Source organism: Panicum virgatum, chromosome 8N (assembly GCF_016808335.1).
Source record: "Panicum virgatum strain AP13 chromosome 8N, P.virgatum_v5, whole genome shotgun sequence".
NCBI classification, from domain to species: Eukaryota; Viridiplantae; Streptophyta; class Magnoliopsida; order Poales; family Poaceae; genus Panicum; species Panicum virgatum.
The window spans coordinates 16,465,388-16,536,734 of NC_053152.1; the positions used below are offsets into that span (position 1 = coordinate 16,465,388).

General features: G+C 45.6%; 2 protein-coding genes, 1 long non-coding RNA gene and 1 pseudogene across 14 annotated transcripts; 2 read left to right on the forward strand and 2 right to left on the reverse strand.

The window, feature by feature from the left end:
* The first annotated feature begins 5,386 nt into the window (after positions 1-5,386).
* On the forward strand, positions 5,387-9,762 carry LOC120686733. Of its 5 annotated transcripts, none has more exons than XR_005680348.1 (5): positions 5,387-5,680; positions 6,211-6,284; positions 6,546-6,643; positions 7,525-8,905; positions 9,418-9,762. It is a non-coding gene; the product is annotated as an uncharacterized LOC120686733 (long non-coding RNA). The 5 variants fall into 5 exon arrangements; XR_005680349.1 differs by lacking the exon at positions 5,387-5,680 and adding an exon at positions 5,705-5,860; XR_005680350.1 differs by lacking the exon at positions 5,387-5,680 and adding an exon at positions 5,706-5,898.
* Positions 9,763-12,166: 2,404 nt separating this feature from the next.
* LOC120685281 (U-box domain-containing protein 45-like) lies at positions 12,167-14,653 on the reverse strand. Its single transcript, XM_039967108.1, has 3 exons — positions 14,420-14,653; positions 14,210-14,317; positions 12,167-13,913 (listed from the first exon to the last, which is right to left on the reverse strand). Exons 1-3 carry the CDS (start codon positions 14,591-14,593, stop codon positions 12,828-12,830), a joined length of 1,368 nt encoding a protein of 455 aa, XP_039823042.1. The 5' UTR covers positions 14,594-14,653; the 3' UTR covers positions 12,167-12,827.
* A 1,623-nt stretch (positions 14,654-16,276) lies between these two features.
* Positions 16,277-18,174, forward strand: LOC120685282 (annotated as a pseudogene).
* An 888-nt stretch (positions 18,175-19,062) lies between these two features.
* On the reverse strand, positions 19,063-53,065 carry LOC120685283 (disease resistance protein RGA5-like). Of its 8 annotated transcripts, XR_005679435.1 has the most exons (23): positions 52,946-53,065; positions 51,941-52,823; positions 47,676-49,757; positions 45,302-45,787; positions 45,112-45,199; positions 44,956-45,018; positions 44,649-44,809; positions 44,459-44,534; positions 44,302-44,361; positions 44,101-44,208; positions 43,763-43,999; positions 30,346-30,459; positions 30,145-30,261; positions 29,862-30,005; positions 29,293-29,454; positions 25,198-25,311; positions 24,997-25,113; positions 24,714-24,857; positions 24,111-24,306; positions 21,062-23,102; positions 20,864-20,982; positions 19,952-20,772; positions 19,065-19,459 (listed from the first exon to the last, which is right to left on the reverse strand). XR_005679435.1 is itself a non-coding variant. In XM_039967109.1 (18 exons), exons 1-18 carry the CDS (start codon positions 52,762-52,764, stop codon positions 24,175-24,177), a joined length of 5,229 nt encoding a protein of 1,742 aa, XP_039823043.1. In that variant the 5' UTR covers positions 52,765-52,956; the 3' UTR covers positions 23,970-24,174. The 8 variants fall into 8 exon arrangements, 2 of the variants coding, with proteins under 2 accessions (XP_039823043.1, XP_039823045.1); XR_005679433.1 differs by having other exon boundaries at positions 21,062-21,450; positions 51,941-52,956; XR_005679437.1 differs by lacking the exon at positions 29,293-29,454 and having other exon boundaries at positions 51,941-52,956.
* Between the last annotated feature and the right edge of the window lie 18,282 nt (positions 53,066-71,347).

The following is a 71,347-nucleotide window of genomic DNA, read 5'->3' on the forward strand; positions in this document are numbered from 1 at the left end:
GATGATCTCAGACATAGATATCAACATAATAAACTCAGATGATGTCTGTGAAACCTTGGAGGTAGTTTTCAACAGAACTAGCTTACAGTGATGTAGCAAAATTTTCAGGTGCAGTTCGTCTGTCCTCACTCAAGAGTCTGGCATATGCATAATCCGCTATTTTTGGCACCATATTAGCATCAAGTAGTATATTCTCTGGTTTGAGGTCCAAATGGATAATAGAATTTTCATGAAGATAGCCCAATCCCTGACATATTCCTTTTATTATTTGATAACGTGTGTGCCATTCAAGCCCACAAGATCCTTCTGCATAAGTAAAGATAATTCTTAGAACTTGTGAAGACTTCTTGGTATTTAAAACATAATGTACTAAAAATTCATGATCATTAGCTAACAATAGTTAATTTATAGGAGGTTCAGTTTTTGGTCGCATTATACTGATTTTACATGAATATATTAGAAGTGAGATCTTTATACTAGAACTAATAATTCTAGATAGACCTCTAGTTTAACAGATAAATGCTGAAATTAACTACACCTATCCAAAAATATTATATAGCCCTGTCCCGAAATATCAGCAGTGCTTGTTTTGTCCTAGGACAAACTATCTTAAGTTTGACAAAATTTATATGGAAGAAAAACATATATCATACCACATCAAAGAAGTACACTATGAAAATGGATCCAATAATATAAATATGATATTGTAAATGCTGTTAGAGAAATTTTACAATGATTGAGAAAATAGGAGCCGTTCATCTGATAAAATCTTACGGTGATGAAGGTAGGAAGTACCTAAGATAAAGTACCTGGTGCTTTCAAAATGTGGGACCAATTACCAAAAAGTGGGACCGAATACTAATTTAATTTAATTTTTATAAATACTTTCCCTAGATCAACGGCTAGAAAAAAGTTCAAGGTAAAAGTACTTGAAAGTACCCATCGGTACTTTACAATCATTGTAAAAGAGCTCATGTTGTTATTATATTCTATATATTAGCTTACAGTCAAACTTAAGATGGTTTGACTTAGGACAAAACTAGAAATATAGTGCTTATATTTAGGATGGTAGGAATACCAATAATAACCCAAGTCGAGCCGGCCCACGTCTCCTGCTAGTTCTAGTCTCTTCCTTTTCTCCTCCTTGCTACAGTTGAGAGCGGCGAAAAGGAGGAGCCCGGTGCTCCCGCCGGCGAGGGCGCGGTTCCTCTTCGCCTCCGGCGGGCCTCGTGGCCTCGGATGTGGAGGGGACCTGTGCTTCCTCGACCGGCGATGTAGTGTAGGTCCTAGGCTAGCTAGGTTAGGGTTTCCGGGCAGCGACGGCGAGGCGGCGGCGGCGGCGCAGCCATGGAATAAGTCCCTTCGGCCTCATCCCCGCTTCGTTGGTGCATACTCCGGCGCCGGCGAGAGGTCTGTGGGGGAGGAGCTCGCGAGGTCCGGAGTTTCCGCCCGCGTGGTGTCTACTCTGGATCTGTGTTGCTCCTGTGTAGGAGTCCTACCGGCGGTGCTTCAACTAGGTACAGATTGGAGCTCGCCGGGTTCTTGCAGTGGGATAGCTAAGGGGTTCGTGGTGGTTGGGTGGATGGAATCTCTCCTGCTTCTTGCTGTTCGTCGGCAAAATGAGTGGTTCCATGGCCTCAGGCGCTCGGGGTGCATCCCCAGCCGACATGCTTTCTTCGTTGCTTCATTCTGCGGCTCATCTCAACGCCTTCGTGCTATGGAGCTCCTGCTGGCTTTGGGTGTCCTGTTGTTCTTCTTCGGCCTCGGCGTTCGTCGTGGCCGAGGAGAGTGGCGGCGATGGAGACGAACGGCGGTTTCCACAAGCACAAGAGATCTGAGGGACTCGGTTGTAATTTTCTTTTCTTTCAGGGTCTTTTGTGTAAGCTTGTGGGTACAGCTGTCCCTTCTGTACACGTCTAGTAGGTTCCTGTATGGGCTTCGTTTCATATTTGTACGTCTTTTGGTATAATACAGGTACCGTTTAATCAAAAAAAAGGAATACCAATAATAACACTAAACTAATACGCATACCAGTAATATATCTCTGGAGGCTTCCATTATGTAGGTACTCGAAGCACAGTAACATTTCCTTTTGTTCTACACAGAAGGTTTTCATCCCATCTTAGAAAACCTTAGGTTGCGTGTGCACACAATAGCCCAAAAACCTTACTATATTGCTGTGCTTAACTGTCATTAGACAATCGATTACACGAGCAAATTTTCCATCTACATTGCCATGCGGTCCATATAGCCTTTTCACGGAAACAATCACATCTCCAAGGATTCCCTGTTTAACTGCCCTTGTTAGCATAACACTATTTACATAAATCATGGACACATAATAATCTATGGGCGTGTTTGGATCCAAGGGATAGAGCTATTTTTAGCCTAAAATAACTCAAAATAGCCCAAAATCCCCAAACATGAGGGCTAGTTTTTGGCTATTTGCAAATAATCCACCTCAAAAAACTATCTCACCCAAAGGGTGATTATTTGGGCTATTTCAGGTGGAGCCCACCATAGCAAGAGAGGTAATAGAACTTCAATGATTAGGAAAAGATGCTTTAAAGGCTAAATAGCTCTTCGATCCAAACATGTCAAGGCTATTTTATTGAAGAGCTATTTGGTTGAGCTAATTAGCTCTAGCCCAAATAGCTTTAGCCCTCGGATCCAAACACGGCCTATATCTATTTATATCTATACTATAAAGAATCAAAACAATTGAAATTAGCATGGACAAAAAAAATACCCTGTACCTCTCACAGACGACCCCATATGTCAGGCCCTGGTGCAGCGGCAGACCGAAAAAAACCTCTGATTCCGCCAAATCCATCGATCTTTTTTCACCGAGCCTCTCCGCTTCCCCGCCCGCGGTACCCACCCCGTCGATCACGCCTCCCACTTCTCCTTCCCCGCCGCATGCCTGCTCCTGCCTCCCAATCCCCTCCCCTCTGCAGTCCCCATCCATCCTCTCCATCGCGCCCCCTGGTGAGTCCCCATTGCGTGGCCTCTCGGCGGCGGCGCAATGCGGTCCCTCGCGGGGCACCACGAGCGTGCGGCCGAGCGCCGCTCCCTCGCGCAACCTCTCGGCGGCGGCGGCGGCCCTTGGCATGGCCCTTTCGTCTGCCTATCGTCTGCCATGGAGGGCCATGCCACGGCCAGTGTCCTCGTGGACGGCGCGCTGGCGGAGGCGACGCTCTGCAGCGGGGAGCTGCAGTGGCGCCGCTCGGGCGGAGGCGGCGCGGCGCGGCGGGGGAGCGGGGGCTGTCGATGGAGCGCGAGGTGCTCGGGGTCGACGCGAGGGGGAACGAGGTCGTCCTGAGGGCCTTCGTGGTGGCGGGCACGGCCAAGGCGAGGTCGTGCGCGTCCGGCGCGTGCACGGGAGGGAAGGGGGCCGAGAGGCGGTGCAGGCGGGACTTCGTGCTTGATATGCCTACCATCTCCTCCGCCGACCTCCACCCCAGGCGCGGCCTCCGCCGACCCAGCCCGTAGCCCCGCCTCCTCCCTCCCGTTCTCCCCCGTCGGCATCGGCGTCGCCGTTCCCCAGCCGCCCCCTGGCGTGGAGTGCGGATCCGCCGGGACCCGGATCGATTTCTTCATTCCTTGCATGTAAGCAACCCTAGCACTTGGGCGGGCGGGCCGTTCTCTCTGTTCCCCAGAATCTCGAATCCGAGTCGCGCGTGCTCGCCAACCCAGCCGTTTGTTGCGGATTCTTTTCCGTTCGTGGTTTAGAGTACGGCGGCGGCAACCCGAGTCGCGGCGAGGATGTCGGCGTGTCGCTCCGGGCACAGCGCGGATGGTGGCGCCCGGTGCAGCGGCCTTCTCGGATTAGCGGGACGGCGCTGGCGTGGATTGCGGCGGCCTTCTCGGCTCTAGGAGACCGGCAGCATCGATCCGAGACGGCGGCAACGGACACGGCGAGAATGTCGAGTGCAGGTACGGCCAATCGTTGCAGATACTTTCTATTTTTTTTTTACACATGAACCATGACGCTAAAAAGAATTTTCTACACTTCCCGCAAGATATTTCTAACTCCACCATGATCTGAATGCTTATTTGGATGTCTTCCATAATGCAAATAAATGTCACGCTTCTTTGTTCTCACATTGTAGCTCATGATTCATAACACATAATTGGTAGCTCATGATTCATCAAAATGGTCACATAGCCATTATGATATGAAAAGACATACAGAAATAGACATGCAGATGCAAATGTTCACTGTAATGGAAATGATATTAACGGTAGCGTGATTTCATGAAGTGCACATTTTCAGTAGAAGTGCACGAAGTTGAACTCTCTTCAGTAAATATTGATTCGGTTCTTGTTTTCTGGTTTTTTTAAAATATGTGCGTGCCGCACATGGGCATCTGCTAGTGCTTATGAACATTCGAGAACTAAAGTCACCTTGTAAACCATTCCAAATCCACCTTGATCAATCTCTTTCTCACTAGAGAAATTATTTGGAATGTTTTCCAAAAGTTATAAATCAAGAGTTGATGGCTTGCGCTTTCATCTAGTAAAATGCTCACCAGCACATTTTTTCAGCACGTTTTTCATTAAGAAGTATGCTCATCAGCACATGATGTTTACTATTTTTATCTGTCAATTATAGAAAACAGTATTATGTAAAAATAAGACCAGCTATGCTTGCTTATATTTGAAATATCATCAAAGCAAACTATATATATAGTAGCTCTATTTGATCCCTAGGTATGGAATATTCTATACCCGAACCTGCCTGTGCGCCCGATCGGTTCCGCCGCTCCCGTTTTTCCTTGCCCCGGTCCGCCCCAGTCTGACTCGCCCCCACCACCTTCTCCTCCGGAACCCACGAAACCCAGCGCCCCCCACCCCGCAGACGCGCGCCATCGCCTCCTCCCCCGGAGGCGCCCCCAATCCCATCGCCGTAACACTCTCATCCCGGCGCGTCTCGGCATCCTCGACCCTCATGTCGTCCCGGCGAGGCACTGCGCCGCCGGCTCCCGTACCGCCCCGACGAGGATGACCGCCTCCACGAGCTGCGGCACGGCGGCGCGGCGAGGGCCAGGCGCGTGCTGCGCGATGCGGGTCCTGGCGGCTTAGCGCGCGGGGCAGCGAGCGGCACGCGGGCGCAAGGAGCAGGGCGGCACGCAGATGGTCTAGGCGCGGCGCCGTCCGGCTGCTCGCCCTGGCTGCTCCCGCGCCGTGACGGCGAGCTGTCCTGGTTTCCCCCTCTGCGGTAACACCTCCCACCACTCCACCCCCCTTCCCACCCCGGTGGCGCACAAGCGGTTTTCTTTCCCCCAGCTCGCAATCCGTTTCCCGACGCCGTCGGCAGGTCAGTGCTGCCGCCGCTGTTGCCATCGACCGCTGGCCCGAGTTGCGACCCGATCCACATAATGAGCGGGAAGTCATCCATTGGCTCACCGTTGTCCGTTTAGAGCTCCGCGAGGTCGCTCCGCTGTCGTCGTCGTCGCCCCAGGTCAGTACCTGCCGCAGTGCCGCCGCTGCCGTTGCCGTTGACTGCCGGCTGGAGTCCTGCGACCCGATCCACCTAACGCGTGGGACCTCACCCATCGGCCCCTGCCTTCCGCTCCGCTGAAGCTTCATAAGCACGGCGCCGACTGGCTCAAAAGGCAAGATTCACTGCGGCAGCTCGGCTCGTCATCGTCACCAGAAGCTGTTGATTTCTTCCGAGGTTTCCTCGCCAACCACTCCCCTCCTCCATCCGATTCCCTGTGGTTCTCCCTGATTTTCCATAGAGGCTTGTGTAGGTAATAGCTCTTTTTAATTCCCGTGTGTACAAGAAGGAACATCAATATCAAGCAGGTCGAACAGCATAGATGGGTGAGGACAGATCCCTCAGCTCCATGCTAAGGTCTCTTCCTCATCGTGTGTTTTTCATTGGAGGCAATAGTGAGATCGATGAACTGCTCATTCCCCTTCCCATGTTCTTTCCTGTAATACATCGGTCTCACATTGACCAAGATTGAACAACTATCCGTATCCTCTACAAATCAAAGATCTCGTGCACTAAATTGCTCAATTCCTCCGATTCACCCTCTGTCCTCAAATCCCCACAGCCACAGATCCATTCCTCTCCATATCAATCTTTTCTGAATCGAATTAGTTTGCTTCTTTTTTCTAGGCACGGCAGCTAGTTATTTAAGTATTCGTGGATTAATTGAGTTGTTCATAACTTAATTTCGGGTTTGCAATTTTGTTCAGGCTGTAAAATTTGGCGAAATCTTTTGTGACCACATGGGTTACGTTGGAAAGGAAATTCAGATCCCATGTATATGGTAAGATTTAACACCATATCAGTTTTGTTTCCTCAATTGTTTCCATTGTCAGTGAGATTCATTTCTTCATGGAGATGATTATGCAGTGGCTTTGTTGCTGCTGGCTGCTTATAATTAAATCGGCTGCCACTCGGTGCTTTGTCTTCCACTATGATTTTTTACTTGATACATGATGGCAAACAATCAGCCATGAATCCCCCAACCTCTGCTTACTCTGAATCAAGCATAGCCTCTGAAGCGCCCTCTGAACATGTGTGTCAGGATTAGCGATGATGGCCACACGACTGTTGGACGGCCACACGGCAGCTTGCTGTTCCCTCACTGGAGCTGCACATTTCTACAGATGAGTCTTCACTGATGTCAGTGCCCCTCTTTTCTCAAGTTCATTTGTTTTCCCCTGCTGTTGCTAGATTGCCCTTGTTTTTTTTTTTGATAGGTAGATTGCCCTTGTTGGTGGCGATGATTTGTGATAATGGTTTAGAGGTTGGACAAAGAAGTCAAGTAGGGGCATGCCTGTTGGTGCTTTCAGTCAATTAGCCTTGATTACCCATGTGCATCTGCTGTACACCATCCTAAGTGCTGGCTGCTGTTGTCTTCTCTAGTTCTCTGTCCATTGGGAAGATCAGCTACAAGAGCAAGAATGAGATGCGTATGTGCTCATATGAGAGCTTACGTTCCTGAACTTCTCTTTGAGATGCTCCATTGAACACGCTTGAGTCCTTGACATTGCACTGTGAAGCACTCAACCTCAGACCTGAATAAGCCTGTAGTCTGTAGAGCACCTTTTGTCAAGGTGCTGATCCCTAGGACCATCTTTCCTGCAAAACGTTTCAGACGGTTTTGCAAATTCTTGTCTGCTAATTCATTTTGGCATCCCATTGTGTCTGTTCTTCGGTTCCCATTCATTTTATTTTGGCTCTTATGTGAGATGTGTTCTGCAAACTGATGTCTACCTAGGATTATTTTTTGTATAGAGTAATTTTTAGTTTACTTTTTTCAATAAAAGGTTGCAATGATCAGATTGTCAATTACATTATTCGCTAAATGAACTAGCCTTTTGTTATTTTCCTGAAATCCTATCATTATCTCTTTTAAATTATATTAAACTTTAGGTTTAGGTCCTATTTTGTGTTGGACCTGTTGGACTAATAATTCATGACTAGCTATATTATCTGATGGCTTAATGTTTCAAAAAAATGCTGGCTTAATGTGGTTTTAATTGATCTCATGTGGTAATCAGGCTCATTGCTGGTGCTGGTACCATGGTGTGGATATCTATCATCTGGGAGTAGGTAGGTCGCTGGGAGTGTCTTTGGATATATATGCTTCCTTCTATCCAGGTGCCATGTGTTCCTCGGTGAGATTGGCTAGGTACCAGAGGTGAACTCTATTCTTTTTTTGAAATGAACTGTATCTTGTTTGTTGAAAAAAACTGTACCTTGTTTTCGGTAAATCTCATGTCCTGGATACTTCTGACAATAGCAACTGAGCATTGAGTTGTGATCTTGACGTAACCAAGCCTTCTGCATGCTCTGCCTCATGTTGTAGTTTGTACCGATTATACTGTGCTGATTTTTTTCCTTCTTAACAATCATTTTTTGCAAATTCCAAATTTGATGTGCTAATCTATAAGTAGGCTGATGGAGGCACAGAAAAGCTTGATTCCTAATTGAAGGCGCTAATCCTTTTTTCTCAATAGCTATTGTATTAGAATCCTCTCATATTAATCCAGCCCAACCACCCTCCATTTGTTAGCTTGAATCAGCGTTATAAGTATAGATTGATGACAATTCCACCATGATTTTGTATTCTTTACTCATTTGACGGTAGCGATGTTTTTGCATCTGTGCATCATCCCAAGATGGTGTATTTAGTTCTCTACTCCCTCCATCGTGAAGGTCAGCCATGAGAGCAAAAACGCGATGTATGTGTACTCAAATGGGACTTCATTTCCTGAATTTCATTCTCTGAAAGGCTCCATTGAATCCGTAGTGTCCCTCTCTTGTGGATTCAAATGAGACGTGCACCATGCTCCTCTCATCTGTATTCAGGATTGTTAGATCTTTATATGATTCTGAATTATAGAACTATAAACAAAAAAAAATACATCGACTGAGGCACAGAAAAGCATGAGTTAGATGTGGGTTAATTTGCATTTCAGAATTAATTCGTAACCCCAAAAGAAATCGTTCCTTTTAGACAAGGGTATGCAGTATGCAATTAACTGATAGAGTGTACTCACAAAAGATAGGGTGAACTTCAATCTGGTTCTGTCAGATTTCAGAGCATATTGACAGTGTGTAATACTATCTAGAGTCCAGGTTTCTGCCTTGTTTGGCCCATGAAATTTGGAATAACTTTTTGCATGTTGCCTTGTTTTTGACTGTCAATTACGTTAGATAATATGTATATGTAATCCAAAAGAAAGGTGTACAATTATCAGCCTATTAGTAGTCCCAAATTTTTGTGATGTATCTGTGCAGGAGCAACTAGTTCAGCTTTGTTCTAGTTTGGTGACGCGAGCAGTCCCAAATTTCCCTTTGTGTGCAGACCAAAGACCCTTTCCACGAGAGCATCTTCAGCATGATGCTCCTTGGGAAGCTCAGCTGTTGGCATAAGAGGTAAGCAACCTTCTCTTGTTGGTTGGTTACTTTAAGATATGTTGATTGTTTATTGGAAAAAGACACGCTAACCTGTTTAATCGATTTACACTTTTAGTCGCTTTATATTAAACATGTCTTTAGTCTGTAGATAAAATGTGTAGTAATTGGATTTATTGTTTTTATGTGGCTAGTGAAGGAGGAGTTCTTCAGCTAGGACAGTTGTTATATTGTTGGAAATCTCATTCAGAATTGATTTTTTGTATGTGCCATATGGAGAAAGAATGTGCTTTCCTTTGTGTTGATCGTAGCTGTTTACTTGGGTATGTTCAGGACTTTGCTGCTGTATAGTAAATTTCAATATATTACCAAGCTGTAAATGACTAGTATATTTGGTGGCTACTGCCCAAGATATTATTAATCTACATGGATTGAACATGCTGTTGTATGCTCATATTGGACGAGTGACCGTTCAGCCGAACCATTATCTATCTATTATACATGCATTCTGAACTATTTCCATCTTCCTGCAGCTCCAAGGTAACATTTGAGCAGATTGGTCAAAACAAGTTTGAGTTTTGTTTGCATTGTGGAAGACATCGAAACAAGCTGTTAGATGACGATGAAGGCTGAAATACCTCAAGGGACTAGAAAATTCATGTTAGCATAATTGTCCATGTCTTTTGGAGACATCCATTTGTATGACTGTAATATGAACCTGCTTCCTAAGTCCTAACCCTTCAGATGGCGCAAGTAGCTTATTTGCTTCAATTGTGTGCCAATCATTCACAATTTAGATAGTTGGCCCGAGATATGTAAATTATACACTAATTATAAGATAAGGTTTCCCATGGGCCAGCCTTTTTTTTCATTGTTTACATGTTCATCCGTGTACGGTGTACGAGCTGCCATATGAATTAGGAAATAGTTAAAGAGGTAGCCACACTTAAACATTAGTACTAAAAAAAAGCATCAACTGAATCGCTGAGCCCTGAGCTATATAATCGTCAGTTCGTCACACGTGCCCGTGAAAGCATCTGCTTAGCTAAATCACATCCTGAACGCTGGGAAAAAAACGGGAACCGCACAGAGAAGTCTCATCCTGCACGCTGGAAATAAAAAAGAAACAGAACCGCACATAGTAGCGGTCTAGCGCAGCGCAGGAAACAATAAAAAAGCCGGAACCGCACGGAGAAGCGGTCGACGTGGGGTGCTGGCGCTGGGAGTCCGGGACTCGGACGTGGGCCGTAGGTTGGCTGTGATTGGTACTGAATAATATTGAGTACCCAGGATATGAAATATAATAAAGTGTATTTATTATAGTAAATACATAGAGGCAACCAATCACAGCTCATTCCTCCGCCGCCCACCAAGACACATGCATGCAGGGAATGTTTTTCTGATTCGGAACGAAAAATGCAATATCTCCTAAACTGTAGCTTCGATTCCAAATCCGTTTGCATCAGGTTGCTGGAAAAAAATGCTTAACAAACCGAGATCTATGAAGGCTATATTTGATGAACTTTTTTTTCAAGTATGTAATTACAACTTTATTGTACTATGAGTTGCCATCACAGGTACAACACAATTGCAACTTGGCTGCAGCGTAATTAGTGCTTGTTAGACAGATTGCTACTGGATGGAATTCATTGCAACTGGCAGCGAACCAGTTGTAACTGGACGCGAACCAGTTGCAACTATATGCACTCTGAATTGCAATCACAACAATAATAGAATTGCAACTGGGCGCAAACCAGTTTTGACTGTACACAAAACCAGTTGCAAATCAGACTGACCCGGTTGCAACTGGGCACGAACCAGTTGCAACTCAAACCAACCTAGTTGCAACTGAACGCGAACCAGCTGCAACTGGGTGCGAATCGGTTGTAATCAGACCGATCCGGTTGCAACTGGACGCGAACCAATTACAACTCAGACCGACCTGGTTGTAACTAGACACGAACCAATTGCAACTATATGCACTCTGAATTGCAATCACAACAATAATAGAATTGCAACTGGGCGCAAACCAGTTTCGACTGAACACAAAACCAGTTGCAAATCAAACCGACCCGGTTGCAACTGGGCACGAACTAGTTGCAACTCAAACCAACCCCAACTGGACGCGAACCAGCTACAACTGGACGCGAATCGGTTGTAATCAAACCGACCCGGTTGTATGAAACCTCATTTTCATTTTTTTTTCACCGTGGGCAAGCCCGAATTTCATTACTTGGAGCATCGAAATTACAGCAAAAGCGTTAACAGCCAGCTAGGGTCCGAAATTTAAAGGCTTCAAACGAAAAGAAAAAAGCTACCACAGGTACCACGAGGTCACTCCCCTAGAAGGACAACTAAGCCAAGCTCCTGAGCAACAAAACAACTGACAGAGAATGCGCTGCCAAAGCAGAACGCAGCCCTTACACCAGCAGGACACCTAAGACAGTAGCAAGAAAGGAACTGCTAGTAACCAAAGAAACACACGGACAAACGCAGAGCGAGCGCCCCCTCTTTTTCTTCCAAGCTTCTTCCACTGAATCAACACTGCAACAGCACTTGACCCTTGCCCTCGCTCCGTGGATGGAAGTGTGGGGCTGCTTGTTTGAGGATGTTCGCGCCATCCTCCAGCATCTTTTCCTCACCCCCATTCTGCAGACCTGCCCAGTAAGAAATGAAAGAACTAGCTGAGCAGATGATCTCCGTAGGAGACCTGGTTAACTTCCCCTCAAAGGAGTATTTGTTCCTGGCCAGCCAAAGCGCCCAGCAAATGGCCGAGAGCCCAACCATGTGAAAATTCTTTTTTTCTTTTAAGATACTCTTAATCCAAAACCAAAATTGTCATGTGGGGCGTCCAGTACAGCCGCCGCAAGGGCCGCGCCGCAGCAGCCGCAGAGGGCCACGCGCCTGATTAGTAGGGATTTGTTTCCTAGTTTGTTTTGGAAAGACTCTATATTATCTAGATGTAATCGTGTGGAAGAGGCAAGCAATAACAAAACTCCTTCCAAACCTATCTCTTCTCTCTAGTCTCCCTCCTGCTCACCATAGATCAACCGGAGCAAAGGCCGGACGGTCATACCGGCCATAGCTACGAGCTTCGTAGTCGAGGGCCTGCTACCCTAGGCACCAATGGCCGAGAGCCCAACCATGTGAAAATTCTTTTTTTCTTTTAAGATACTCTTAATCCAAAACCAAAATTGCTCCATAGAAGCAGGTTTGCACCTGGCTCCTAGGACATAGGCCACCATGCTCCAGACATATTTTGCCATGGAACAATCAAAGAAGAGAAGCGGAATGGTTTCATTTTCATTACAGAAAGCACATTTATGGTCACCCGACCAGTTTCTTTTCAGCAAGTTGTCCTTTGTTTGGATGGCATTGTGGTAGATTAGCCACATCCATATTTTAATTTTCAAAGGGATCTTGGCATTCCAGATATCGTTATGGTGTGTCCCAACTTCGTTAGAGCAAAGATGGGAGTAAATGGTTTTAACAGAAAAAAGTCCAGTTTTTTCCCACCTCCAAATTGGTGAATCCTCATCATCATTGAGAGCACAGGAGTGGAACAAAATCACTCAGCATCCTCCATTGTTCTTGCAGCCTGGCATCCAACCAGCGTCTGAAGGAAAGTCTCCAGTTTTTTCATGCAACTCTCTCCACAATAATTTTCTGATCATTACAGATCTCATATAATTCAGGAAATTTTCCATTAAGGGAATATCACCACACCAGGCGTCCAGCCAGAAATCAGTATTTGACCCCTTACCAATCCTCATTTTATGCCCTTTAAAATAACTGTCCCTGAACCCTGATTGAGAGTAGATCATTCCAGGCTGGGGAATTAGCTTGTTTCCTTTTCAGCTGGGCAACACAGGAGTTTTTCACATATTTTTTCCTCACTATTTCCTGCCATAGACCTTCTCTCGTTTCTAATTTCCACCATCATTTACACAACAGACCAATATTCAATTTCCTCATTTTCATAATCAAGAACATTCTTCAAATCTTTAATTGGCTTGTCTTGGAGTTCTAATGGGAGCATGGAAAGCTCATGAAAGAACCTCAGGAACATCTCCTGGTTGAAGTTGTGGAATGACAGATACTTTTGATAGTCAGCGTTCCAAGAGAACTGAGAAATATCTTTTGAATCCTCCATGTCCCTAGCGTGGGATGCATTAGAGACATAACTGGCATCAGACAATGCAAAAGATGTATTGCTGTGGTCAATCACAAAACTGTTCTCCTTTCCAGCAATGAGAGGTACAGAAACATTGTGCAAACTTGACATAGAGTAACCATGCAATTGCTCTGGTAAGTAACTATAAGCACTTTCACTTGGAGGTATAAAATCTGAAAGCGTAAAACCATGCTCTTTGCACCAATTGCAAATGAGATCTCTCATGCAGGTATTTGGGATCATGGAGAAGTTCTCTAGCTTTATCTGTGTCCTAGGACAAGTATCATATCCTTCATTGAACCATCTCTCAATATTTTCTCTTTCATAAGTCTGTCCAGATGTTATTACAACAGGATCATGCATTAGCTTCGTTGATATTGGGCAGCAGAACTCCGCAGGCGGAGTAGCGGCTCCAGACATACTATTGTGATCATCATAAATCCGAAAGTCTGTTGTTGTGTAGCATTTTTCAGGAGGGCTGGCATCACTGGAAGTTGTGCTTGGAGTTAAAGACTGACTTTCAGATTGTATATTCTCAATCCGTTCACCAGTCTCTGATCTTATGATCTTTCCATACTTCTTAATGAGGTACAGAAAGCACTTAAGGACCCCCTCCTTTTTTGGATCATTACCCTTAACCTTGTCAAGCAGTCTCTTGATTGCTCGTCTTTCAATTAAGAGAGCTTTAGGAGATGTCAGGTCCAACTTTGAAGCAGCCTGCAGGAATGTCCCACGTTCTAATTCTTCACTTGCGTCGGACTGCCGGAGCATATGTAAAATGGCTTTGCCAGCCTCTTCTTCTATTGGATCAAGAACAAATTTGACATCCCGGAGATCATCGTGAACTTCGGCAATCTGTATGCAGTAATGTAATAACAATGAAACAAATTGCAATACATGAACTTAAATGGTGAAGCAATATATTCTTATGCATAGGCCCACATAATGCCTACAAGTGAATATAAGCACATTCTGGATGAGTTGTAGTTCACAGCAGGTAAAATGCAGGCATGGTACATTGTTCTATAAGCTATTGGAACATAATGCGGCAAGTGGACAAGTCGATCATTTTCCTTGAAACTGGTACTAGCAAAAATTGAACTAACTGGCACAGATAAAATAGACTAAAACAGCAAACCACGTCAGCTAACCTGATTAGCAAGTGCTGGTGGAAACATATTCCGAATAAGAAACAAACTCCGCCTAAGTGAGTCCCTGATCCTTTCACATCTTGCTACAATCGCCTCTCCAGTAATAGCCTGAATCATGAATATCCAAAATCATCAAACATTTTTCTTAAAAAACATTAAAACAATATAGATAGGATAGCAGAATATTTAGTTTCCATCAAGACAACGTACCAAGTAGAGCTTACTACAATCAATGCAGTGTAGAGTTATGAGTTTCCCTTTCTCAACAACATTATATAAGTTGCTTAATTCCTGTATGCCTGCTTTACAACCTGGTCGAGCTGCCTCTATTGATGGAAGAATAGAAGAAACCTTATCCAATATCATTGTCATCTCATTACACATTGAGCTGTGAACCTAAAAGAGCAAAATAGTGAAACATGAACCACATCAACAATAATGGAAAGAACAGACTTGAAATTTACACATCCAGCGAAAAAGATCTATAAGAATAATCTAAAAGATGAATCAAGCTTCCAGCAATGAAATGAAATCATAGGCAAAAAAAAAGCTTGGTAAAAATGAGCTCCTCTTTAATATCAGGTCACTAGACATTCAAACGCAAGGATTTGTGTTGTTTAACGGCTGTTCTCATGTCTTTGACCGAGAACTGGCAGGGGATCATAGTTCTTAAAGGCGTCGCCTAGGCGACGCCAAGGTGTCAAGGCGCTCAGGGAGGCCAAGGCGTCGCCGACGCCCAGCAAGAAGAGCGGAAGAGCAAGGGGAAGGAGCGACCGGGAGATGAAAGGAGCAAGAAGGTTACCAGAACTAGCAGGCGACGATCTCTGCCTTCCTCATCCTCGACGGCACCGGCGCCGGCGGGATCTGGCCCCCAAGAGAGAGAATGCAGGCCGCCAGCACCTGGAATCCTCGGCGGCGGTGCTCTGCTCCGTCTCTGCCTACCTGCCGGCGCCCCTTCCTGGAGCGGCGGCGCTGGTGCTCCATCTGGGGGTGGCTGCGGCAAGGAGGACTGGCGGCGCTGGTGAGGAGGACTGGCGGCGCTGGTGCTCTGTCTGGGAGGAGCGGGCAAGCGGCGGCGCACGACGATAGGGTGGAGAGGGTGGGCTCACGGGAGGACTGATGAGTAGTTTATGGGCTGGTAGTGACTTGGTGGGCTGGGCCTTACATTCTTCTCGGGCCTTTTCTCTTTTATTTCTTCTTTTCTCATTTCTTTTCCCCTTTATACTGCTAATATGCTGCTTTTACGTTGGTGTATGGCGTCGCCTCGCCTCGCCTAGGCGTCCAGAGGAGGTAGGGCGCCACACCTCGCCTCAACGCCTTAAGAACAATGGGTAATATATGTATATAGTTCTCAGTTGGCCCTATTGTAGTAATGCTTGATCTGATAAACCATGACGCATAGCGCAAAGCAATGATGGATTGCGTATATTTTTTGACTCATGTTTAGTTTTTATTTTATGATTTTTGTAATCAAGTATTATGTGTCTTGCGCTATAAATCTTTTCGCTTCCCGTAGCAACGCACGGGCATGTAGCTAGTAAATCATATTTTTAAAGAATATTTCTATAGATTATATGCGTAAAAGTTATGTTACAATTACGCTTGATAATACTCTCATAAAATATTATGCTGAAAATAATAAATATCTATGTGTGTATAAGCTATCTTGAAAAGTTTTCAAACATGGAAACATCTCTCAAAATTCTACAATTTCTTGTAGGAGTTGTACTTAAAAGTTATCCCAAGAAAAAGTTGTGCATTACGTTCTTGCACAAATTACTCTGAAAAGTTATTATATGAGGATACATAGAGATTTGTATGAATTAGTTATAAACTACAAAAATAAAAAATTAGGAAAAAAGTTTTTCTAAAATAAAAAAGGAAAAACTCGGAGACTTTTGGCGCGGGAACCAGAAAGCCCTTAAATTTTATCGGGTGTTTCAAAGGCGAGGAGACCAGAATGTACGTATCCAGAAAGGCCCAATAAGCAAAGCAAGGAAAATTCGGCCCAGGCGCGAGTTTCCATTTCGTGGGGATCGAGCGCACGACGGCAGCAAGCACCTCTCTCCTTCCCCGTTTGGGCGCCGTCGCACCACCCCCGCCATTGGCATCTCCATCGGCCATCGCCACACTTCGAATAAAAAGCTCGGCACTATCTTCCTGCGGAGCCGCTCACTCGCCATGCGCTCCGGCGCGCTGTCCCTATGATCCCGGGCGCTCACCTACCTCCGCTCCGAGCAGCCCGGGCGCTGTGCGCCCGGTTCTGCCCGTCGCGGCATCTCTGCAGTGACAGTTCCAGAAACGGCGGCGAGAGTCCCTCGGACAATGTACAGATCAATAGTGACGGCGTCCGTGAGGGAGGAGAGGAGGTGATAGGTCTTGATGCGGGCCGCTTACCGCGGGAAATGCTCCTCCGGCTGCCGCCACCAGGAGGCCCGCCGGAGAGTGACGACGATGATGGCGAAAAATTTTCCCCTGGGCACAGTCCGAGGAGACGGTTGTTCGAGGATGTGAGGCTGGTAGCTGACAGGATCCTGCTGCAGGACGGCCCAGGGTTCAGCGCCCGCCAGGCGCTCGATGAAATGCGCCCGAAGGTGTCCAACGTGCTGATAAGGGAGGTGCTGTTCAGGTTTGTTGTGTCCGTGGACAGTGTGAACCGTGAAAGGTACCCGAAGCTTGCGTACAAGTTCTTCGTGTGGGCAGGGCAGCAGGACGGGTATCAACACGACACAAGCATGTACAACCTGGTCATGAAGGTTTTTGCTGAGTGTGGGGAGGTGAAGGCGATGTGGCGGCTGTTGGAGGAGATGGCGGAAAAAGGGACTGCCTGTCTCTGCCCGGACGTTCCACCTCCTGATATGCGCATCTGGGAAATGTTGGGCTGAGGCGGAGGCTGGTGGAGAGGTTCATCAAGTTGAGTACTTTCAGGTACCGCCCATTCAGGAATGCATTCAATGCGATACTGCACATGCTTCTGACGATAGAGCAGTACTCTCTGATTGAGTGGGTTCATGAGAAAATGATCCTTGAGGGGCACTCCCTGACATCTTGACATACAACATAGTGATGCGTGCAAAGTATATGCTTGGTAAGTTGGATCAATTCCATCGTTTACTTGATGAGATGGGGAGAAATGGGTTTACGCCAGACCTCCATACATACAATCTGTTGCTCCATGTGCTTGGTAAGGGAGACAAACCCCCCGCAGCTCTCAATTTGCTGAACTACTTGAGTGATGTTGGGTGTGTACCAAATGTGCTTCATTTCACAAATTTGATTGATGGTCTTGGCCGTGCTGGCAACCTAGAAGCTTGCAGGTACTTCTTTGATGAGATGGTCAAGAAAGGTTGTGAACCAGATGTTGTCTGCTATACCGTTATGATCACAAGCTATGTGGCAGCTGGGGAATTTGAGGAAGCCCAGAGGTTTTTTGATGATATGCTGGTAAGAGGGCAGCTTCCGAATGTGTACACATACAATTCCATGATAGGGGGGCTTTGCACAGTAGGGGAGTTTGATAAAGCATTCTCTATGCTGAAAGACATGGAGTTGCATGGATGCACACCAAATTTCTCAGTGTACAGTAGTCTAGTGAGTAGACTACGTAATGCTGGGAAGGACTCTCAAGCTAACAATGTCATCAAGTACATGACAGATAAGGGTCATTATCTTCATCTGCTGTCAAGGTTTGGGGGATACAAAAGATGCTGAGATGAGATGCTCCATAATTAGATGCAGAGTAGTTCATTACTTTCATCTGTTTCCATTTTGGAAAGATGGATTAAGAGGGAGGACTCTTGAAACTAGTTACACTATAATTTATATACTTGATGTAGCCCATGGGATTATTTATCTGTTGATGAAGTACAGAAGTGTAGTGTTGTATGCTATTACTATTTTTTGTAACATCTAAATGATATAGGGTAGTGGACACTAGTCATGAGTAATGAATAAATCTTGATTCACCAGTCCTACTACATAGGACATCCAATCTTCTTTTTGTTGCACTGGTGTACACATAACAGTAGTTTTACTGCTAATCCTAGGTCCTAGCCTCCCAAGCTAGATGATACCTGATTGCTTATTGTCACTACACTGTGTCAAGAACGCACCCTAAATAAATTATCAGGCAATTGTTTTTTTTAATGGACAACATGATGAACATTAGGGTATTAATTGATCCACCTTTAAAGTTTTACTGCTCCTCTGATTCGATAGAATGGAAAAGACTTGTATTGTTCCCTCAACCTGATGTGCTCAAGAAAGCATACAAATCTAGTTGCATGATCTTTTATCCAATAGACAAGAAACATCGCCACAGTAACTTGTGTCTTTCCGCAGTCTGGCTCCGCACCGAAAGTCATTTCTGCCAACCCTAGCATAGGATTAGTGATTACATGTCAGAAATCAGATAAGATCTGAGAATGAAATGTGAATTATCTTTGAGCACTAAGAGGTGGATGTTTATGCACTATTGCCACTTTCTGGTGCTCTTTAAGATAATGGCAATATCTATTCACTATTGATGTTAAAAATCTTACCTTTTCTGGCTTTATCAATATTCATACCTGTTGAAAAGTTTCCCTTTTCTTTAAGGGATAGGGATCGGTTCAACATGGCACTTTAAGTACTAAATATTATTCAAGTAGTTTTCAAGATTCAGTTTGACCAGTCCTCCATTACTTCTGATGTCAAGAGAGTATTCATATGATTCATTTTTAGATACAGCCATACAGATCTGCCAGGATTGTCCATTATTGCCATCCTTTCTGTGTTTTTGAGCTCCCTGATAAATATTATTAGGTTGAGCTTCTAGTCATTTATGAACACAGGTTGTTGAGGTAGGGAGCATGTATTGCTAAAGAGATGCACAAATCGTGCTTTTATTTTTAACTAATTTGTACTCTGTTGTATAATTTTTACATGGTAACTTCACATAGAAACATCAGTACAAAGTCAAAGGCTCAAAGCTATTGCAACTGCAGATAAGAGAGAGGTCACACAATGATATTATGCTTTATATTTTATCATTTCTTCTCTTCTTTCTTCTCATTCTTCTCTTCTTTCTTCTCTTCTTTCTTTTCTTCTTTTTTCTCCTCTTTCTTTTCTTCTTTTCTTCCTTTGCAGGTCCAATGGACACAATGTCAATCTTCCTAATCTTCTTTAACTTCTTTGCAATTGCAACAGCATCCATTTCGCCTATGATGATCATCTTGTTCTCCTTCAGATCTGCTGCTATGGAGTCAATACCTGTGCACAAAACGAGATATGTATCATCAGTCAATGTTTTTAAATCGCCTAATCGTCTGATCGAATAATGGGTGGACCAGACGACTAATCGTGATTGGTCGCCGACTAGGATCGATTAGTCGGGTCTGATCGACCCTAGTCGTCCTCTAGTCATCCAGGAATTATGATCCACATATATATATATATATATGTATATATATATATACATATATATATGTATATATATATATATACATATATATATGTATATATATATATACACATATATATATACACACATATATATATACACATATATATATACACACACATATATACATATACACACATATATATACATATATATATATACACATATATATATATATATTATATATACTTATATTATTATCTAGTCGGGCCTGAAATATATATGAGAATATATATTTCAGGCCAAGAAAGTGTCTAGTTTTCTATGTCTAAGTACTGAATATAGAGCAAATGGTGACTTACTTGAAATTGGTTCCTTATCCTCCATAATCCATACTCCATAGCTCCTGATCCTCTTTGCAAACTCCATATTGTTGCTGACTTGTTGTTGTCCTGTTGAAGCTGGAATAACAAAGAATTAACAAGTTAGAGCACTATATGACAGTCAATAAATTGAATTATGCATCACAGTAGCAGGCCAGCAGCAACAAGTACAAAACCAAACTAATAAAGAAGCAATGAAGGATAAAGCAACAATGGTCCAGGTCCAACACAAAGCCAAAAACATAGTTCAATACATAACAAAAGCCAACTAGGCCAGGCTTATGATAAATCTCTAATCTCTACTCTAGTAAATCATCATTCAAATGGAAGCCTGCATCCTCTTCAGTTCCAGCAGCAGCAGAATCGTCATCCTCCTCCATTGCTTCATCTTGTTCATCACCGTCATCATCTTCAGGGATAACTGGAGTTGGAGTTGGTTGGTTCCTTGGACGCTTCTTAGAAACATATGTCATCATCCTACCAGAGGCAGCGCTAGAACTTGCATGAGCAGCAGCAGCCCTAGGGAAGTGTCGACCTTGGAGACCTTCCGTCGCACCGATAGCTTCATCCACGTTGCTCCAAGTAATATTACCATCATCACCTTCATGAACAGGATCACTTTCACAGACCCATTCATTGTCCCATTGAAATTCGTCAAGCAAGAGAGGGTTGCTTTTCTTTCCTTTGGAACCAAGTTCTCTAATTTTTTGAAACCTATTTTCCATCTTCCGGTTGTAGCTAACATACACCAACTTGTTCAACCTTTTGTGCTCCAACCTGTTTCTCTTTTTGGTATGGATCTGCAACAAAAGAAATACAAAAGCAAATTCAGATCAGATCAGATGTACAACAACAAATCAACATTTAATAGCTTACAATACTTATACTTACATTAGAAAACACACTCCAGTTACGTTCACACCCAGATGCAGAACAATAAAGGCTAATAATCCTTTTTGCTAAACTTTGGAGCTCGAATGCTAGGCCACCATATGAACCCCACCAACAAACTACAACATAAAGGAAATATTCATTAGCTTCAACAAAGAAGGACAAAGGAAAGGAAGGAGACAATTTCTGAAAACTTACTAGGATTTTTTTTTTATCTCTATCTCTTATTGCTCCTTGCTTTGAGAAGCAATCTCCTTCGGACCTTTCATAGTCATCAGCTTGCTTACTAATCTTTGTTTGTTCATCCTCATCACTTATCATCTTCCACAAAACATCATTAAACATGGATCTTGGTCTTGCAGCTTGTCTCCTGTCTTGGTCCCTTATGGCAAAGAACTTGGCTGGATTCAAGTATAGGGCAGCCCCATAGAGTTTTTGCTCCATCTGGTTTTCCCATCTCTTCCCATAGTATTCTAGTACCTCAGCAAGTAATCTTGGATTGTGCTTCAAAGATTCCTTTATGGTGTTTCTTGCCACATCCATGGCAGCCATGATCTCAGGAGCCGCTGGTGTCTCATCTCCATCTGCTATCCTTAGAGCAACAAGAAGTGGTTGTGAAGCTCTTAGGCAATCTTCAATATTTTTCCAAAATGGCATTGAAAGAACAACATGCTCCACTTGTTTTCCTTTTGTAGTATTGGAGATTTTGTAGTATTGGAGAACTTAGTATTATGCCATTCATCACTAACAAATAAATTTCTCAAACCATTCTTGTTCATATGCATACTTGCCAAAGTGAGAAAAGAGGTAGCAAAGCGAGTCACAGCTGGCCTCACAAGATCTCCACTTATCTTCTCTCTCATTTGGTCAATAAATCTCCCATGCTTGTAGATGAATCTGGACACCTTCCTTGCATTATTGATGCAAGTTTTGAACTCCTTGATCTTACCAATGTCCTCCAGCAACAGATCCAAGCAGTAGGCAGCACAAGGTGTCCAAAACAAATGTGGAATCCTTTCCATAAGAATCCTCCCAGCTGCCTTGAAGTTAGCTCCATTGTCTGTGATTATTTGCACTACATGTTCCTTCCCAACCTTTTCAATTTCCTTCTGCAACAAATCTGCCAACATTGTTGCATTTGCAACTTGACTTGAAGCGTCAACAGAACCAAGAAAGAAGGTGCCTGCTGGACTGTTGGCAAGAAAATTGATCAAATGACGTTGCCTTGTGTCGGTCCACCCATCGGACATAAGTGACCACCCATATTCCTTCCAAGCCTCCTCATGCTTCTTCCTCAATGTTGCTGTCCCGTCCACACCCCTGTCAAGCAAAGGACACCTCATCTCATGATATGATGGAGAGCGGTACCCCGGACCACACTGCCCAATGGACTCGAGCAATATCTCCCAACTTCTTGAGTTGATGACGTTCAATGGAATATTATTCTCAAAAAAAAAATCAGCGACATGGTCATCAACAATTTGTTTGGCCTCCTTCCCTTTTTTGGTGCAATGCTCAAGAGTAGATTGAGAGGTTTTGGATTTATGCCTCTCTGCCACCACTACTTCCGGGGACTTGCAAAGCAATGAACTCACTGACCTTGAGTGCTTTTGAGTTTGTGGATTTGTTGGTGCAGCAACAACAAATGATGTTATGCCCGATTGAACAATTCTCTTCTTTGCTTGCTTCACCTTTGTCCCACAACTTGGTTTTGCAACTTGTGGTTCAGGTTCAAGTTCACCTTCTCCATCAGCTTCTTCATCACCTTCTTCATCCGATGGCATTGACACAACCACAGTCCGTGCATTCTTCTTCAAGTAAGCATCCATCTCTCTCGAAACTAATTCGGGCACATGTTCACATTTGATGCAATCAGCACTCCCACTAGAAAGGTGCTGCTTAAACCTTTTGATTTCGGCAGGAATAGTTTTCTGGCAAAATATGCACTTCACAAAGTCCTTCTTTGTTGGATCAGGCCACCACCCAAATTTCCATCCCGGGTCTTTGGATTTTGCCTTCCTCTTCGGATCGACGGCTTCCGCAGCAAGGTGCGACGGCAGTTTTGCTATAGCCTTCTCAGCATATGCTGCAGAATCTGCAGCAGTTGAGGAAGAAGAACCAACAACACCAGTGGAGGCAACCACTGAAGGACGGTCGGCAGCGTCACCACTCCCACCAGCACTGCGTGCATCTGCTTCGGGCATTATAACCTCCACCATAGCGCGCCTCCGCTCCCCTTCTGCACAAGACGCAAAGGAATCACAGGATGCAATGGTACTTGGCAGCAAATCGGCAGCACACTGGAAGTCTGGAACAGAGTGGAAGTCTGGAACAGAGGAGGGAAAGCAAATCGGCACACTGGAAGTCTGGAACAGAGGAGGGAAAGGAGGGAAGAAGGAACTGCTCACCCGCACTATCAGAGGACGACGAAGACATCTTCTCTGGAGCTCGCCGGACACGTCACCCGTGCTCGCGCTCGCGCGCCGACAGAAGGAGGTCGCGGGTCGGGGCAGCTCGCCGGAGGGAACGGAGGGAAGAAGGGAGCTCGCCGGAGGAAAAAGAGGGAAGGAGGTCACCGGTCGGGGCAGCTCAGCTCGCTCGCGGCGCCGGCAGGCCGTGGCGGCGACGGCAATGGAGGGAGCGGCGGCCGCCGAGTCGTCGACACAGGCGTGGCTCGGTCGGGAGTCTCGGGACGGAATGGAGGCGCTGGGAGCCTCTCTCCAGTCTTGCTTCTTGAGTTCTAACCCTAGTGGGCTTTGGGCCTCTCATTTTCTCACCAGCCCACAAGCAATCTAGCCCAGTTACACAAACCTGATCGAGAACACCCCTAGTCGGGCGATTAATCGCCTCTAGTCGCCGATTAGTCGCTCGACCGGTCGATTAGGCTTCCTGATCGAGTCGTGGACCTTAATCGAGCACGCTGGACAGATAAGGTCGATTAATCGCTCGATTTGAAAACATTGGTTGCGGATAGCCACAGCTGCTTCGAAATACCATACATATTTCTGCTTGCGAGTAAGTATTTAAGGAGGGCTCACGGATAGGTTGCGCCGAAAAGCGGATAATTAAGGTAAATACCGACACACTAACACATTGTAACTTAGAATTTTGCACAGTACTATATCTCAGCATTACCAGTAACAAATAAATCAAATGTTCTAATTATACAGCCACAGAGGATACACTACGCATAGTCATCTGTCACTCATAAGGTTAATGTCACATGGGATGGGAGATCAAAATTCACCTGCTAGTACAGTAAAGGATGTCGCGCACTGCCAACACTGTCATGAAAGCTTGCTCATGAAAAATTAGGGTGTGAAGGCATGGACTGTTGGAGTTGCTGGAGCACCACCTGGATGCGGGCTCTCCTCTCGGAGGGGCGAATTTAACATGGCAAGTTCCCGGAGTTGCTGTCTCTTGTAGTAGTCTTGTGATTCATCCTGTGTGTAAGTATGTAAGAATCAGATTTAGAAACAGAAGTCAAAGAAGTTGATTGCCTATTCATTTGAGGAGTACTATGAGCTGGTAAAACTGCAAAAGCCATAGCCCATAGCACTAATCTAGTGGGTTAGCCGGTGCTAGAGCCCCTCCTACCCGAGCTAGAAGCATAGAGCCCCTCCTATAAATTTGTAGCCATTGAACCTTGAAAGGAATAGGTATAGGTAGAAGATGAAGTGAAAAAGCCCCTCCTAATATTTTTTCTAGATCCGCCAAATTGAGGTTTCTGTAAAACAATGCTCTTTCTTTGGCATGTTTGGATGTTTCGGCATATGTTTGAGATAAGCTGCAGATTGAAAAGCAGAAAGGCAGATAATAGATTTGAGAAAAGTAGAAAACATGTGCATACCTCTGGCTTTAATAACTCTTCAAGGATCTCTTGTGCCTTTGCAAGTCTAGAATCGATCACATTAGCAGGCAACTCAGCTTCAATCAAGATATGGAGGGGCTCACTCAAGTGTTCATAGCCAGGTCTTCCCTTAAGTTGTTCCTCCTTTACAAATGAAAAGAGCACCACCGTTAGTATTGTAGGCTTGCTAGATTTAATCAGAAAATAAAACCTTAAAACAATCATCCAGTCATTTTAAATACAGTACATAGCCATGTCAACTTATTTCCGGAGTAGCACTTACCTTGCCAGAATCTTTGATTGAGCCTTTCCCTCTGATGAAAACACGACAACCTGTAGAGGCTTCAATCCTCTTCAAAGAGTTTCCCCTTGGGCCAAGAAGGTGGCCAATAAAATTGAACTGTACAAAAACAGCAAGTAGTATAATTAATGGTGTCATAGTGCTGTACGAGTAACCGATGAAATATCACACATAAAAACATACATTAGGGTATGTATCTGTTGGCACTTCCAACCGCAAAATCTTCTTGACAATGTAAGAAGAGGGACTTTGTGGGGGTCCTTGCCAACCCACAGCTCCTTGTGGAACACCTACTCTCTGACCAATGAGAATAAAGTGTTAGAGTGATTAATTCTTTAGATATGATTTAGAGGATGAAAGAAATGGGCACCATTGTTCCAAAAGAAGGAATATTATTGCATTGAATAAGAAGGCCAAACATACAAACATCATTTTTAAACAATTTATCCAGGCTTCCGAATGCTTCCTTAATGTGCCCAAGATTCAGTCACAGCATTGGGCAACTGCACCTAGCTCAGTAGGTGGCAGGCGTGGTTGTACCCCCAATCAACTAGGTTCAACTCGAATTTGGGTGCCTATTTATTCTTTCTATGCTATGCCACCTAGTTGACTAGTTCCTCTAGGTTGGTCCAGTTTTTTTTTTCCACTTACAATTACATGTGTTCCACCATAAGCATAAAAGTTATGTTTCTACAAACCATAAACCCCTTACTTTAAACACTTCAACTCTCATTCAAGGTAAAACATGGATTATTAGTCATTAGCTCTCAGCAAAAGCAAATACAAAGGAAGATGCCGGCTCTCTGTGGAGAAATACATCAACTTGATTTTATATTTCTGCCTTCAATAACAACTATATACAACATTAAGCATAGACCTTTCAAGCATTTGTTTGGATGTAATGGAACTTCTTCCCAAGCATTGCTACAAATCAAACTCAATACAATAGACTAGCTTTTCTTCATGTCTAGCGTACAGTTTCAAAGACTATTCAGGTGATGTCGACAATTTGAGATGCAGATGTCACAGGTTCTGATTAACTTTGTGGTCAGTGGTCACTAAGATGACTAGATATCGTAATTGAAAACAATACTGCCTTGGCTTTGGAAATAACCATATTGTTTTGGTTGACACTGGGTGTGGTTGTTTATTTCGCCAACTATGCTTCTATATATTCAACTTTTCTTCTTCTTTTTGAAGGGAACTATATATATTATACGTCTGGTTGATGCGTGACGATTCAGACTTGCATCACTTTTGTGTTGACAAGTGACTAATAATTCCACCTCGCCGTCGCCGACTTCAAGAAGAGGTACGTATCTGTCAAAGTGTCAATCCTAATTCATTTTAACATCGGGATTTTTGATAATTTTTACCGCTCCTTTTTGATGAAGGAAGGGAATACATTCTTTCTGGGCAACCGCTGGGGAGGGCCTCTCGTTCTGAGGTCTGAATCTGTGTGCCCGCGACAACGCGACGCCAACCGACCACGCCGCCGGACGCACGAAAGGACGCTGGGCCGTCATGGTCGACGGCGTCGGCGTCGGCGTGACGCAGTCGTGACGGTGTGGACGGTGGCGCTACGCCTGATCCGATTCTTCTATATCCGACTCCATCCTGAGCGCATGATGTGACTCCGATGGTGCGGTGGAAGTAGGAAAGAAAACTGGAAGACTGTTCGGCAACACCATCCAGGAAGAGCTGTTCATATGCGGTTGAGAGATGTTTGGCACATGAAAGGATGAAAGTACTCCATTCGTAAGTGGCAAATTATGCGAAATTCCTTTTTGGGAATCTTTGGTTCCAAACCACGCACTCACTGTGGCTTGGAAATTTCGCCAACTCTAGTTCAAACTCTGTGAAAAGAAAGCAAAAGAAAATTAGTCGTAGAAGCACAATTGGGCCGGGCCGGGTGCGTCGGTGAACCTCGTGTCGAGGCCGATGCAACTTTAGCTTGGCCCAGTGGCACCAATAAAAAGGAAAAAGTCCATTTTACAATCTTTCTATTGCCCTCGTTCGATTTTCAACCCCGATGTACAAAACCAGGAATCTTGCAAACTCCAAGTATCAAAACCGTTTGTTTTTCACCCTTCCCCGGTTTCCAAGGCGGTTTGCGCTGACGTCAGAGTGGTTTTTCCTTTTTTTCTCTCTCTCCAAATTTAATAGCAAGGGAAAAATAGTTAAATGGGTCTAAAAATTATGAAACTTTTTAGAGAGGTAGAGTAGGTGATAGGAAAACTATTTTAACTTTTGTTTTTAGTTATGGGTAAAATTTAAAATTTATTGAATTTTTAGGGCATCAAAAAGTGCTCCAAAATTTATCAAATTTTAAACCTAAGGTTCATTTTAAATTTAGTTTACCATGTTAATTTTATTTGACTGATGTTCCATAGCAATATTGTAAGTTTGTTCTTAAAGGCCAAATTTGCGCCAAACTTGATTATTTTGACAGATTTTGAAAAAAATTCCATGGAACTTGAGCGAAATGAAATTAACATGATAAATTACGATCAAAATGAACCTTAGGTTTCGAATTTAGTAAATTTTGGAGCATGTTTTAATGCCCTAAAAATTCAATGAAATTTAAATTTTACCCATATTCAAATATTTATATTTCAAAAAATTTTGAGTTCCAACTAAAAAAATAGTTCAAATAGGTTCCCTATCAGATCGGATCTTTCGATCTGATCGCTGAGTTGGAGGAGCTCTGACGCTAGGCGATCTAGCATTGTCGACACATTATGAAGTAAATTGCAGCTCGGAGGCGATCCAAAGCGCAGGGGCAGGAGCTTGGTGAAGCGGCGCCACGCCGGGGTGCCCTCATCCTGCTGGACTTGGAGGAACCAAACCCGGGCGTCATCTTCCAAATTACGGGCAGCCATCCATACCTTTTCTTCCTCCATGATGCGTTCCCGGTTGAAGTAGGACTCGCATTGGTTGATGAAGGCCAGAGGATCAGATTTCCCATTAAATTTAGGAAAATCCATTGAAGTTAAGTGGCAGTGGGGGGGGGGTCGGCGCGGGTGACTGGAGGGGGTGGTTGGCGCAGCGAAAAGGGTGGTCGGCGGCGGCGGATGGTGGTGATGGTGAGCGTGAGCGAGTAGGCGAGGATCGCCAGACTCGTGATACCAAGTTGTCATGGGCATTGGGTCCACGACAATAACTAGACCTAGGCTATGCTTTTCATGGCCGCGATCTATGTCTTCTCCGGCGAGGTTTTCCCCTCTACCGCAGGCTTGGTTGTTTAGAAGAGATAGAGAGAGAGATTAGCTAGATTGGTTGATAATTCATTGCTTTATTAAAAGAGATACAATCCCATCCTTATATAGATGGGCTGACTTGACCCTTAAGAAACCCTGACTTAACCCTTAAGAAACCAATCTCTAAATTTAAGGAAATAACAAACCAAACTAATCTAATCTTTCCTAATATCCTAGACCTATTACTGTTCACAGTGTGAACAGCACTTCCTACCCATGACATTTCCCCCCTCCTTCGAAGACAGCTCGCCCTCGAGCTGTGGTGGTCTGGTGGAGGCCATGGCTCCAGTCCTTCATAGCCCTATGGCAGCTCTGACCTGCACGTGATGCTTGTTTCTCCTGGATCCCATGGGAAGAGCGCATCCGCTGGCTTCGTATGGGCTGAAGGGTGGAGGGTGCACCAGCCCACTCGTGCTTTAGGTTTGTCCAACACCAAGGCGGGTGCCATAACAAATGAGACGGCCATAGCCATCGAAGCCTGTTGCTGGACGGCGTTGCGCGTTCGTTGCACTGAAAATCCCCATTCTCGGACCTCCACTTCAATTGGAGCCGCAGGACGTATGGGCGAGGCCGAGTGGATGAACACGCACGACAGCAATGAGCCGAGCAGCATGCGCATCTTCCGCGCCACCCGTCGGGCAAGGAAACCTCGCCCTGCAGCTTGTAGGCGCACCGCTGCCTGCTCCTCCTTTGATGGGCACATAGCCAGACACTTCTCCTCACGGAGAGATTGTGCCCACCGGCGTGCTAAGAGTCCACGTGCCGCTGCCTGTAGGCGAACTACTGCCCGACGCCTGCGATTGGATCTTTCGATCTGATCGCTGAGTTGGAGGAGCTCTGACGCTAGGCGATCTAGCATTGTGGACACGTTATGAAGTAAATTGCAGCTCGGAGGCGATCCAAAGCGCAGGGGCAGGAGCTTGGTGAAGCGGCGCCACGCCGGGGTGCCCTCATCCTGCTGGACTTGGAGGAACCAAACCCGAGCGTCATCTTCCAAATTACGGGCAGCCATCCATACCTTTTCTTCCTCCATGATGCGTTCCCGGATGAAGTAGGACTCGCATTGGTTGATGAAGGCCAGAGGAGCACCACCTGGATGCGGGCTCTCCTCTCGGAGGGGCGAATTTAACATGGCAAGTTCCCGGAGTTGCTGTCTGTTGTAGCAGTCTTGTGATTCATCCTGTGTGTAAGTATGTAAGAATCAGATTTAGAAACAGAAGTCAAAGAAGTTGATTGCCTATTCATTTGAGGAGTACTATGAGCTGGTAAAACTGCAAAAGCCATAGCCCATAGCACTAATCTAGTGGGTTAGCCGGTGCTAGAGCCCCTCCTACCCGAGCTAGAAGCATAGAGCCCCTCCTATAAATTTGTAGCCATTGAACCTTGAAAGGAATAGGTATAGGTAGAAGATGAAGTGAAAAAGCCCCTCCTAATATTTTTTCTAGATCCGCCAAATTGAGGTTTCTGTAAAACAATGCTCTTTCTTTGGCATGTTTGGATGTTTCGGCATATGTTTGAGATAAGCTGCAGATTGAAAAGCAGAAAGGCAGATAATAGATTTGAGAAAAGTAGAAAACATGTGCATACCTCTGGCTTTAATAACTCTTCAAGGATCTCTTGTGCCTTTGCAAGTCTAGAATCGATCACATTAGCAGGCAACTCAGCTTCAATCAAGATATGGAGGGGCTCACTCAAGTGTTCATAGCCAGGTCTTCCCTTAAGTTGTTCCTCCTTTACAAATGAAAAGAGCACCACCGTTAGTATTGTAGGCTTGCTAGATTTAATCAGAAAATAAAACCTTAAAACAATCATCCAGTCATTTTAAATACAGTACATAGCCATGTCAACTTATTTCCAGAGTAGCACTTACCTTGCCAGAATCTTTGATTGAGCCTTTCCCTCTGATGAAAACACGACAACCTGTAGAGGCTTCAATCCTCTTCAAAGAGTTTCCCCTTGGGCCAAGAAGGCGGCCAATAAAATTGAACTGTACAAAAACAGCAAGTAGTATAATTAATGGTGTCATAGTGCTGTACGAGTAACCGATGAAATATCACACATAAAAACATACATTAGGGTATGTATCTGTTGGCACTTCCAACCGCAAAATCTTCTTGACAATGTAAGAAGAGGGACTTTGTGGGGGTCCTTGCCAACCCACAGCTCCTTGTGGAACACCTACTCTCTGACCAATGAGAATAAAGTGTTAGAGTGATTAATTCTTTAGATATGATTTAGAGGATGAAAGAAATGGGCACCATTGTTCCAAAAGAAGGAATATTATTGCATTGAATAAGAAGGCCAAACATACAAACATCATTTTTAAACAATTTATCCAGGCTTCCGAATGCTTCCTTAATGTGCCCAAGATTCAGTCACAGCATTGGGCAACTGCACCTAGCTCAGTAGGTGGCAGGCGTGGTTGTACCCCCAATCAACTAGGTTCAACTCGAATTTGGGTGCCTATTTATTCTTTCTATGCTATGCCACCTAGTTGACTAGTTCCTCTAGGTTGGTCCAGTTTTTTTTTTCCACTTACAATTACATGTGTTCCACCATAAGCATAAAAGTTATGTTTCTACAAACCATAAACCCCTTACTTTAAACACTTCAACTCTCATTCAAGGTAAAACATGGATTATTAGTCATTAGCTCTCAGCAAAAGCAAATACAAAGGAAGATGCCGGCTCTCTGTGGAGAAATACATCAACTTGATTTTATATTTCTGCCTTCAATAACAACTATATACAACATTAAGCATAGACCTTTCAAGCATTTGTTTGGATGTAATGGAACTTCTTCCCAAGCATTGCTACAAATCAAACTCAATACAATAGACTAGCTTTTCTTCATGTCTAGCGTACAGTTTCAAAGACTATTCAGGTGATGTCGACAATTTGAGATGCAGATGTCACAGGTTCTGATTAACTTTGTGGTCAGTGGTCACTAAGATGACTAGATATCGTAATTGAAAACAATACTGCCTTGGCTTTGGAAATAACCATATTGTTTTGGTTGACACTGGGTGTGGTTGTTTATTTCGCCAACTATGCTTCTATATATTCAACTTTTCTTCTTCTTTTTGAAGGGAACTATATATATTATACGTCTGGTTGATGCGTGACGATTCAGACTTGCATCACTTTTGTGTTGACAAGTGACTAATAATTCCACCTCGCCGTCGCCGACTTCAAGAAGAGGTACGTATCTGTCAAAGTGTCAATCCTAATTCATTTTAACATCGGGATTTTTGATAATTTTTACCGCTCCTTTTTTATGAAGGAAGGGAATACATTCTTTCTGGGCAACCGCTGGGGAGGGCCTCTCGTTCTGAGGTCTGAATCTGTGTGCCCGCGACAACGCGACGCCAACCGACCACGCCGCCGGACGCACGAAAGGACGCTGGGCCGTCATGGTCGACGGCGTCGGTGTCGGCGTGACACAGTCGTGACGGTGTGGACGGTGGCGCTACGCCTGATCCGATTCTTCTATATCCGACTCCATCCTGAGCGCATGATGTGACTCCGATGGTGCGGTGGAAGTAGGAAAGAAAACTGGAAGACTGTTCGGCAACACCATCCAGGAAGAGCTGTTCATATGCGGTTGAGAGATGTTTGGCACATGAAAGGATGAAAGTACTCCATTCGTAAGTGGCAAATTATGCGAAATTCCTTTTTGGGAATCTTTGGTTCCAAACCACGCACTCACTGTGGCTTGGAAATTTCGCCAACTCTAGTACAAACTCTGTGAAAAGAAAGCAAAAGAAAATTAGTCGTAGAAGCACAATTGGGCCGGGCCGGGTGCGTCGGTGAACCTCGTGTCGAGGCCGATGCAACTTTAGCTTGGCCCAGTGGCACCAATAAAAAGGAAAAAGTCCATTTTACAATCTTTCTATTGCCCTCGTTCGATTTTCAACCCTGATGTACAAAACCAGGAATCTTGCAAACTCCAAGTATCAAAACCGTTTGTTTTTCACCCTTCCCCGGTTTCCAAGGCGGTTTGCGCTGACGTCAGAGCGGTTTTTCCTTTTTTCTCTCTCTCCAAATTTAATAGCAAGGGAAAAATAGTTAAATGGGTCTAAAAATTATGAAATTTTTTAGAGAGGCAGAGTAGGTGATAGGAAAACTATTTTAACTTTTGTTTTTAGTTATGGGTAAAATTTAAAATTTATTGAATTTTTAGGGCATCAAAAACTGCTCCAAAATTTATCAAATTTAAACCTAAGGTTCATTTTAAATTTAGTTTACCATGTTCATTTTATTTGACTGATGTTCCATAGCAATATTGTAAGTTTGTTCTTAAAGGCCAAATTTGCGCCAAACTTGATTATTTTGACAGATTTTGAAAAAAATTCCATGGAACTTGAGCGAAATGAAATTATCATGATAAATTACGTTCAAAATGAACCTTAGGTTTCGAATTTAGTAAATTTTGGAGCATGTTTTAATGCCCTAAAAATTCAATGAAATTTAAATTTTACCCATATTCAAATATTTATATTTCAAAAAAATTTGAGTTCCAACTAAAAAAATAGTTCAAATAGGTTCCCTATCAGATCGGATCTTTCGATCTGATCGCTGAGTTGGAGGAGCTCTGACGCTAGGCGATCTAGCATTGTGGACACATTATGAAGTAAATTGCAGCTCGGAGGCGATCCAAAGCGCAGGGGCAGGAGCTTGGTGAAGCGGCGCCACGCCCGGGTGCCCTCATGTTGCTGGACTTGGAGGAACCAAACCCGGGCGTCATCTTCCAAATTACGGGCAGCCATCCATACCTTTTCTTCCTCCATGATGCGTTCCCGGTTGAAGTAGGACTCGCATTGGTTGATGAAGGCCAGAGGATCAGATTTCCCATTAAATTTAGGAAAATCCATTGAAGTTAAGTGGCAGTGGGGGGGGGGGGGGGGTCGGCGCGGGTGACTGGAGGGGGTGGTTGGCGCAGCGAAAAGGGTGGTCGGCGGCGTCGGATGGTGGTGATGGTGAGCGTGAGCGAGTAGGCGAGGATCGCCAGACTCGTGATACCAAGTTGTCATGGGCATTGGGTCCACGACAATAACTAGACCTAGGCTATGCTTTTCATGGCCGCGATCTATGTCTTCTCCGGCGAGGTTTTCCCCTCTACCGCAGGCTTGGTTGTTTAGAAGAGATAGAGAGAGAGATTAGCTAGATTGGTTGATAATTCATTGCTTGATTAAAAGAGATACAATCCCATCCTTATACAGATGGGCTGACTTGACCCTTAAGAAACCCTGACTTAACCCTTAAGAAACCAATCTCTAAATTTAAGGAAATAACAAACCAAGCTAATCTAATCTTTCCTAATATCCTAGACCTATTACTGTTCACAGTGTGAACAGCACTTCCTACCCATGACATCTCCCCCTCCTTCGAAGACAGCTCGCCCTCGAGCTGTGGTGGTCTGGTGGAGGCCATGGCTCCAGTCCTTCATAGCCCCATGGCAGCTCTGACCTACACGTGATGCTTGTTTCTCCTGGATCCCATGGGAAGAGCGCATCCGCTGGCTTCATATGGGCTGAAGGGTGGAGGGTGCACCAGCCCACTCGTGCTTTGGGTTTGTCCAACACCAAGGCGGGTGCCATAACAAATGAGATGGCCATAGCCATCGATGCCTGTTGCTGGACGGCGTTGTGCGTTCGCTGCACTGAAAGTCCCCATACTCGGACCTCCACTTCAATTGGAGCCGCAGGACGTGTGGGCGAGGCCGAGTGGATGAACACGCACGACAGCGATGAGCCGAGCAGCATGTGCATCTTCCGCGCCACCCGTCGGGCAAGGAAACCTCGCCCTGCAGCTTGTAGGCGCACCGCTGCCTGCTCCTCCTTTGATGGGCACACAGCCAGACACTTCTCCTCACGGAGAGATTGTGCCCACCGGCGTGCCAAGAGTCCACGTGCCGCTGCCTGTAGCCGAACTACCGCCCGGCGCCTGCGATCGGATCTTTCGATCTGATCGCTGAGTTGGAGGAGCTCTGACGCTAGGCGATCTAGCATTGTGGACACGTTATGAAGTAAATTGCAGCTCGGAGGCGATCCAAAGCGCAGGGGCAGGAGCTTGGTGAAGCGGCGCCACGCCGGGGTGCCCTCATCCTGCTGGACTTGGAGGAACCAAACCCGGGCGTCATCTTCCAAATTACGAGCAGCCATCCATACCTTTTCTTCCTCCATGATGCGTTCCCGGTTGAAGTAGGACTCGCATTGGTTGATGAAGGCCAGATGATCAGATTTCCCATTAAATTTAGGAAAATCCACTGAAGTTAAGTGGCAGTGGGGGGGGGTCGGCGCTGGTAACTGGAGGGGGTGGTTGGCGCATCGAAAAGGGTGGTCGGCAGCGGCGGATGGTGGTGATGGTGAGCGTAAGCGAGTAGGCGAGGATCGCTAGACTCGTGATCAATGTTCAAAAAGGCGCTACTAGGCGCTCGCCCAGGCGCGCTTATGCGCTAGGCGGAGGGTTGCCGCCTCGCCTAGGGGGGTAGGCGGAGGATAGGCGCCGCTGGGAGGAGGTGGGCCGCCGGCGCGGCCAGGAGGCAGCAGGCGGAGGCAGGGATGGGCGCGGCGGAGGCATGGGTGGGCGGCTGCGGCGGAGGAAGCAGGGGATGTGCGCTAGTGGAAGAGGAGGAAGCAGGGGACGGGCGGCGGCGGAGGAGGAGGCAGGGGACGGGTGCTGGCGGAGGAGGAGGAGGCAGGGGACCGGCGGAGGAGGCAGGTGCGGGAGCGCGGCGGGGAGGAGGCAGGGGCGGGTGTGCGGTGGCGGTCTGGCGGAGGAGGCAGGGGCGGCGGCTTCGGTCGAGAGATGTGAGGCGTCGGGAACGGGAGGAGTGAGGAGATAAAGGTGGGAGGTGGGCCGTTGGGCTGGTTTGATGGGCTTTTTGGGCTTTTTTTTTACTCAAGATTTACTGGTTCTCTCTTTTTCTTTTCTTTAAGAGATATATGATGTCTATTGCAAGATATATGTATGTATATAGCACCGCCTAGAAAAACGCCTTGAAACGCCTAGTCCCGCCTAATCCCGCTTAGGCTCTAGGCGGTGGGTCACCGCCTAGATAGCGCCTAGCGCCTTTTTGAACATTGCTCGTGATACCAAGTTATCATGGGCATTGGGTCCACAACGATAACTAGACCTAGGCTATGTTTTTCATGGCCGCGATCTGTCTTCTCCGGCGAGGTTTTCCCCTCTACCGCAGGCTTGGTTGTTTAGAAGAGATAGAAAGAGAGATTAGCAAGATTGGTTGATAATTCATTGCTTGTTTAAAAGAGATACAATCACATCCTTATATAGATGGACTGACTTGACCTTTAAGAAACCCTGACTTAACCCTTAAGAAACCAATCTCTAAATTTAAGGAAATAACAAACCAAGCTAATCTAATCTTTCCTAATATCCTAGACCTATTACTGTTCACAGCGTGAACAGTACTTCCTACCCATGACATGGGGTTGCACTTTTAGGAGGACTGTAGGATCAGAGCTAATGCAGAGATGGGAAGAGGTGATACAGCTTGCCTCGATCCTTAACCTTTCTGAAATAAATGATGAAATGCTGTGGACCTTTAATTCAAATGGAGTATACTCTTCACAATCTCTTTACAAAGTCATCAACTTTGGAGGTGTTAAATCAATGTTTATCCCACCAATTTGTTCCTTGAGAATCCCTCTCGAGTACACTTTTTTCACTGGTTACTCTCTCAGAACCAGGTGATTGGCCAATGGGTTGGCGGGGTCCACCAGCAAGGCCTTAAAGGATAGGGGTGTACTGTCCACACGGTTACTGTAGCGCGTGAACAGTGCCGTGGACTATGTTAGTTCGTTTGTTGGTTCTGCCAGGATTAGATCATGTTGTTAGTTTGTTAGAGTTATCTGTTAGTCTTGGCGGCTATAAATATCTTACTCGCCTCATCAGTTGTAATCAAGCAAGAATATAAACCCTAAATAGTTCAGAGCCTCCAAGGGAGGGCGAACTGATTTATATCTTGCCCTAGTTCTATCTCCCATATCAACTACAGATATTGTAAGTAAAAGAAAGCAAATAGAGGACAAAAAATGCCTTTTCTGTAGAGAGGAAGAAACAGCACATCATTTATTTTTGGGATGTGTAGCAGCAACACAAATCTGGTGTCATATCTCTGAGGTCTGCACTCGACGATGCGGTCTGCACCCCGGCGCCCATGCCTGGCGCAACCAGCCTGCTGCCTTGCGTGGCTAGACTGCTGCCTGGCAACCCCGAGTCGCTGCTGACCGCCACGGACGCCGCTCTTTCGTCGGTCGGCTGCCTGCAGCCGCCCACCGCCAGCCCGTCTTTGCCTGCTAGTCAGCGGCTGGCTGCGACCAGCACCTCCTCGACGCCGGCCGGGCCGCCTCCGCCGCCGGCCAGTCCCCCCACCCTGCTGGTCCGCTGCCCTTACCCAAGGGTGATGTGCCTCAGGGCCTAGCAGGGGTTTCGGCAACTAGCGTTATGCCGCGCTACCCCCCTAGAGCACTCCATGATCCCTTGCCGATCCGAATTGGCAGGCTGCTATGGAGGAAGAACATGGTGCCATGCTGAAGAATTCTACTTGGGACCTCGTTCCACGACCACCGCGGACCAACTGTCTCCGGCAAGTGGATCTTCACGCACAAATACAAGGCCGACGGTTAGCGCTACAAGGCTCGCTGGGTCCTCCGTGGCTTCACTCAACAACCTGGTGTTGACTTTGATGAGACTTTAAGCCCCGTCGTGAATCCAGGAACCGTCTGCACCGTATTTTCTTGCGTTGTCAAGCAATTGGCCGATGCATCAGTTAGATGTGAAGAATTCCTTTCTTCATGGGACTTTGACCGAGACAGTATACTTCTCCCAGCCGTCCGGGTTTGAGGATCCAGCTCACCCCGACTTCGTCTGCCGTCTCAACAAGTCCCTCTATGGTCTGAAGCAAGCTCCCCGTGCATGGTACAGCCGGTTCACCGCCTTCTGTCACTTGGGTTTGTGGAATCCAAGTCTGACACAAGTCTGTCCATGCTTCGTCGCAATTCCAACACGGCCTATTTGCTCCTCTCTGTCGATGACATCGTCATCACAGCCTCCTCCATGGATTTTCTCCGGCGCATCATATCCGCTCTACAGCAATAATTTTTCATAAAGGATCTTGGTGAGCTTCAACACTTCTTGTGGATGCACGTTCAGCGCCATCGAGGAGGGTTTCTTCTGTCACAGAAGCAGTACACGCTAGATATTCTGGATCGGGCTGGTATGGCTGACTGCAAACCTTGTTCTACACCGGTTGACACCAGCCCCAAGGTTTCTGCGGCTACTAGTGCACCTCTTCAGGACCCTTCTGATTTCCGTAGTCTGGCTGGCGCTGTTCAGTATCTCACCTTCACCAGGCCTAATATTGCCTACACTGTCCAGCAGATTTGCCTCCACATGCATGATCTGAGAGAGCCCCATCTTGTTGCTTTGAAGTACATTCTCCGGTACATTCGTGGCACTCTGCACCTAGGTCTCGATTTGCATCCGTCTTCAGTGGAAGATCTCGTCACCTACTCTGATGCTAACTGGGCTAGTTGTCCGAATACTCGCAAATCCACATCGGGTTATGCAGTACTCCTCGGCGATAACCTCATCTCCTGGTCATCCAAGCGTCAGACGACCATCTCCAGATCTAGTGCTGAAGCTGAGTACCGCGCAATTGCCAACGCGGTTGCAGAGGCAACGTGGCTGCGCCAGCTTCTTGAGCTTCATACACCACTTCGCCGAGCTACAGTGGTCTATATGTCTAGTAATCTAGTTCAGCATCAACGCACTAAGCATATTGAGATCGACCTCCACTTCGTCCGGGAACGCGTCGCCCTGGGACACGTCAAGGTTCTTCATGTTCCTAATACGTCCTAATACGCTGACATCTTCACCAAAGGATTTCCTTCGACTGTGTGTGTGGAGTTTCATTCCAGTCTAAACATTCGAGGCATCAACGATCCGACTGCGGGGGCGTGTTAACATATGTATAATGGGCCAGCCTCTGTCCGTCGGCTGTAGCTGCGCTAGCCTCCCTAGCCATGCACCTCCCCCTAGGGATTCTAGATGGTTTTGGATTGGGCAAGGAACTCCTGATTGGTATTACTTCTATAAACCAAACCCTAGGACTTCCATGCCTATGTATGTAGATGAGCTTTGTCTCTCCATAATCAATCTATTGTCTTCCAAGCCATATTTGCTTTCAAAAACTAACATGTTTGGTTTGTGGATCGATCACACTCCATCGACCGGTCCGGCATATATTGCAGAATGGGTCCGACCCTCGAGAATACCCTGCGGGTATCTGTGCCGCGAGTGACTCGGTAATGGACGATCTGATCCTATGGCATGTACCAAACTACAGCGTGCGGCACCAGACGGTTCCTTGCTGCAAACCAAACACAACGTAACTGTAACTCAATCCCTATTAACTACAATCCACCTTTTTATGTCCTGCGACCTACCATGGAATCATGATGAACTCAAAAACCTAAACTCGATGATTCAACATGACAACTATGGAGTTTGGCTGGAAGGTTACCATCACTGTAGCATGCATAGAAATCTGAGATTATGGGTGTAAATGAGTAGCATTTATACATTTGTGAGGCTATAATATAACATAACATAACCCATGTTCTATTCTACACCCTAGGTGTAGCTACACACCCATGTTATCTAGTCGTCCGACTAATCGCGATTAGTCACGATTAGTCGGGCTTATCGGTCTAGTGACCCCGATAAGGGACACCGAGTAGGTCTGGGCGACTAGTTTTCTAGTCGTCCGACTAGTCGTCGACTAGTCGTGATTAGTCGCGTCGATCAGGTTGGAAAACGATCAGACTTGAGATTGTTTTGTGGGCTGTTTGAGTCCATTAGGTTTTTAGCATATAGAGGCTGAGACAGAGTTCTAGACAGTTCACAAATCATCTCACACAAGTGAAAAATCGACCATCATTGTTGACTTCATGCTTGCTTTTTATTAAGTAATATGCAGTACATATATCATATTAGTCCTGGGACATATAGGACGACTAGGCAGACTACTAGGCTCGACTAATCGGCCTGATCGACGACTAATCGCGACTAGTCGTCTGATCGGTCCTATGGCGACTATAGGTCCGACTAGACGATTTGAAAACATGGCTACACACAACTAATTACTGAAAAAAAATTCAGTAATAACCGCTGCGCACGATTTTACTGACACCCTTTTCCTGAACGTTATTCAGTAATACGGCAACTCGGTTCAGTAATTTCTGGCCAGTTTGTTCAGTAATTTCACTGCTAGGTGTAGAATATACAACTAAGGTGTAGAATAGTATTACTTTATAATATAATATAATATTGTAATATATGGGAATTTTGAATAAGTGTATAATGATTCTAGGAGAACACCTCACACCCTAATGGGAGAGGGAGGATTGTCTACGTGCGCATTATGCGCTACGTGAAAGGCACCCTGTCAACTGGTCTCCACATAGGCAAAGACTAGCGAGGATTGTGCATGAAAAGGCAGACTTGCTGGACAGTGTAGGCAAGGTCCTATGGAGTCAGCGCGAGGTACTAAAGGGAGCCGGTGATGCTCCTGTAATACGAGGGATCGGTGACCAAGGCGCCATCTGAAGTAGAGAGCTTGGCTCGAGTGTCAACTGGACTCGATGTGGAGCGACACTCGGCCTTGCCTGTGCGTTGGAGGCCGAGGGCGTATTGTCACAGACAGAAACAAGCCGTCGGAGGAGCAAGTGATGGAGATGCTGAGGAAAAGGTGGAGGTTGCCGAGGTCCGTCATGGCAAACTCGGAGTGGAGGCGAGCCGTGATGCGCTGAAGAAGCTCCGACGACGAGGATGTGAGGAGGATGTCGTCTACGTAGAGGAGCAGAAAGGCGACACTAGTCCCCTCTTTGTAGACAAATAGAGGTGTCAGATTTTGAGGTGATGAACCTAAGCTGTCGAATATGCATGGCGAAGCGCTGGTACCACGCACGTGTGGCCTGCTTGAGACCATACAGTGCCCGCTGCATTAAACAAATATGGTTATGGAAGGCGGGGTCGACGAAGCCTAGAGGTTGCTGGCAATAGACGGTCTCCTTCAGGTGGCCATGAAGGAAGGCATTCTTCACGTCCAACTAGTGGATCAACCAATCACGCAAGGTAGCAATGCTGAGGGCAGCCTGAATTGTAGTTGGCTTGATGACAGGGTTAAAGGTCTCATCGTAGTCGATGCGGTGCTGCTAAGACAAACAGCGAAGCACCCAACGTGCCTTGTGGCGGGCAAGTATGCTGTACGAGCGAAACATGTACTTGAAGATCCACTTGCCCGTCATTATGTTGGCGCCAGGTGGTCAAGGTACGGGGTGCCAGATGTTGTAGTCGATGAGGGTCTGAAACTCGTCTGCAATAGCCGCATGCCAATTGGGGTCAACCAGTCCACTCCTATAGTTTGCCAGGATCAGCAATACCAATGTCGAGGTCATGGAGAGGTTCATGAATTGAACCTGCCGAAGAGTCCCCGTCTGGGGCCATGTGACTTGGCGGCGTGCCTCTTGAGCGGGAGGAGGTGCAGGGGGCATCACAGGAACTGGAGCAACTGGAGCCGGTTCCTGTGCCAGCACGGGTGGTAGAGATGGAGCGTCATCCCTGCTAAAGACGAACTGGAATTGGCGTTCAGGGGCTGGTCCAAACGGCGCGGACAACCTAAGAGTAGACAGTGCAGCTGTTGCAGGTGTCGGGCCGGCTGCAGATGGCAGCCTGTCCAGGCGTGGGCGGAGATGCCCTGGATAAGTGGCGGACAGTATAGTACAATGAGGTTGTTCGCCTGATCCTCCAGCACGGTCCGAGGTGGACGCAGCTGCTCAACATCGCCATGCGATGGAGCTACCGCTGATGAAGGCGCCGCTGCTGTAGTGCATAGCACCGGCGCAGCATCACCAACGAGGCAGGCCCAAGCTGGAAGAAAGTGCCGATCCTTGTAGACTGAATGGAAATGTAGTCTCATCAAAGACGACATGCTTGGAAATGATGATTCGTTGCGTTGATGCATCGGTACCCTATATGTGTGAGGAAGGGTAGCCGAGGAAAACATAGGTGGTTGTTCTCGGAGCGAGCTAGTGAGGAGCGGTGGGAGCGCGGTTGGGATAGCATAAATAGCCAAAAATGCAGATAGATGCATAGTTGGGTGTTTTGTTATAGTGAAGCTCGTAAGGAATGGCACTGCGAACAATGGAACTGGGACGCCTATTAAGGAGGTAGGTAGCGATAGCTAAGGCCTCAGCGCAATATGGAGCCATTATGTGAGCGTGAATGAGCGTGTGGTGCGGGTAATGTTGTTTAGGGTGCAAAGAACTCGTTCGGCCTTGCCATTTTTGGGAGAGGTATAATAGCATGATAAACGTAAGTGAATTCCGCGAGTGGAAAACAGGGACGTGAGAGTTCGATTAACGAAGCCGTTATTGGCCTGCAAGCTTTTAACGGGAAGACCAAACTGTGTTAGGACAAAGGTGGAGATGTTGGCTATGTGGGTATGGACTTCTGACTTGTTGGTGAGAGGAAACATCCAACAAAAGCGAGAAAAATCATCTAGTAGAACTAGTGATGTCCAAACATCGCAGTGAACAAGTTCGAAAGGAGCATAACTATATGATCTAGATGTGGAAAAGGGTAACCACACATGTTTGGTAAGCTGTCATGACCGGCGGAGAGTATGATCTATTTTATTACAAGTAATAAAAAAATTCAGTCGAAGTGTATCAAGTGCGGCAGCACTAGGATGACCGAGACGTTGACTCCATATGGTGGAGACGACACGACAGGCTTGTGGAGTGGTGGTGGTGGTGGCCGGTGGAATGGTGTAGAGGTCGCCTTCACTATTGCAAGGAAGCATCACGCATTTGGTCAAGATATCCTTCACAGAAAAACCAAAAGCGTCAAACTCAACGGAACAGTTGTTGTCGCAAGTAAACTAGCGAACAGATAGCAAGTTGAGGCTAGCAACGGAACAACTAGAACATTGTTTAAAAGAAAATGTGACGCGGGTAGAATGGATGTGCCACGACATGAAACTGGGATGGTGTGACCATTGCCTACTGTGATGAAGGAATGGGAAGGAGGTAGGCGAGTGAGGTCGGTAGACGACATGTGCCCCAAAGCGTCGGAGTCCATCATCCAGCCCTGATTTTGCAGGGATATCTGGTTCAAGCTGCAATCAGCCCGTCCTGATCCCATGCCTGGGCTGGTGGAGAGAACTGAAGGCGGATGAACGCTGTGTGGGCTTCGGACTGCAGACCAAGCAGCCCGAGCGTGCGTCAGGGGGCCTAGCCGATCTAGCCCGTGGCGATCTGGGCGCCCAAGGGTTGAAACACACCTAGGGGCCCATGGGCCGGTACTGGACACCGGCCTGTTGAGGAGCGGCGGACGGTTGCTGCGGTTGGTTATGGTAGCCAGAGTTTTGGCGCCTTTTTCCTCTGTTGCACTTGCGGCTGCCACCGCTGCACCGATTGTCGCAGCCGCCACTGTGAGAGCTGGAACCACTGCTGGATCCCAAGCCACCACCCTGGTTCCCATATGTAGAGGACGAACGGCATCCACCTTGGGCGTTACAAGATGAGTTGCCGGAGTCGGTGAGCAGCGCCATGGCTATCATCACCTTGTTCTTGTTCGCCAGCCGCAATTCCTTAAGGACAAGCAAGTCGCGTGCCCAAGAGAAGCTGCAGAACACAGCGGCATTGGCAGCGTTGGCGACATCGGCCGTGTTGGTGTAACGGGGTTGATGCCATGGAGAACATTGAGGGTGAGCTGCGAGTACAAGACGGCATGGACGACATCACAGAGCGCATCAGCCACGGTCTGCATGCACCGGCAATACTCAGTGGAGTCGCCTTGCTGCATGGAGTGGAACTCATGGTGGAGGGAGATGGTGCGCGCGGTTCCTTGTTGGCACGGAAGAAGCCTTCAACGGGCACCTAAAGCTCCCAGTCACTCTGTTCATTGCTGTCCATGGTGAGATCAAGGACAGTCATCGACGGAGCCAAATATCCAGCTGCGGATGCTGCAGTTGGCTTCATCCCACTGCGGCCAGGAGCGATCAGTGGGCGGTGGTGGCGCAGAGGAGCTGTTAATGTGCGGCTTAAGGCCGAATTTACTGCACATGGACGTGAAGAATTAAGCCCACTTGGTGTAGTTGGAATTCTTCATCACCAAGGTCACCGGGACATGGGATTTCACCGAGACTGTGGCATATGGATTAACCACGGTCAGCGCCACTGCTTCAGGAAGACCACCGCTGCTTGGCTGACGCCGCCAGTGATTGGCACTGTGCTAGACATGGCTGGGGAGGGGAATTCGGCGAGGGAGGACTTTTCTTATATTTATACATGTCTTATCTTCCATCTAGCTCTAATATGGAGCGCAAGCAGATCTCATACAGAGCAGCTATTTGACAATATTTGTCAAAAACTCATAGGCAGTATGTGGAAGTCGTACCATGGTGTTTTTCCCCTCGGTTGAAGTAGAAAACACATCCCTTGTGGTGCCAGATCTGGAACTCCGAAGTGTAGCATGGTCCTTGACAAAAGGATGATCCATTAGCTGAGCAGCTGTAGGGCGGGCAGCAGGATCACGCTGAAAACAGAGTTTCAGAAAGCTTTTCGCCTCGGGAGAAAGATGATCTGGGATATCAGGTGTGTCTTTGCTATTCCCAATCTTAAATATTGCAGCCACCTGTGAAAACAATCCAAAGCTTAGCAGATAATCAATGGAAGAAGAAGCATCAAAACTTCATAACCATGTAAAAGGTCAGATCCAATATATCAACAACTCACCCCTTCGTACTGACTCCAGGGAGGTTTTGCTGCTGCCATCTCAAGAATGGTGCAGCCAAGGCTCCAAATATCAACTGAAAGGCTGTAGCCATTACTATTCATAATAACCTGAAAAGTTGACATAAACAAAGTTGAAGACTTCAGTTGATTACTGTTCACTAGAAAAGAATCGATAGGTAATTTAAACTTCAGTAGCCTCACCTCTGGTGCCATCCAGTATGGGCTCCCTTTGAATGATCTGATATCTGTATACGCTGATATCTGTGTAAATGTAGCAAATCATTACTAAAACCATATGTAGATAAGGGAGATATTTAACAGTTTAACTGTCAGATAATCGACAGAGCATAGTACTTACATGCTTGGCCATACCAAAGTCGGCAAGTTTGATATCACCATTAGGATCGACGAGTATGTTTGCCCCTTTGATATCCCTATCGGAAAAGGTAAACAGTCATGGATAAGAGTGATATGCAGTTCAGCAGTTGCATGAAAGAGGAAAGACAACTGTATCTGTAGTGTTGATGATATAAATGACTGCCAAATACCTATGCACTGTATTCCGCCCATGCAAGTATGCAAGGCCAGAAAGGATTTGTGCTGTGTAACTCCGAAGAACTGCCTCCCCGAATGGACCATTTTTTTGAAGTAACTTGTGGATAGAGCCCCCAGAAACATATTCGAGATAGACTGAGAGTGTCTCATTAGACTGCATTATGGTATGAAGAACAAATATTAATATGACTGTTGTCTCAATCCTTAATCTCAACACATTAACTGTAGTGCTCATGAGTCATGAGCATTGTGGTAACTTATTATGTAATCACAGAAGACCATTGTTAGTTCAGTAATTACCAGATCACTGCCATAGTACTGCACAATGTTTGGATGTGACAGCTGACTCAGCAGCACAATTTCCTGTACACAGGAACTAGTGTCAGTAGGATAAAGATTACAAATTCTTCTAGGAGACTGATGCGGATATATCCATTAGTTCTATAATAGGGTTACCTGATTTAGCTGCCTGAGACACTCTTTTGAGTTAGAATCATCAGAAATGACCTTAACCTCTTTAATTGCACACATTTGTCCACCTTCACTGAAAAACATACATTTTGAATAATAACTCAGTATGATATAGGAGTATACATCTTCTGAAGAAATTGAGGAGAATATAATGCTTCAAAATTAAGCTACGCACCTGTTGAATCCCAGATATACTTGTCCAAAGGTCCCACTACCGAGCAACTTCCCCTTCTTCCACTGTAGAGAACGGGAAGGCAAGGATGGGGAGCCTGGAGGAAGCGGAAGAGGTTGAGGTGAGCTTGAGCTTTGCGAATCATCCTGCCATGCAGTAGGAGATGCTTGGCATTGCCCAAATGTTCTTGATGGAACAGGGGAGGTTGAATAGTGATGTGCTCTTGAGCTAGGGGGAGAGCATGGCACTTGTGTACTGAACATAATTTCTGTTGATTTCCGACCACGACAATACGTAGTTCGATCATTTGCAAGATCCAAATTTTGAAGGTGAATTTCTTTCCTTGGTGAAACTGAGGTTTCAGACAATCGGGGATGCTCCAAAGCCTGATTATTTGTGAAGGTACGCCCTCCTGCTACGACATGACTTTGTTCCCGAGATTCAATTGCTACTGTTCGGCCGGGAAGAGTACTACTTGTTTCTGACAACCTGTCAAATCAGACACGAAGAAACAAATTTCAGCTATAATGCATATATTTGAACGATGAGCAAACAATAGTAGTTTGTTCCTCCATCCTGGACATTCGTATCTCAAACAGTTACAAAAGAACCCCAATTATTTCCTTGGACAACTATTGTCTCCTACCTTTGTAATCATGCAAGGACAGAGAAAAGGGGGGATATTTTCTCATCATACAAAATACATTAAAAAAATGGGTGTGTAGAAATTTTTGGATTAAATACTGCTCCAAAATGGAAAAGGTATCCTGTTCTTATCTCTGAAACTGGATTAGCAAAACCAAATTCATCACAGAAATTCACCCAAATGCAACCATCAAAAAAAGTGCCTTGTCAATAGCAGAATAGTAATAGAAACCGTAAACCAACTGAACCAATTCCCCAAACAGCCGAAGAATACTCTGAACCGACCAGATTTCAGAGTAGCAATTGGATTATAGATGGACAATTTCAGATTGAGCACTCTGAAAGTCAAACTACCAATTCCCCAAGCACCACTCTGAAATCTGAATTGAGCACGCCTAGAGATTGAAAAACGATCAGATAAACACCAAATTTGAATCTCCAAAGTCGCCGTAACGAAGTACTCATACAAAGGAAACATCAAATATTTCAAATTACTGAAGAGAAACAAATCTCGACACCCAAATTCATCAGGAATAGAGCACAACTCTAGTCGTCCCCCAGTTCAATCCGAATTCCATCAAAAGGCAACCGAAACACTGAAGCAAGCAACCAGAGGACCAAATTCTGCCACCGACCACGACAAAACTTCAGCCCAAAATTAAAGTTAATAACAAGCTGTAGGAACACTAGCACGATTGCCCACCTTACCCCCCCCCCCAAAAACGAGCGCACTTTACACCGAATTCCGCACGGGAACCGCAACACCAAACGGCCCAACTTTAGCGCTTCCCCGTGAACCAAACCAACCACCGAAACCACCAGGGCCAACCGGCCACCACCCACGCCGCGTGCCGGCCGCGTACCACCTGTAAACCCCGAGATCCAGCTGCTTGTCGGATGCTGCCGAGGACCCGCCGCCGCCGCTGCCGCTGGACGCCGAGGCGAAGCTCGAGGCCGAGGCCGGCGCGGACGGCAAGGACACCGACCGCGGGAGCGGGAGCCCGACGATCGCCGCCGCCGCTAGCTGCTTCACGCGGCCCCCGCGGCGAGCAGCGCCTCGTCGAAGCTGCTCGCCTTCTTCTTCCCCTTTCCCGCCGCCTCCTTAATTTCTCCGACCGCCGCGGCGCCGGTCTTGCTGGACTTGCTCCTGCCCCTGCCCTTCCACCACGCCGCCGACATCCCACCGCTCCACAGTGCCTTCGCAAAGAGAAAGATGTCTAGAGAGAGAGAGCGTGAGTGCTGTGTGCCTCTGTGTGTAGAGAGAGAGAGGGAGGGAGGGAGAGGCGTACATGCGGGAGGAGATGGGGGGTGCGAGCTCTTGAGCAGGTTGCAACGACCGGGGTCGCCGTTGCGGGGCCGAGATGGGAGGTGGATGCGCCGTGAGGATCTCACTGGCGGTTCAGAAAGGAAGAGAGAGCGGAAAGAAAGGCCGAATCATATTGATCCCGGTCAGCTAATACCATGTAGAATGATTATGGGAGAACACCTCTCACCCTAATGAGGGGGGTGACTATATGTATATGCCAGCCAACAAGGAAATACATGTATAGAAGGAATAAAATAATCTCAGGTTATATATTTCCTAATACGGAGCAATAAGCAATAAGTTAGGTGATGTTGTTGCTTTGCTGGTACTTTCTAGAAAATCTATATGTGAAGCAAACGAAACAAATATATTGAGGTTTCTGGTAAATGGTCCATGGGTGAAGAGTTAATGAATAAGAATCCATACCTGCTATCAGCGTGTTTGTTTGTACCTTCTGTGCAGTCTTTCTCTTTAATCTCATGTTCACCTGATGAACCTTCCTTTTCCCTCCAATGCAACTTATCTAAAGGAAGAAAATCCTCCTCTATGAAATCTACAAATTGTATGTTGAATCTAGGACACCTTGGATGTTTTCTAATGGTGTTCTCAAATGATAACTTGGCAACCATCCTGTCCAATTTGTCAGCACCTTGAAGGTCCCCAATTTGTCCAGTGACCTCCTGAAGGTTTAACAGGTGCTCAATGCCATTGAGCACTCGGTAATGGCTCTCAAGTCTGTGGGCATTGAAACAAAGCTTAAGCCTCTGAAGATTGGGCATGGCTCCAGCATGAAAAGCTAAGCTCATCGCACCGCATGTGAATTTGAAATGCTTGAGAGCTGGGAATGCCATGTTGCTAAAGATGATGGGTCCAGTTGGAGGTGTTCGTATATACAGTGAGAGCACTACGAGGGAAGGTAATAAGGCAATGTTATTGATATCATTCCCCTGCAGTTCTTTAACTACGATTTTTAAAATGCGGAGTTTGTGCCGTTCACCAATCCAAGTTGGAAGTCTGGCAAAGAAGCAAATTGGTGGCAACAACTCAAGTCTCTGAAGCAACATGGGAGGAGAGGAGATACCGAATGAGACATCAAAGAAAATGGCTGAACTTAAGGCATCCGGATTCAGGGTGAGAGATTTGAGATTGCTGAATTTCCCAAGTGAAGAAACTAGAGGTGCCAGCTTTCTCTTCAGTTGGCCACCAGACAGAGTTGCAAAACAGGATAGATGAAGATGCTGGAGATTTGTCAGCTTCCCTAGGCTCCGCATATTGTGTTCAGAGTTATGTCCGAGGTCGAAATACCACAGTGTACGTAAAGACTTCATGCGGCCAATCCCATCCGGTAGCTTTGTTGCATCTTGGAGACCAAGATGCAGCAAACTCGGAAGATGGACAATATCTGATGGAACTGAAGATATTCTTGCATCTATTTCCATAGTCTCCAAATAATGTAAACCTTGCATCTGGGCTGGTAGTTCAACCATGACATCACTTGAAATCTTCAGATATTTCAGCTGAAATAATCTGCAAATTCGTGAGAGGTTCAAACTCATATGTCCATCATGATCGCCCCAACAATCGAGGATTAGAACTCGGAGATGCTTGAATTCCACAATTGAAGGCATACATTTATGGACTCCAAAGAAACCAAGCGATCGTAATTGTGGCATTGTTATTCCTGCTGGTTGCTTTGCATATTTGGCAGTACTGAATCGGAAGGATAGTCGATGGGCTTTCGGAGATAGTCCTGTTATAGTTTGAGAGTAATCTATTGCAGCAAGAAATTCGTCTTCCTTGGAATTATGAGAAATAAGATCAAGTATAATATGGTGCACTGTACAGGACAATACCTCATTACTGTCTCCAAGTTCCATAGGTTGGATCATTCCCCTGTTGACAAGCTCGTCAAAATAGCCCTCTGCAATTTCTTCTGTATCTTTTCCTTCCGTTGCATTGATAAAACCTTCTGCTATCCATTGCTTCACGGCATGAACCTTCCACACTATGTAACCCTCTGGGTACATATTGAAATATAGCAGGCAAGTTTTCAAACAACGAGGAAGACTATTGTAACTCAGGTTCAATATTTTTGTCTGGATCTCTTCAATTGTATGACTTCTATTCAGAATGGAGCATAAACAATCATGCACATGGTACCATATCTCTGAGTAGTCTAATCGGCTTGCTAAAAGAGCAGATAAATTTATGAGGGCCAGTGGAAGACCACCACATTTTCTAATAATACCATATGAAACTTCCTTCAATTCATCAGGGCATTGTTGTTCAGAGCCAAAAACTTGATTGAAGAATAAGTTTGCAGAGTCTTGGATGCCAAGAGATTTCATCTTCAAAATATTATCAGGCATATAACCACAGGACTTGAGAGCCACATTCATCTTTTCTGTAGTTGCTACAATTCTACTGCAATTATTACTCTCGGGGAAAGCAGCGCTTACAATGTCCCATGATGTTTCTTCCCATAAATCATCAATTACAACGAAGCACCTGTGAATAATTAATATAACCAGTATGTTTTTATGAGGCCAAAATAATAACAATTGCATATACACTATTAACATTAGTTACTACGATTAACTATAATTAGTAGTCGCACAGATAATTCTTTGAAGAGCAAAGCCCACAATGCAAGGCTATCCAAGGCGGCTGATCAAAACTACACCAATGATCAATCTGATCATACAGCAGGTGCTCCCAGTTCCAGCCCAGTAAATCAACAAGCATATTATATTAAAAGAAAGAGTAAAATGCATCGGAGGTCCATCAACTTGTAGTGGGGTGTCACTTAGGTCCATCAACTCCAAAAATGCATTTCTAGGTCCCTAAACTTTTTAACTCGTTCACCGCAGGTCCATACCCCTCCACTTGAGCATGTATCGATGACATGACGTGCTGACTGGGCATCTTTATCTCTCATACATCACCCTCTCTCTGTCTTTGGCTGGGGAATTTCATCAAGCACCTTGTGGATGAGCGTGTGCCATGGCGCCTGGGGAGAGTGGTGAGCCTCATCTCAATTCCTCATCGCGTTGGGCGCTTCTACTTCATCTCCTCGACCGATTCCTACGCTCACCACACCTTCTTCCTTGCCGTGCAGGTGCCCCGGCGAGCTCCGCCCGCTAGCGCCGCTCCCTCGTGTCGTTCGCCGCTGCTCGACCCCGCGGTGATCTTCGCCCCCACCTGGCGACGCCATGCGCATGCCTCCTCGCCATCTTGCCTTGCCGCGCCACCGTTCGCCGCTCGCCGTCGCCGGCCGGGCTTGCACCAGTACGTCGCTCACGCATGCGTGGCGCACCGTGGGCGCGCACGAAGCATTCCGCCCCGCGGCCGCTACGCCACCGACGACCGCCTCCACGGACCCGGGCTGAGTCAAGGCCGGCCGCTGGCCTTGACACGCGGCAAGGGCGCGGGCGGAACGCGCCGTGCGCGGCCACGGCGTGCCACGCACGCGTGCGTGACGCACAGGTGCAAGCTTGGCCGGCAACGGCAAGCATCGAACGGCGGCGCGGCAAGGCAAGGCGGCGAGGAGGCGGGCGCATGGTGTGGTCCAGGCAGGGGCGAAACTCACAGCGGGATCGAGGAGCGGCGAACGGCGGCGAGGGAGTGGCGTGACAAGGAGGGGCGGCGCCGGCTAGAGAGCTCGCCGAGGGACAACTGCACGGCGAGGAAGAAGGCGGGGTGAGCGCAAGAATGCGGATGGGAGAAGCCGATCTGGTGCCGCCGCGGGGTGCCGTCCGCGCGTCCTGCCCCTGCCTCACGGCGCCGGCGCCGGCGGCAGTCTGGTCCCCCGCGCAACTCAAAATTCGTGGCGCGGGAGTGGCAAGCGTTGGGCTAGAATGGGTGGATGGGAAGCTAACAGGGTGGAGGTGCCATGGGTGCCCTAATTTTGAGCTGATGCTCTGGCGGCGGCGGGTGGTCTCCCGAGACATCGCCGTAGTGGTGGAGAGGGTGACATGACAAAGCATGTCTCACACACAACCTGTTCGATTAAATGTGCCAGCGAGAGACCATGGGAGAGAGAAGACGATGCAGAGGGATGAAAGAGTGGCGCCTAGTCAGCGTGCCACATCAGCACTAGCTACCCACGTGGATGGGTATGGACCTGCGGTGAATGATTTAAAAAGTTTATGGACTCAGAAATGCATTTTCGGAGTTGATGGACCTATGTGACACACCCTTACAAGTTTATGGACCTCTGATGTATTTTACTCTAAAAGAAATAAAATGCACTATCAATCTACTGTATTAAGAAAGAGCATCCTAAAATAGATCTGTTAAATATAAAATATGTGTTGTATGTTCCGCGCCAGCATTTTAAATTTTAGAGCTCCGATTTCAAATGCTAATAAGACAAGTTTGCATAATGAAGCATTAATGACCTCTCTATTGATAAAAATAAGCTTTGCGCCTTAGACTCAAGGTACTAGAAAGTGCTGTAAAATTTCACTTAAAATTTGGCACATTTGTACATGAGGTAGTTATGGACACGATTCTAAGTTGGATTAACTTGCTTTTAGCATAGTGAAGCCACAAATATTTTGGATTGTAAGATCCGAGATTCAAGAGTCCTCCTCATGCAAAACTGTACATCTTACTGAATATGAAGTAACTAAGCCATAGCCATTGTACCTTTGACGCGAAGGAAACAAAATATGGGGCAGACAAAATACCTCTTATCTTTGAGCTGTTCCTGAATATTGTCAATGAGGGTTTGCACAGAACCGGAAACAGAGGGTAGTTTCCCAAATTGGGAGAGAATGCTCCCAAGAAGCCTTCTCATGTCAAGCTTTCGTGATGCACGTACAAATGCTCGCAACTCAAATTGGCCCCCTAGTTCATGGAAAATTTCTTTAGCAAGAGTTGTCTTACCAACTCCTGCAGGTCCAACAATGGAGACCACTTTCAGTCGCTGCTCTGTTTCCACAGTAAGCATCTCAATTAGTTTGACCCTGGAGTCCTCGATTCCGAAAAGATTGGCCGAATCTCCATATAAGGTCGGTGCTCGCCCGTGCCCGGTAATCATATGGCTGGAGCTGGAGCTGGAGCTGGAGCAACAAGCGTCAAGCGGGTACCTTTCGGGCCGCTCGCTCGCCTGTTGCAGTAGAGCCCTCAGTTGGGTGATCCTGGCAATCCTTGTGCTGCGCCTCGGCGGCTCGGGAAGCTGAGCAATCTTAACGCGACCAACCCTATGCCGGAAGACAGATCTCATCTTGGAATCGGCGTCTGAGCGCGTTCTCATCATGTCGTCGACGAAGTCTTCGATAAGGTAGGACAGTTCCCGCGCCTCTTCCATCCAGCACTTGGCCCTCCGGGTGGGAGCTTCCAGCGTCGATAGCTCCACCAGGTCGGAGCTTATTTCTTGTAGATCTTCCTTAAGGAGCTCGATTCCGTCCCTCAGTGGCTTCCGCAGGCGATATTCTGGAGCCAGTAGCAGATCTAGCTTCCTAAGAAGGGGACCCATGGCCCCCAGGGAAGAACTCACTGCAGCTTCCATTTCTCCCCAAATTGAATCAGAGCAGAGACGACTTTTAGTTGCTCAGCCCATCTTCAAATCTGCAGATGCAATAGAAAAATAAAGCGAACTCTGTGCTTCAGTCAAAAGGGGAAGAAGGGGAAGATGGAGAAGAGTAGGCAAACTCTCTATGGGAGGGAGGAGGAAGCGAACGACGACCTACCAAGGTGCAGCAATAATGCAAGAACGGGAGATCCGAAAGGTGAAGAAAGCGTCCACTAGCCGACAGCGGCCAACCCACGAGGCCGATTGTTTTCCACTAGCAAAATGGAGTCGTTTTACCGTGTGTTTAGTTGGTGCAAAAGTTTACATTTTGCTAGGATATTTTATTGTTATTTGATAAATAATATTTAATTATATATTAATTATGTTTAAAAAATTCAGCTCGTGCTAATTAATTAGACTATGTAATTTATTGTTTTTTCAACTACATTTAATATTTTATGCATGTATTCAAAGATTCGATATGATAGATATTGTATAAAACTTTTTAGAAACTAAATAGGGCCACGTTTGCCATAGATTTCCTGCTAGACTCCACTGATGTATTTTTTTTGCGTTTTCTCAGAGGCCTTCGTCCTGACACTTCGGGCCTGATTGGTTGTCCGCATTCACCTCGCGCCAGGCACGTGAGGTAGATTTGTTTGGTTACTGCATATAAACCGCATTTAGTTGGTAAAAAAGTTTGGATAGTATCTATTACATCGAATTTTTGAACATATGTATAAAGCATTAAATACAGTTGAAAAAAATAACTAATTACACGGTTCAACTGATTAGGACGAGACGAATCTTTTAAATCTAATTAATTTATTATTAAATAATAATTATTAAATAATAATAAAACATAATTCAAATTTTTTCACCAACCAAACACCCGCACATAGGTAACTGGGTCTGGCTCCCGCGGTGCAAATGCAACCTCCAAGCCAGGCTCAAGAGAACGCCAGAATCGAGCGCATCCTGGCTGTGCTAGCACCACCAAACCAATTTAGACCGTGTTTGGTTCCCGGTGCGCTACTCGCGCTACAAATGAATTTTACCTGCATGAAGCACTAAACGAATTTTTTTTGTAAAACTTTTTCAAAGATGAATGTAATTTTTCGCGACGAATCTAATGACGGTAATTAATCAATGATTGGCTACAATAATGCTACAGTAAACATCCTCTAATTGTGCGGTCAACGGTTTCATTAGATTCATCTCGCGAAGTAACGCTGGGTTGTGGAGTTAGTTTTGTAAACTGTCTTTATTTAATACTCTTAATTATTTATCAAAATTTATGCTACTTGTTTTACTGCACAAACCAGGCCATAAATAACCTACCTCCACACCCAGGCACACATTCCGTCTTTGAGAAGCAACTAGCGGATTTAGACCTGCCGACAAGAACATAATTCCGCACTTACCCAGCATCAATGCTGGTGCCACCCAGCGCATCATCGCTTTTACAGAGGGTGCGTTTAGTTCCCAAAAGAAAAAAATTTTGGATGTCTCGTCAACGTTTGACCAGATGTCGGGAGAGTTTTTCGGACACTAATTAAAAAACTAATTTCAGAACTCACTTGGAAACCGCGAGACGAATCTTTTAAGGCCTTTGACCGCGACATTAGCACATGTGGGTTACTGTAGCACTTTATGGCTAATCATGCACTAATTAGGCTTAAAAGATTCGTCTCGTCGTGTACATCCAAACTGTGTAATTAGTTTTGTTATTTAATTACATTTAGTGTTTCATATATGTGTTTAAAAGGGAGGTAAAAATTTTTGGGTGAAAATTTTTAGGAACTAAACGGGGCCAGATTCTGATAGAAACAGCTACTGGGGAAAGTGGGGGGTTTTTTATTGAGTCTTTTCGAGCATTATATTTCACTTCTATATCTTAATCATATCCTAAACAAGCTCCTAATTATAACTACACTGGTATATTTTATTTTGTTGCCTTTTCTCCGGAGCCTTCGTCATGACACTACGTAAATGACCTACCTCCACGCCGAGGCACATTCTGTCTTTGAGAAGCAACCAGCTGATTAGACCCATGAACCTAATTCCGCACTACCCAGCATCAATGCCCCATCAGCGCATCATCGCTTTAACAGATTCTGATAGAAACGACCATTGTGGAAAGTGGATTTTTCTATGATTCTTTTTTATCACTATATTCACTTTATATCTCATTCACATCCTAAACAAACTCCTTTTTATGACAACTACTGGGTGCTTTCAGTGCTCCCGAAATCTTACACATGCCCGAAAACTACTGAGACTACTCAGGCAGCCTCGTTTGCGTTGAGTCCGGTCAATGTGGGTGTCCGAAATTTTACATGACTCCCCAGTGCTCCTGGGTGCTTTAAAGAAAATTATGACAACTACTCGATCGATGCTCTTGATCTAATAAAATCGACAACTGTGAACCTGAAATAAAAAAAACTATAGTGTCTTGCACGTGCCCAAGCACGCGTAGTCTTAGCAGTTCATGGATGGTGACTCTATCTACTATATATTGAGTAAGTTTGTAGGGCAATATAAGAACACTATTTGGTTAAATTATATTGAAACTAGGTATAGAAATAGTTCAGGCAATTTTCGTTCGTCGGTCTGTCCGTGGGGTTCAGAGACTAAATGGAATATATTGTATTTGTAACCAGGCTATCCGTATCATATCCCTATCCAAATATTGAATTCAAGTAGAATATTTGATATGTGAATAGGATGAATATCAATATTTGGCACATTTAACACTATTCGTATTCGAAACCGAATCCAAGTAAAAACAAATATTTGTATCCGTATTTATGTATATATCCGTAATCCATTTTTATCCCTGTCTAAAAACATTACTCATTTGTTATCGGAATATTTAAGGCTTTAATTCCGCCAATCATCATAGCAAGGAGACGAAAGAAAATAATGAAGACCGCAACGCGCTACACACTTCTCATATGCTTGCACTTTTCTCTCAGCATCTAACTATTTTTGTTCAGCATCGAATTGTTTTCTGATATAGCATCAAATTCTTGGCATCTCTTTATGTGGGGCGATAATGGAATAAAATATAATGCCACTTGCAACATAGTGGAAGTGAAACATAGTCAAATAGTATTGGCACTTTGAAGCACGCAAAAAGCGGATAAATGTAAGGGAAGATATTTTAGAGTGGCGATCTCATATATGACTTCTTTGACATTATTTATCCTTAGAAAATAAATAAGATCTTGAAGCGATGCGTTGTGAAGGAAGGAAGGGATTTACATGACAGATGAAGATCTTCTATAGAAATTAGTTGCCTAGTCAAGACAACTAAATAATAGCAATAACTCGCAAATGATTCTTATAAAAAAAATTGTGAATGGGCGAATTGAGAGTAGCTAAGCTGGTAAAATCTTTCTTTTTATTTTTGAAACCCCATCTGGATTTGAGTCCTCGGCTCGGCATGGGTGCTCGCGTTTTTTTGGATTTATATACCAGTATTTAACCAGCATTATTCTTTCAGTAATAGGTGACATTCTCATCGAGCGTGGCGTATGTGCTGACTTCGTCAATTTTCAGGATCTCATCAATCTTGAGAATCTGCCAAAGGTGGTCATAGGTGTAGAATTACGTGTGTGTATTTCATATGAATAAATGCGTATATATGAGCATGTAAGGAAAATGGCTCTATTAAGCCATTGTTTGTGATTTTAGTGATTGAGTAATAATGCAATCAATGGGACTAATGAGTTTGTCAAAGTGAACATTAATAGATCTCAGGGATGAAGCAAAAAAGCCAAGCAAAGCAAAACACGAAGAAAGAACTCAAAGAAAGATTGAAATGGACGAGTTCTACATTTTCAGTAGGCACCGGATGATCCGACGCCTAGGCACCGGATGATCCGACGCCTAGGCACCGGAGTATCCGGTTGGCACCGGATAAACCGACGCAGTGGCGTCGGCGCATTTTGGTGCACTAATGAGAGGCCACGTGGAGAAGGCCCAGTTGCACCGGATGATCCGACGGTGTCAAAAGGGAGCGTCGAAGCAAGCACCGGAGAGTGTACCAGAGACGATGTCAAGCACGCTGAAGCCAAGTCTTTAGCACCGGATAATCCGAAGGGGCACCGGAGCAACGCGTCGGAGTAATGACGTTAGCAGTCAGCTGAAGATTCCTTCAGCACCGGATAATCCGATGAGCACCGGATGAACCGACGCCCAGCCATCGGTTTATTCGGTGCCTCCTACGTCAGCTGTCAGAGACCTCAACGGCTACCCCATCGCTCAGTATGACCGGATGATCTGGTGCCACCCTGTCGGTTTATCCGACGCTACGCAGAAAAGTGGCCAACGGCTCTATCGACTTGGAGGCCTATATATATGTGATCCCTCGGCCATTTTGGAGTTGCTAGGGTTTCTACAAGTCTTAAACACACCCAAGAACATCTCCAAGCCATCTGTAGCGAAAATGGCCTCTCATACCATATTTCAATATAATGTTTTGGTGATTGATGACACACACAACACTTGGACTAATATGATTGTTAAAATGACCATTCTCAGGCTTTTAGGTTCAAGTGATGACAAAGAGAAGATAGGCGTAGCTAGGCCCGAAGGGCCGCCCCTACGGTGGTTCCGCCAAAGGACAAGAATTTAAGAGACCGTGAAGAAATCCAAGTCGAAAAGATCAAAACAAAGACAATTTGCTATCACCGGTTAAACCGATGATGAGCAAATTGCACTCATCGGTACAATGAACGCAGAAGCTACGTGCTAGGGTTTGGCACCGGATTAACCGGTGTTGGGTGTTTTACACTCACCGGTGTAATGGACTTGGAGGCCGAAGAAGCAGCAGGAGTTTTACAGGCACCGGTTAAACCGGCGATGAAGGCAAAGTGAACGTCGGTATAATTGTCCAGAGAGTTAGTTTTTTAGGAATCATGGGACAGTTACATTCACCGGTTAAACCGACGATACGTCGGTTAATTGCCCGTACAACTAACGGCTAGTTTCTCAAGTGGGCAGATTACATTCACCGGTTGAACTGACGATGGCTATTGGAGGAGCGTCGGATTAACCGGCGTTACGAGCTTTTTCTGTCAGCTTTCCTCCAACGGCTAGTTTGAGGGGTTGGGCTATATATATATCCCACCCCACGCCTCATTTGGTGTGTGCTGGAGTTGCTGAAGAGATAGAGAAGTCTACTACACTTGAAGAACACCTCCAACCACCATAGAGCTTCATTGTACATCATATAGTATTAAACACACTTGTGAGAGTGCTTAGTGCTTGGTTAGGCTTAGCTCTTGAGAGAGTAAGCTTGAGTGAAAGCCTTGCTGCGGCAAGCATCTTGTGTACTCGTCGTGTGACCCTCCGACTTGGTGTGGAGCGGCAACGATACTTTGTGCGGGGAAGGAGACCCCTTTTGGTGAGAAACTCCGATAGTGAAGACGATGCCATTGGTGACGCTTTGAGAGAGACGGTGGCGGTAGCCTTGTCTTGGTGACTTGGCGCCACTTAGCCTTAGCTTGCTGGAAGCCTTGGTGCCGAACGCAAGACGGTGATTGTGACAGCCCAGGTTTTTAAAATGTTAAGCAGAAGAAATTAAACCAAAGTCTAGTTGAAGTCTAAGTGAGAAAGTAAAATTTTGTACATGAAATGATGAGTTCTTCAAATTACAGTTTCGAAATATTTAAATTATCTTTCAAATTATAACAAACAGGATTTCAAAATAAATTTTAAACCGCTGTTCAAATGAACTTTTGCCCAAAACCAATGTTATAGGTTTTCAAATGGTGAACAACTTTCGTGTTCAAAGTTTTTCGAGTTGCCACGCAAAAATGGGAGAAAAATTTGAATTTCAAAGTATATAGGATATTTTCAAATGCACTCAAGTTTCAAATTTTATCTTTCAAATGAAGCCTCAAATGAATTTGTGCCTAAAATGAAAGTTGTAGATCTCGAAATCTGAAGCAAGTTTGGTATTCAAAAGTTTTTCATTTGACCTTTGGAATAGGGAGAAAAATTGAGTTTACAAATTGGAATTTTGAACTTCGATCTAATTACGGTTTTGCCCTCACCACCATCTCTCCTCTCTGTTTCTCGCCATGAAGACGCCGTTCGCCCCCGGCCAAGACCGCCTTCCCCGCCCCCGGTTTTGCCCCACACCGGCATCCCTGGCACCTTCTGCGCTCGCCACGCGCCCCCGCGAGTGCTCTGCTCGACACGCCGCCAACGCCGTCACCGTCTCGACGTCGGTGCCAAGCCACGCGGCGCCCAGACGGTGCAGCTCTCCGCCGCTCAAGACGTCTACGAAGCCGACTTCGCTTTCTCCTTTCCTCGCTCCCTCACTCCCCAGAACCCCAAGCCGAGGCTCCCTGCTCAGCAACGCCGCCGCCCGCCGTTGCTCGCCGCCGAGCCCACCTCCACGCGAAGCCCCCTTGTCCGCTCTTCCTCACCCCCAACCAAACCCCTAGCGAGCTTCCTCTCGGCGTCCTGCAGCTCCTCGGCCCGGCCACCGTCGCCCAGCCACGCCGGAACGCCGCCGCCGGTGAGCAGGGCCGCCGTCGTCCCTACCTCACCGTGGAACCACCATCTCCACCCCTCCTCAGCCCAAATCGAGGCCACAGACCCCTTCCTCATCGCCCACCGAAGCCTCCAAACCCCGCTTTCCAGAGCTATCCCCGCCGGCGAGCCCCAGGAGTGTCACCGCCCACCATTGCCGCCGCCGAAGCTCGACCTCGCCGTGGAGGTCCCCTCTCCGGCCTCCCTCCGCCCAACTCGACCCCCCAGCGAGCTTCCCACACTCCCACTGGTGCTCACCGGCTTGACCTCCGCCGCCCAGCGCCGCCGCGCAGCACCGTCGCCGGCCATCGGCGCTCGTGGATAGCCCGCCTCCGTCCACCCCAGCCCCAACCGCAAGCACCCAGAGGTCCACCTCGGTCTCCTCTACCTTTTCCCCCACGATCCCCTCGCCGCCGGCGAGCCTCCTCCCCGGAAACACGGCCGCCGCCACTCCTCTGTTCTGTGAAGTCCGGCCAAGGGCCTGGATGCAAGGAAGTAAAAGATTCCAGGGGCTAGTTTGCAAATTATACATGAACTCATGCTGTGAACTTTCAAAATACATAACAATTCACAGAAAAATCATAAAAATGCAAATCCAGTTGTTCTGAGTTCCTTGTGACTAGATCTATAACTTTCCTTACATTCACTTTTTCTTTTGCTCACTAGTTTTTGTTCTATTCAAACTACAAGTTAAATGGACCTTTAATTGTACCTCAAGTTCCATGCATGATCCAAGGGCCATTTTTGGTCAGTGGGTTTCATGATAGAAGGTTAGACTTATGTACAAGTTTCATGGTCAGTGGACACCTCTAGCTATAGGTTTTATTAGATATTGTTTTATGCTATGAGTACATAAATTTAATTTTTCCTAGTTGTTCCACTATGATTCAAGAGTTACTACTTCTACGGTGCTTCTTACTTGATCCCTGCATGCTTTATAAAAATTTTGAGATGTTTTATCTCAGTAGAACCTACTCAAGTAATTTATGCCATTAGTAGATGTGCTAAGTCAAGAAAAATAGTTTCTGCACATATAAAAATCTAATAATTTTTCCATGGGTTAACTTTGAACATCTGACCATGCTGGTAAAATATGAGACGCTGGAACTTGCTATAAATGTCTGTAGGATTTAAATTTTATTAATGCAGCTATAACATGTTCTATTTCTTATACCTCGTGTACTATTTCTTTAAATATGAAAATAGTTGCAATTCTTACAGTAGATCGTTCATTAAGTTTTCTACCTTGTGTAAGCATTTCATTATCAGAGGATGTATGTAATTATGTTTATGTTGTATCCTTGGTTGAACAATAATTGCTAGAATACTAGTGTTGCATGACTTAGCAAGATTTTGAAAACCACCCGTTACTCTTGCGAACTAAATTGTGTTAATTTACTACTCTATAAATGACTGCCCAGGAGATGTTAATTAAGAAGTTTCACATCCAAACTCACATCATGCTGGACTACAACTTTATCATGAAGGAAAAATAATAAAACCTAAATCGCGAAACAACTCGAAACTTTACATTCATACATATGCATTGTTGCATTTCATTTAGATACGATAGATGAATCACGTGAAGGATGTGACGTTGGAGCCGAGCCAGAAGACGGTGAATGGTGGACACATCTAGAAGATGGATGGATGGATCCCGATGTACAAGACCGAAGGAAGCTGCTCGTTGAGCAATTCTCCTCTAACTAACACTGACATAGTGTTATTCCCAGGCAAGCCCCGGAGCATGTCCTATATATTTTAAAATTTATGCAACTTATTATTATTCCTATCTACTTGCGCATTTAAGTTTACAGGAGTTGCTTGGAACCTTAGTTGCATGATCTTAGGTACCTATGCTTGAACACTAGTATGTGTAGGTCGCTAGTTGGCTAGGCTAATGGTTCGGTAGAAGTCGAGTGATTTCTTGTCACTCGCGAGAATTATAGGAGTTGAATGTCTTCTACATACTACAACTATAAGGCTCACGGACATGGTTGTGGTACTTGTGATATCCCGTGTGTTTAGTGAAAATGGATAAGGCCGCAGTGTGTGGTAGTGGTGGTTAAGCTTTTGAACGTACTAACCACATGCCAAGAAATATGGTAATCGGTAAGCTTAAGTACCTGATTGGCCCGGCGAGTGGACTTTACTTTCACCCTCTTTGAACGCTGTTCTCATGCGGCCACATGCGGGTGCAAGAAGGCGCACGCCAGGTGTGGATTCTTGTAGTCGAGGTGGGTGACCTTGATCCACAACCCGGAAAGAAAGGGGAAAAGTCGTGTGGGTGACTCGGTTCCCATACGTGTGTGTTAGGTCTGCCTGGCCAGGTTAACAAATTCGATTCGAATCGTCCGTTTCTCACGGTTTGGGACTGCTTAACCCTTTTGCCACATAGAGTAAGAAGTGAAAGATGATGATGATGATGAATATGGTTGGTTGGATGATGAAAGATAATTGTTTCCCACCATGTATGCTATTGGATAGATGCTCACCTAGAATGGTTATTTGAACTAGAACCTGAAAGCTAAAATATGAAATTAAGGATATACTCTTTACTGCTTTTCGGCAAAACAAACCCCTCAAGCCAAAAGCCTTGCATGTCTAGATTAAGGGCTAAGTATACCCTTAGTCGGGTAAGCCTTGCTGAGTATTAGTATACTCAGCCTTGCTTGTGGCTTTGTTTTTCAGGTGGTACATCGGAGGTTATGGTTGATGTCATGTACGGGCTTCATCATGACGTCTGGTTTCGACGCTAGACTATCGTTCATTTTTCGTCAAACTTGATCTCTGTTGTACTTTTATAAATTCAAACTCGGTTTGTAATAATAATTTAGTTTCATACTCTGTATAATAAAATTTGCCCCAGCCAGTCACGACCACTCGACAGGAGGTTCCGGAGAGCTAGCTCCTCCGACTTCAGCAGCTGCTACAGTCTCTGAGTCCCAGGTGACTCAGCCGTCCGAGCTCACTGCACTTCTACAGCAGCTCGTGACTCAGCAGAGGGAGGACAGACTTGCTCAGGAGGAGGCCAGGAGAGCCCATGAGGCCTAGATTGCAGCTATTTAGAGAGAGGCAGCCCGAGAGCGTGCAGCGACAGAGGAGCGTTTTGTCGGCCTCATTGACAGAGTTTCACAGAGGACAGACGCTCAGTTCCAGCAGATGCAGCAGGGCATGATGGCGATGTTCGGGATGATCTCCCAGCTTTACTCTCACACCGGACTCGCCCCACAGCAGCAGCAGCCCGGACTTCAGGGTGTAGGAGCACCTCAGCTTGCAGTCACACCAGCTCCTCCTCCTCCAGCCCCTACTGCAGCTCCAGCTACCACAGCGACACCGGAGACCACGTTCTCGATGTCCGCACTCTTTGGGTCTGCCGGTCGTCCGCTCTTTTCACCACTGCTAGCGACCACACTCTTTCAGGACTCACCATCAGCGGTTCAGTCGGTCGCCCTCCCTTCCTCACTTCAGGCAGCACCTTCAGGGGGAGGAGCAGTAGAGGAGTCCCTGCTTCCACAGTCGACGCAGCCGGCAGCCTCAGCGGTCACTTCTTCAGATATTGATACTTCTTCTTCTGACCCGGTTACGACTTCTACGGATCCTCTACCAGGCAGTGCCAGCACGAGAGCCTCCACGACAGTCACTCCCCCAGTGAGCTCAGACCCAGACCAGCAGCTTCCGTCTGTCACCGAGGGTGAGAGCTCTCCGTCCGACGGCGACGACGACCCGGACCGCTTCCTCGCCGTACCACGACAGCACGACCCGTAGCTCGCCTTTTGGTGCTTTGATGCCAAAGGGGGAGAGGTGGTAGGGGGAGCCTCAGAGTTAGGGGGAGGGTAGAGCTAGAGAGAGCTCGTAGTTATCAGGACTTTGATTCTTTGTATCACATTTGGTGTTAATTCATGGATATGTACATTTGTCGCTTGAGTATGCCGTTCTTTGAGACATATCTATGGATTTCGTTTGAGCCGTTGAGCTCTTTGGTCCTGCTTTCGAGTTTGCTCGTGTTTATCCTGTTTTATCTTTCTCGCTCTCTCGTTATTTATGTTTGTGTTGTCATCAATCACCAAAAAGGGGGAGATTGTAAGCATCTAGGCCCTCAAGGTATGTTTCGGTGATTAATGACAACCATTATTGTGGCTAATGAGTTTGTGCAGCTTAATAGATCATTATCGCTCATTTGGTCATATGTCAAAAGAGGCCCCTCAATTTCATTATTCAAAAAGTCGATCTCGGTACTCAATTCAATTATATGTCAAGGCTAAGGATCTTTCTAGTCCTAAGTGTCACAAGGTTGAGAAGGACACTTAGGTTAGTATAGGTTTTATAGTTTTATAGTGATCGCACTATTAAGAGGGGTTAAGGCTAAGTAACTTGAGCATGGACATGGTCATTTGAAAATGGATGCACACTATGATCACTCAGGTTTCTAGAAGTTCAAATAAGTGGTTCTCAAACTATATCTCAAGAATATTTGGATTTCATTCAAGACTCAGATCAGAAAAGACAAAATCAGAAAAAGTCTATACACCGGTTTAACCGACGCTCTCAATTTTCTATACGTCGGTTAAACGAAGTCAGCAGAGTCTGGACAAATTCAATACACCGGTTAAACCGACGTGTTTGAATTTAACGTCGGTGCATTAGTCCAGAGTTGGTTTTCCCAGGGCAATTCAAGTTCTATTCACCGGATTAACCGACGCTGTTTGAATCAAGACGTCGGTGCAATTAACCAGTGAGATGGTTTTCTCAAAGGAATTCAGAAGTTGTACTCACCGGTTAAACCGACGATAGGTTTGAGTTAACGTCGGTGCAGTTGTCCAGAGACTTGGTTTTTCAGCTGATCAGTGGACAACTACACTCACCGGTTAAACCGATGATACGTCGGTTAATCTGCCCAAGTTGTAACGGCTAGTTTTCAGAAGTGGCAGTTTACATTCACCGGTTAAACCGACGATAACTATTGGAGGGACGTCGGATTAACCGGCGCTACGCAGTTTTCTGGCAGCTTTTCTCCAACGGCTCTATTTGTGTGAGCTGCCTATATATACCCCTCCAATGGGTCATTTCGCCCACTCTTGACACCAGGCAACATCCATACACTCATACTATAGTCAAGAGCCACATTGAGCTTCATCATTCACATACTTGTGCATTCAATCAATCAAGAAGCAAGATTAAGGACTTGAGTAGAGAGAAGCTAGTGTGCATCCGTTCTTGGTGATCGGTTCTTGCTCAAGTGAAGGCCTTAGCTTGTTACTCTTGGTGATTGGCATCACCTAGGCGATCTTGGTGATCGAGGTGTTTCTCGCGGAGCTTGCCAAGGATTGTGGGAGCCCGGAGAAGAAGATTGTACGTGGCTTGAGCTCCACCACGCCGGGATGGTGAACGGAGACTCTTAGTGAGCGCCCAAGTCTCGGTGACATGGGAGGTGACAAGACTCTTTGTGAGTGTCACAACGTGGATTAGGGGTGTGTGCCAACACATCGATACCACGGGAAAAAATCCGGTCGTCTCTTGTCCACTCTCTTTATTCAAGCATTTTCTTTCATGCAATTTATTCATGTGCTTGACTTAGAGATCATAACTTAGCTCTACCTTACTAGGCTTTACTTTATTTTTATCTCTCTTAGCTTGTGTAGGTAGCTTAGTTATCCGGTTGGTGAATTGGTGCCCTACTAGCATTGCATAGGTTAAGGTTGCTTTACCTTGTTTTAGAAATGGAAAAAGGCCCAATTCACCCCCCTCTTGGTCCATCGATCCTTACAATTGGTATCAGAGCCTCGTTGCTCATTTGGATCATTAGGCTTCACCGCCTAGAGCTATGGCCAAGATGGGTGGATCGCCGCCTCACTTCGAGGGCAAGAACTTTGCTTATTGGAAAGTTCGCATGGCCGCATACCTTGATGCGATTGCCCCCGAAGTGTGGTTGGCCACTAAGACCGGGTTCACCGGAACTCCCACCACCGAACAATTAAAATAGAATGCCAAGGCTAGAAATGCAATTTTCGAAGCCATTAGTGAGGAAGTCTTTACTAGAGTAAATGGCATGGACTTAGCAAGTGATATTTGGAAGGAGCTCATTGAAATTCATAAAGGCTCCACTAAAGTTCGTGAGCAAAAATATCACTTGTTTAGAGCTAAGTATTATTCTTTTAAAATGCTAGCTCATGAAAATTGCAATGATATGTACTCTCGCTTGAATGTCATTGTCAAGGACATTAATGCTCTTGAGGTTTCCAAAATTGACAGTGGCTCCATCAACCGCAAGATTCTCATGCTTCTTCCTAAGCCCAAGTACAACATTATCAATGCTATGCTTCAAAAGGAGAATCTTGATACAATGGAAGTGGGAGAGCTTGTGGGCGAAATTCGCGCTCATGAAATGAGTATCCTTGGTATGACCGAAGAGCCAACAACAAGCAAATCAATTGCTCTCAAAACCAAGGCCAACAAGCACCGCAAGCTCAAGATGGTCAAGCAAGAATCTAGCTCAAGCAATGAAGAAGAAGATCATCATGAAAACTCATCCGATAATGAAGAAGATGGGGAACTTGCTCTCATGATGAGAATGTTCACACGCTTGAGCGACAAGATAAACAAGAAGGGTTACAACTTTGACCCCAAAAGAAGGATGTTCCGGTATAGGGAAGATATCAAGTACAAAACATGCTACAATTGTGGGGAAAAAGGACACATCTCTCCCGATTGCCCCAAGCCGGACAAAAGAAAGAAGGACAACAAAGGCAAACATCGCCATGATTCAAGCGATGATGAAGAAGATGAGAAGAAGAACAAGAACAAGAAGCTTGGGAAGAAGAAAAGCCATGACAAGAAGACCAAGCTCTTCCCAAAGAAGAAAGGGCACACCAAGAGAAGCTTCTTGGTGGAAAAACAAGAATGGGTGACCGATGTCTCATCAAGCGAAGATTCAAGTGATGAAGAAGACATCGTCACCATCGCCCTCACCAATGAAGAACCACCGCTACCTCCGCCTCCTATGTGTCTAATGGCAAAAGGTAACACCAAGGTATGTGAGGTAGATAGTGAAGATGATAGTGATGAAGAGCTTGATCCTTATGAATTCACTAACCTCATTAACGAGTATACATCCGTCATCAAGAGGGAAAAGGGCAAAGTCAAAATTCTTGAGAGCACTCATGCCAAGTTAGAGCTTGCCCACTCCGACTTGCTTGGCAAGTACAATGACTTGCTCAAAAAGCACGATGAGTCACTTGTACTTGCTAAGCAAGTTGAAGAGAGCCACAAAAAGCTTAAACAAGAGCATAGGGAGTTGGCTCACAAATATCAAGAACTTGAATTTGCCTATGAAGCAATTGACCCAAGTCTTGAGAACTTTGCTCATGAAACTATTGAAAAGGTCAATGCTTCTACCTCATGTGATGACCTACTCATTAATGTAAATGCCACTAATATTGTGTCCAAGCTTGCTCCTTCTAGGGAAAAGGAGTTGATGGATCAAATAGCAAGCCTCAAGAGTAGTGTGGAGAAGCTCTCAAGAGGAGAATACATCCACAAGGAAATTCTCTTCAACAATGCACGTGACTGTGGCAAGAGAGGTCTTGGTTCATTTCTGGAGCCAAACATAGCTACTACTCCTTCTCCGGAGATCAAGATTAGCTTCATCAAGGAAGTTGGATCATATTGCCAATATTGCCAAGTCACCGGGCACCACACTAGGGAGTGCACTTTACCATCACGTCATCTTCCTAATTTACCCAAGAATTACTCTTCAATGTTTCAAAATAACCATTTTCTCTGGAGTAAAGTGAAGGGCAAGGTGAACGCCAAATTCATTGGCAAACTCACTAAGGAGTCAAAGAAAAAGCTCCCCAAGCAACTTTGGGTCCCAAAAGCTCTTGTCACGCATGTACAAGGCCCAAAGCTTGTTTGGGTTCCTAAAACTCAAAAGTGAATTCTCATGTGTGTAGGTGAACTACAAAGCCGGTGGAAAACATTGGGTACTTGATAGCGGTTGCTCTCAACACATGACCGGCAATGATAGCATGTTCACCTCTCTTGAAGACCCCGGCGATCATGAACATGTCACCTATGGTGATAACTCAAGGGGAAAAGTTTTAGGTTTGGGTAGAATAGCTATCTCTAAAGATTTATCTATCTCTAATGTCTTGTTTGTAGAAGCACTTAGTTTTAATCTTATTTCTATTGCTCAATTGTGTGATCTTGGACTAACGTGTACCTTTGACAAGAATGATGTTGTAGTAACTCTTGAAGAAGACAAGTCAATGGTATTCACGGGGTTTAGGCATGGCAACATCTATTTAGTGGACTTCTCTTCAAAACAAACAAGCACCATGACATGCCTCTTCACCAAGTCTTCTCTTGGGTGGCTTTGGCATAGAAGAATTGCTCATATTGGCATGAGCAACCTCAAGAAAGCCCACAAGAGAGGGATGATCACCGGCTTGAAGGATGTCACGTTTGACAAGAACAAGCTATGTAAAGCATGCCAAGCCGGGAAGCAAGTTGCAACACATCATCCCATCAAGACGATGTTGTCTACCTCCAAGCCGCTCGAGCTTCTTCACATGGATCTCTTTGGTCCAACTACATACAAGAGCATTGGTGGTAACCTCTATTGCCTAGTAATTGTTGATGATTTTTCACGTTACACTTGGGTCATGTTTCTAGGCGATAAGGGTGAAACTCCGGAAATCTTCAAGACTTTTGCAAGAAGAGCTCAAAGGGAGTACAACTCCCCAATTGTGAAGATCCGGAGTGACAACGGCACCGAGTTCAAAAATATGAAGATTGAAGAATGGTGCGATGAAGAGGGCATCAAGCATGAGTTTTCCGCCACCTACACACCTCAACAAAATGGAGTGGTGGAAAGAAAGAACAAGACACTCATCACCCTAGCTAGAGCAATGTTGGATGATTATGGCACGTCCGAGAAGTTTTGGGCGGAAGCAATCAACACGGCGTGTCATGCATCCAACCGAGTATATCCTCACCGACTCCTCAAGAAAACTCCATATGAGCTCATCACCGGAAAGAAACCAAATATATCATACTTTCGAGTCTTTGGTTGCAAATGCTTCATCTACAAGAAGAAAAGGCTCGGTAAGTTTGAAAGTAGATGTGATGAAGGTTTCTTTCTTGGTTATGCATCAAACTCCAAAGCATATAGAGTATTCAATCAAACCTCCGGGTAAGTTGAAGAAACATGTGATGTGGAGTTTGATGAATCTAATGGCTCCCAAGAGAAGGTTGTTGGCTATGAAAATGTAGGTGATGAGGAGATTGATGAAGTTTTGAAGAATATGTCCATTGGGGATATCAAGCCGGAAGAGGTGCATGAAGGCAATGATCAAGGGGGAGGACCTTCCTCATCTACACCAAGCACCTCCACGGCGCCCCAAGTGGATGAAGATCAAGAAAAAGATGATACACAACCTCAAGAAGATGTGCCAACTGCCAACACCCCAAGTTCAAGAACAAGAAGAGCAAAGTGTTCCACCACAAGCACAAGTCACCCATGATCCACCCCAACAAGCATCCACGCAAGTACCGCTAGTGAAGCATGGTCGCATCTCCAAGGATCATCCAATTGGTCAAATCATTGGTAGTCCATCAAAGGGAGTAAGAACTCGCTCTAAACATGCTTCATTTTGCGAATATCACTCGTTTGTTTCTTGTATTGAACCCACTAGCATAGAGGAAGCGCTTGAGGACTCAGATTGGGTGATGGCCATGCAAGATGAGTTGAACAACTTCACCCGCAATGAAGTTTGGGTCCTCAAAGCTCCTCCGAAAGACAAGAACATCATCGGCACCAAGTGGGTCTTTCGAAACAAGCAAGATGAACATGGGGTGGTGATACGCAACAAAGCAAGACTTGTGGCAAAAGGGTTCTCTCAAGTCGAAGGTTTGGATTTTGGTGAAACTTTTGCTCCGGTCGCAAGACTTGAAGCTATCCGTATCCTTCTTGCTTACTCTTCACATCATAACATTAAATTGTATCAAATGGATGTGAAAAGTGCATTCTTAAATGGCGTTATTAACGAACTTGTTTATGTTGAGCAACCTCCCGGGTTTGAAGATCCGAGAAAACCTAACCATGTTTATAGGTTGCACAAGGCACTCTATGGGCTCAAACAAGCTCCAAGGGCTTGGTATGAGAGGCTTCGTGACTTCCTAATCATGCAAGGTTTCAAGATCGGGAGGGTGGACACCACTTTGTTCACAAAAGACGTCAACGGGGATCTTTTCATTTGTCAAATTTATGTTGACGATATTATCTTTGGCTCAACTAATGATTTACTAAGCCATGAGTTTGCTACCATGATGTCTAGGGAATTCGAGATGTCCATGATTGGCGAATTGACCTTCTTCCTTGGTTTTCAAGTCAAACAAATGAAGGAAGGGACATTCATCCATCAAGAAAAGTATACTAAAGATATCTTGAAGAAGTTCAAGATGGATGAGTGCAAGCCAATCAAGACACCCATGGCAACCAATGGGCATCTCGACTTGGATGTGGACGGTAAACCGGTTGATCAATCCCTCTATCATTCTATGATAGGGTCTTTGCTTTACCTTACCGCATCTAGGCCCGATATAATGTTTAGTGTGTGCTTGTGTGCCCGCTTTCAAGCTAACCCAAAGGAGTCACACGTTTCGGCTATGAATAGGATCCTTCGGTATCTCAAGCACACCCCTAGCATAGGCTTGTGGTACCCCAAAGGCGCTAGTTTAGATCTCTTGGGATACTCGGATTCGGATTTTGCCGGAAGCCGTGTGGATCGCAAGAGTAACTCCGGGGGTTGCCACTTGCTTGGGCGTTCTCTAGTTTCTTGGTCGAGTAAGAAGCAAAATTCCGTGGCTTTGTCCACCGCGGAAGCGGAATATATAGCGGCCGGTGCATGTTGTGCCCAAATCCTATATATGAAGCAAACCCTTTTGGACTTTGGTGTGAAACTAGATAGGATCCCACTCCTTTGTGACAATGAAAGTGCCGTAAAAATTGCCATGAATCCAGTTCAACACTCTCGCACAAAGCACATTGATATTCGCCATCACTTCTTGCGTGATCACGAAGCCAAAGGAGACATATCTCTTCAAGGTGTGAGATCTGAGGAGCAATTGGCGGATATTTTCACAAAACCATTAGACGAGAGTACCTTTGTTAGGCTAAGGAATGAGCTTAATGTGTTAGATGCGGCAAACGTCATGTAAGTTGCCATGTCATATAGAAAAATGCATACATATAGGACACTTGTCTAACCATGGTAAGATAGTGATGAGCAAGGGTTTAGCTAGAGGTGGTGGTCCACTTGTTTTCCTCTAGGCTTGTAGAAAGGCTCATCATGAAGAAGCTTCCCGTGGGTTCAAACTTGACAAGTAGATCTTAATTTCTTGTTATGCATTTCTTGTCATATAGATGTGCACTTCATGTTTACTTTACTTTCGCATGTGGTTGTAGCTTGCATTATCATTGCATGCGTAAGGGTCACAAAGGAGATCACTTGATGAAAATGAGACTTGTTTCATATACAAGATCTTAATTCATGAAAAGTGAAAAGAGCAAAGTGTTAGGTGCGTTATTGCCTAGTGAGTCATGTCATAATGAGTTTGAAGCTCTCTATCTTCAATATTCCTATGACAAGGCTCATACATTTTATTTGGCGCTTTGTCTCTCTTGCGGCTTTTCCTTTTTGTTTGAAAAGAAAATTATTTAAGTAAGTGTGCTATCCTATTTATTTTGAGGGGTAAAGTCGCCTATGCAAGTCCATTAGCTTGAGTTTATTTGAGTTTTATAAGTTTATTGGACTTAGCATAGAAGAGTGAGCTGAGTGTGGGGTTTTTGGCTTCACCGGTTAAACCGACGTTCAAAGGATCTATACCCATCGGTTTAACCGGCGTTACTAAAGTTGGGTCTCAGCTCAGGCAGTTTCAGGCGTTTAACCGACGTATACAAAAGTCAGAGCATCGGATCAACCGGTGATCATAAATGTAGATCAGACCTAGCAATCAACCGGCGTTTTGA

Coding starts and splice junctions, on each gene's coding strand:
- LOC120685281 (XM_039967108.1), bottom strand. CDS start 14,593: ATGTGTAATGAGATGACAATGATATTGGATAAGGTTTCTTCTATTCTT. Junction 14,318..14,419: donor ATTGTAGTAAGCTCTACTTG/GTACGTTGTCTT, acceptor TTCATGATTCAG/GCTATTACTGGAGAGGCGAT. Junction 13,914..14,209: donor CACCAGCACTTGCTAATCAG/GTTAGCTGACGT, acceptor TACTGCATACAG/ATTGCCGAAGTTCACGATGA.
- LOC120685283 (XM_039967109.1), bottom strand. CDS start 52,764: ATGGAAGCTGCAGTGAGTTCTTCCCTGGGGGCCATGGGTCCCCTTCTT. Junction 45,019..45,111: donor GTCTCAGGCAGCTAAATCAG/GTAACCCTATTA, acceptor TCCTGTGTACAG/GAAATTGTGCTGCTGAGTCA. Junction 29,455..29,861: donor AAGAGTTATTAAAGCCAGAG/GTATGCACATGT, acceptor ACTTACACACAG/GATGAATCACAAGACTGCTA.